The sequence below is a fragment of the Engystomops pustulosus genome, chromosome 8 (assembly GCF_040894005.1).
Source record: "Engystomops pustulosus chromosome 8, aEngPut4.maternal, whole genome shotgun sequence".
NCBI classification, from domain to species: Eukaryota; Metazoa; Chordata; class Amphibia; order Anura; family Leptodactylidae; genus Engystomops; species Engystomops pustulosus.
In genome coordinates, this window is record NC_092418.1 from 462178 (window position 1) to 534266 (window position 72089).

Below are 72089 nucleotides of genomic sequence, written 5' to 3' on the forward strand. Positions count from 1 at the left end.
CCCCTCATAATTAATTATTCCCTATACTGCCCATCATAATTAATTATTTCCTATACTGCCCCTCATAATAAAATATTTCCTATACTGCCCCTCATAATTAATTATTTTCTATGCTGACCCTCACCATTAATTATTTCCTATACTGCCCCTAAAATTAATTATTTCCTATACTGCCTCTACACCGTTAATTATTTCCTATACTTTCCCTCAAATTAATTATTTCCTATACTGCCCCTCATAATTATTCCCTATGTTGGCCCTGAAATTAATTATTTCCTATGCTGCCCCTCACCATTAATTATTTCCTATACCGCACCTCAAATTAATTATTTTCTATACTGCCTCTACACCATTAATTATTTCCTATACTTCCCCTCAAATTAATTATTTCCTATACTGCCCCTCATAATTATTCCCTATGTTGGCCCTGAAATTAATTCTTTCCTATACTGCCCCTCCACCATTAATTATTTCCTATACTTCCCCTCCACCATTAATTATTTCCTATGCTGCCCCTCACCATTAATTATTCCCTATGCTGCCCCTCACCATTAATTATTTCCTATACTGCCCCTCATAATTCATTATTTCCTATACTGCCCCTCCTCATTAATTATTTCCTATACTTCCCTCAAATTAATTATTTCCTATACTGCCCCTCATAATTATTTCCTATACTGCCCCTCATAATTAATTATTCCCTATGCTGCCCCTCACCATTAATTATTTCCTATACTACCCCTCAAATTAATTATTTCCTATACTGCCTCTACACCATTAATTATTCCCTATACTGCCCCTCATACTTAATTATTTCCTATGCTGCCCCTCATAATTATTTCCTATACTGCCCCTCATAATTATTTCCTATACTGCCCCTCATACTTAATTATTTCCTATACTGCCCCTCAAATTAATTATTTCCTATACTTCCCCTCACCATTAATTATTTCCTATACTGCCCCTCCACCATTAATTATTTCCTATACTGCCCCTCATAATTAATTATTTCCTATACTGCCCCTCATAATTAATTATTTCCTTTACTGACCCTCATAATTAATTATTTCCTATACTTCCCCTCCACCATTAATTATTTCCTATACTGCCCCTCATAATTAATTATTTCCTATACTGCCCCTCATAATTAATTATTTCCTTTACTGACCCTCATAATTAATTATTTCCTATACTTCCCCTCCACCATTAATTATTTCCTATACTGCCCCTCATAATTAATTATTTCCTATACTGCCCCTCCTCATTAATTATTTCCTATACTTCCCTCAAATTAATTATTTCCTATACTGCCCCTCATAATTAATTATTCCCTATGCTGCCCCTCACCATTAATTATTTCCTATACTGCCCCTCATAATTATTCCCTATGTTGCCCCTCAAATTAATTATCTCCTATACTGCCCCTCATACTTAATTATTTCCTATGCTGCCACTCACCATTAATTATTTCCTATGCTGCCACTCACCATTAATTATTCCCTATGCTGCCTCTACACCATCAATTATTTCCTATACTGCCCCTCATAATTAATTATTTCCTATACTGCCCCTCATAATTATTTCCTATACTGCCCCTCATAATTAATTATTCCCTATGCTGCCCCTTACCATTAATTATTTCCTATTCTGCCCCTCACCATTAATTATTTCCTATACTGCCCCTCAAATTAATTATTTCCTATACTGCCCCTACACCATTAATTATTTCCTATACTTCCCCTCAAATTAATTTTTTCTTATACCGCTTTTCAACCATTAATTATTTCCTATACTTTCCCTCAAATTAATTATTTCCTATACTGCCCCTCATAATTATTTCCTATACTGCCCCTCATAATTATTCCCTATGTTGGCCCTGAAATTAATTATTTCCTATACTGCCCCTCCACCATTAATTATTTCCTATACTTCCCCTCCACCATTAATTATTTCCTATGCTGCCCCTCACCATTAATTATTCCCTATGCTGCCTCTCACCATTAATTATTTCCTATACTGGCCCTCATAATTAATTATTTCCTATACTGCCCCTCATAATTAATTATTTCCTATACTGCCTCTACACCATTAATTATTTCCTCTACTTCCCCTCAAATTAATTATTTCCTATACTGCCCCTCATAATTATTCCCTATGTTGCCCCTCATAATTATTCCCTATACTGCCCCTCATACTTAATTATTTCCTATGCTGCCTCTCATAATTATTTCCTATACTGCCCCTCATAATTATCTCCTATACTGCCCCTCATACTTAATTATTTCCTATACTGCCCCTCAAATTAATTATTTCCTATACTTCCCCTCACCATTAATTATTTGCTATACTGCCCCTCAAATTAATTATTTCCTATGCTGCCCCTCACCATTAATTATTTCCTATACCGCACCTCATAATTATTTCCTATACTGCCCCTCATAATTATTTCCTATACTGCCCCTCCACCATTAATTATTTCCTATACTGCCCCTCCACCATTAATTATTTCCTATACTGCCCCTCCACCATTAATTATTTCCCATACTTCCCCTCCACCATTAATTATTCCCTATGCTGCCCCTCACCATTAATTATTTCCTATACTGCCCCTCATAATTAATTATTTCCTATACTGCCCCTCATAATTAATTATTTCCTATACTGCCCCTCATAATTAATTATTTCCTATACTGCCCCTCACCATTAATTATTTCCTATACTGCCCCTCAAATTAATTATTTCCTATACTGCCCCTACACCATTAATTATTTCCTATACTGCCCCTCATAATTAATTATTTCCTATACTGCCCCTCATAATTAATTATTTCCTATACTGCCCCTCATAATTAATTATTTCCTATACTGCCCCTCATAATTAATTATTTCCTATGCTGACCCTCACCATTAATTATTTCCTATACTGCCCCTCAAATTAATTATTTCCTATACTGCCTCTACACCATTAATTATTTCCTATACTTCCCCTCAAATTAATTATTTCCTATACTGCCCCTCATAATTATTCCCTATGTTGGCCCTGAAATTAATTATTTCCTATACTGCCCCTCCACCATTAATTATTTCCTATACTTCCCCTCCACCATTAATTATTTCCTATGCTGCCCCTCACCATTAATTATTCCCTATGCTGCCCCTTACCATTAATTATTTCCTATACTGTCGCTCATAATTAATTATTTCCTATACTTCCCCTCAAATTAATTATTTCCTATACTGCCCCTCATAATTATTCCCTATGTTGCCCCTCATAATTATTCCCTATACTGCCCCTCATACTTAATTATTTCCTATACTGCCCCTCAAATTTATTATTTCCTATACTTCCCCTCACCATTAATTATTTCCTATACTGCCCCTCAAATTAATTATTTCCTATGCTGCCCCTCACCATTAATTATTTCCTATACCGCACCTCATAATTTATTTCCTATACTGCCCCTCATAATTATTTCCTTTACTGCCCCTCCACCATTAATTATTTCCTATACTGCCCCTCCACCATTAATTATTTCCTATACTGCCCCTCCACCATTAATTATTTCCTATACTTCCCCTCCACCATTAATTATTTCCTATGCTGCCCCCCACCATTAATTATTTCCTATACTGCCGCTCAAATTAATTATTTCCTACACTGCCCCTCATAATTATTCCCTATGTTGCCCCTCAAATTAATTATCTCCTATACTGCCCCTCATACTTAATTATTTCCTATGCTGCCACTCACCATTAATTATTTCCTATGCTGCCACTCACCATTAATTATTTCCTATACTGCCCCTACACCATTAATTATTTCCTATACTTCCCCTCTAATTAATTATTTCCTATACTTCCCCTCAAATTAATTATTTCCTATACTGCTTCTCAACCATTAATTATTTCCTATACTTCCCCTCAAATTAATTATTTCCTATACTGCCCCTCATAATTATTTCCTATACTGCCCCTCATAATTAATTATTCCCTATGCTGCCCCTCACCATTAATTATTTCCTATACTGCCCCTCATAATTAATTATTTCCTATACTTCCCCTCAAATTAATTATTTCCTATACTGCCCCTCAAATTAATTATTTCCTATACTGCCCCCCACCATTAATTATTTCCTATGCTGCCCCTCACCATTAATCATTTCCTGTACTGCCCCTCAAATTAATTATTTCCTATATTGCCCCTCCACCATTAATCATTTCCTATACTGCCCCTCAAATTAAGTTTTTCCTATACTTCCCCTCAAATTAAGTATTTACTATACTGCCCCTCCACCATTAATTATTTCCTAAGCTGCCCCTCCACCGATAATTATTTCCTATACTGCCCCTCCACCATTAATTATTTCCTATACTGCCCCTCCACCATTAATTATTTCCTATACTGCCCCTCCACCATTATTTATTTCCCATACTTCCCCTCCACCATAAATGATTCCCTATGCTGCCCCTCATAATTAATTATTTCCTATACTGCCCCTCATAATTAATTATTTCCTATACTGCCCCTCATAATTAATTATTTCCTATACTGCCCCTCATAATTAATTATTTCCTATACTGCCCCTCCACCATTAATTATTTCCTATACTTCCCCTCCACCATTAATTATTCCCTATGCTGCCCCTCACCATTAATTATTTCCTATACTGCCCCTCATAATTAATTATTTCCTATACTGCCCCTCATAATTAATTATTTCCTATACTGCCCCTCATAATTAATTATTTCCTATACTGCCCCTCCACCATTAATTATTTCCTATACTTCCCCTCCACCATTAATTATTCCCTATGCTGCCCCTCACCATTAATTATTTCCTATACTGCCCCTCATAATTAATTATTTCCTATACTGCCCCTCAAATTAATTATTTCCTATACTGCCCCTACACCATTAATTATTTCCTATACTTCCCCTCAAATTAATTATTTCCTATATTTCCCCTAAAATTAATTATTTCCTATACTGCTTCTCCACCATTAATTATTTCCTATACTGCCCCTCCACCATTAATTATTTCCTATACTTCCCCTCAAATTAATTATTTCCTATACTTCCCCTCAAATTAAATATTTCCTATACTGCCCCTCCACCATTAAATATATCCTATGCTGCCCCTCCACCATTAATTAGTTCCTATACTGCCCCCACCATTAATTATTTCCTATGCTGCCCCTCACCATTAATTATTTCCTATACTGCCCCTCAAATTAATTATTTCCTATACTGCCCCTCATAATTATTCCCTATGTTGCCCCTCAAATTAATTATCTCCTATACTGCCCCTCATTCTTAATTATTTCCCATGCTGCCCCTCACCATTAATTATTTCCTATACTGCCCCTCAAATTAATTATTTCCTATACTGCCCCTACACCATTAATTATTTCCTATACTTCCCCTCAAATTAATTATTTCCTATACCGCTTCTCAACCATTAATTATTTCCTATACTTCCCCTCAAATTAATTATTTCCTAAACTGCCCCTCTTAATTATTTCCTATACTGCCCCTCATAATTAATTATTTCCTATTCTGCCCCTCATAATTAATTATTCCGTATACTGCCCCTCATAATTAATTGTTTCCTATACTGCCCCTCATAATTAATTATTTCCTATACTGCCCCTCATAATTAATTATTTCCTATGCTGACCCTCACCATTAATTATTTCCTATACTGCCCCTCAAATTAATTATTTCCTATACTGCCTCTACACCATTTATTATTTCCTATACTCCCCCTCAAATTAATTATTTCCTATACTGCCCCTCAAATTAATTATTTCCTATACTGCCCCCCACCATTAATTATTTCCTATGCTGCCCCTCACCATTAATCATTTCCTGTACTGCCCCTCAAATTAATTATTTCCTATATTGCCCCTCCACCATTAATCATTTCCTATACTGCCCCTCAAATTAATTATTTCCTATACTGCCCCTCAAATTAATTATTTCCTATACTTCCCCTCAAATTAAGTATTTACTATACTGCCCCTCCACCGATAATTATTTCCTATACTGCCCCTCCACCGATAATTATTTCCTATACTGCCCCTCCACCATTAATTATTTCCTATACTGCCCCTCCACCATTAATTATTTCCTATACTGCCCCTCCACCATTAATTATTTCCCATACTTCCCCTCCACCATGAATGATTCCCTATGCTGCCCCTCACCATTAATTATTTCCTATACTGCCCGTCATAATTAATTATTTCCTATACTGCCCCTCATAATTAATTATTTCCTATACTGCCCCTCATAATTAATTATTTCCTATACTGCCCCTCCACCATTAATTATTTCCTATACTTCCCCTCCACCATTAATTATTTCGTATGCTGCCCCTCACCATTAATTATTTCCTATACTGCCCCTCATAATTAATTATTTCCTATACTGCCCCTCATAATTAATTATTTCCTATACTGCCCCTCAAATTAATTATTTCCTATACTGCCCCTACACCATTAATTATTTCCTATACTTCCCCTCAAATTAATTATTTCCTATACTTCCCCTAAAATTAATTATTTCCTATACTGCTTCTCCACCATTAATTATTTCTTATACTGCCCCTCCACCATTAATTATTTCCTATACTTCCCCTCAAATTAATTATTTCCTATACTTCCCCTCAAATTAAATATTTCCTATACTGCCCCTCCACCATTAAATATATCCTATGCTGCCCCTCCACCATTAATTAGTTCCTATACTGCCCCCACCATTAATTATTTCCTATGTTTCCCCCCACCATTAATTATTTCCTATACTGCCCCTCAAATTAATTATTTCCTATACTGCCCCTCATAATTATTCCCTGTGTTGCCCCTCAAATTAATTATCTCCTATACTGCCCCTCATTCTTAATTATTTCCCATGCTGCCCCTCACCATTAATTATTTCCTATACTGCCCCTCAAATTAATTATTTCCTATACTGCCCCTACACCATTAATTACTTCCTATACTTCCCCTCAAATTAATTATTTCCTATACCGCTTCTCAACCATTATTATTTTCTATACTTCCCCTCAAATTAATTATTTCCTAAACTGCCCCTCTTAATTATTTCCTATACTGCCCCTCATAATTAATTATTTCCTATTCTGCCCCTCATAATTAATTATTCCCTATTCTGCCCCTCATAATTAATTGTTTCCTATACTGCCCCTCATAATTAATTATTTCCTATGCTGACCCTCACCATTAATTATTTCCTATACTGCCCCTCAAATTAATTATTTCCTAAACTGCCTCTACACCATTTATTATTTCCTATACTTCCCCTCAAATTAATTATTTCCTATACTTCCCCTCAAATTAATTATTTCCTATACTGCCCCCCACCATTAATTATTTCCTATACTTCCCCTCAAATTAATTATTTCTTATACCGCTTCTCAACCATTAATTATTTCCTATACTTCCCCTCAAATTAATTATTTCCTATACTGCCCCTCATAATTAATTATTTCCTATACTGCCCCTCATAATTAATTATTTCCTATACTGCCCCTCCACCATTAATTATTTTCTATACTTCCCCTCCACCATTAATTATTCCCTATGCTGCCCCTCACCATTAATTATTTCCTATACTGCCCCTCATAATTAATTATTTCCTATACTGCCCCTCATAATTAATTATTTCCTATACTGCCCCTCAAATTAATTATTTCCTATACTGCCCCTACACCATTAATTATTTCCTATACTTCCCCTCAAATTAATTATTTCCTATACTGCCCCTCCACCATTTAATATTTCCTATACTGCCCCTCACCATTAATTATTTCCTATGCTGCCCCTCACCATTAATTATTCCCTATTCTGCCTCCACACCATTAATTATTTCCTATACTGCCCCCCACCATTAAATATTTCCTATGCTGCCCCTCCACCATTAATTATTTCCTATACTGCCCCTCATAATTATTCCCTATGTTGCCCCTCAAATTAATTATCTCCTATACTGCCCCTCATACTTAATTATTTCCTATGCTGCCCCTCACCATTAATTATTTCCTATTCTTCCCCTCAAATTAATTATTTCCTATACTTCCCCTAAAATTAATTATTTCCTATACTGCTTCTCCACCATTAATTATTTCCTATACTGCCCCTCCACCATTAATTATTTCCTATACTTCCCCTCAAATTAATTATTTCCTATACTTCCCCTCAAATTAAATATTTCCTATACTGCCCCTCCACCATTAAATATATCCTATGCTGCCCCTCCACCATTAATTATTTCCTATACTGCCCCCACCATTAATTATTTCCTATACTGCCCCCACCATTAATTATTTCCTATGCTGCCCCTCACCATTAATTATTTCCTATACTGCCCCTCAAATTAATTATTTCCTATACTGCCCCTCCACCATTAATTATTTCCTATACTTCCCCTCAAATTAATTATTTCCTATACTTCCCCTCAAATTAAATATTTCCTATACTGCCCCTCCACCATTAAATATATCCTATGCTGCCCCTCCACCATTAATTATTTCCTATACTGCCCCCACCATTAATTATTTCCTATACTGCCCCCACCATTAATTATTTCCTATGCTGCCCCTCACCATTAATTATTTCCTATACTTCCCCTCAAATTTATTATTTCCTATACTTCCCCTCAAATTAATTATTTCCTATACTTCCCCTCTAATTAATTATTTCCTATACTGCCCCTCCACCATTAAATATTTCCTATGCTGCCCCTCCACCATTAATTATTTCCTATACTGCCCCCCACCATTAATTATTTCCTATGCTGCCCCTCACCATTAATTATTTCCTATACTGCCGCTCAAATTAATTATTTCCTATACTTCCCCTCAAATTAATTATCTCCTATACTGCCCCTCATACTTAATTATTTCCTATGCTGCCACTCACCATTAATTATTTCCTATGCTGCCACTCACCATTAATTATTCCCTATGCTGCCTCTACACCATCAATTATTTCCTATACTGCCCCTCATAATTAATTATTTCCTATACTGCCCCTCATAATTATTTCCTATACTGCCCCTCATAATTAATTATTCCCTATGCTGCCCCTTACCATTAATTATTTCCTATACTGCCCCTCACCATTAATTATTTCCTATACTGCCCCTCACCATTAATTATTTCCTATACTGCCCCTACACCATTAATTATTTCCTATACTTCCCCTCAAATTATTTTTTTCTTATACCGCTTTTCAACCATTAATTATTTCCTATACTTCCCCTCAAATTAATTATTTCCTATACTGCCCCTCATAATTATTTCCTATACTGCCCCTCATAATTAATTATTCCCTATACTGCCCCTCATAATTAATTATTTCCTATACTGCCCCTCATAATTAATTATTTCCTATACTGCCCCTCATAATTAATTATTTCCTATGCTGACCCTCACCATTAATTATTTCCTATACTTCCCCTCAAATTAATTATTTCCTATACTGCCCCTCCACCATTAATTATTTCCTATACTTCCCCTCCACCATTAATTATTTCCTATGCTGCCCCTCACCATTAATTATTCCCTATGCTGCCCCTCACCATTAATTATTTCCTATACTGGCCCTCATAATTAATTATTTCCTATACTGCCCCTCATAATTAATTATTTCCTATACTGCCTCTACACCATTAATTATTTCCTATACTTCCCCTCAAATTAATTATTTCCTATACTGCCCCTCATAATTATTCCCTATGTTGGCCCTGAAATAAATTATTTCCTATACTGCCCCTCCACCATTAATTATTTCCTATACTTCCCCTCCACCATTAATTATTTCCTATGCTTCCCCTCACCATTAATTATTCCCTATGCTGCCCCTCACCATTAATTATTTCCTATACTGGCCCTCATAATTAATTATTTCCTATACTGCCCCTCATAATTAATTATTTCCTATACTGCCTCTACACCATTAATTATTTCCTATACTTCCCCTCAAATTAATTATTTCCTATACTGCCCCTCATAATTATTTCCTATACTGCCCCTCATAATTAATTATTCCCTATGCTGCCCCTTACCATTAATTATTTCCTATTCTGCCCCTCACCATTAATTATTTCCTATACTGCCCCTCAAATTAATTATTTCCTATACTGCCCCTACACCATTAATTATTTCCTATACTTCCCCTCAAATTAATTTTTTCTTATACCGCTTTTCAACCATTAATTATTTCCTATACTTTCCCTCAAATTAATTATTTCCTATACTGCCCCTCATAATTATTTCCTATACTGCCCCTCATAATTATTCCCTATGTTGGCCCTGAAATTAATTATTTCCTATACTGCCCCTCCACCATTAATTATTTCCTATACTTCCCCTCCACCATTAATTATTTCCTATGCTGCCCCTCACCATTAATTATTCCCTATGCTGCCTCTCACCATTAATTATTTCCTATACTGGCCCTCATAATTAATTATTTCCTATACTGCCCCTCATAATTAATTATTTCCTATACTGCCTCTACACCATTAATTATTTCCTCTACTTCCCCTCAAATTAATTATTTCCTATACTGCCCCTCATAATTATTCCCTATGTTGCCCCTCATAATTATTCCCTATACTGCCCCTCATACTTAATTATTTCCTATGCTGCCTCTCATAATTATTTCCTATACTGCCCCTCATAATTATCTCCTATACTGCCCCTCATACTTAATTATTTCCTATACTGCCCCTCAAATTAATTATTTCCTATACTTCCCCTCACCATTAATTATTTGCTATACTGCCCCTCAAATTAATTATTTCCTATGCTGCCCCTCACCATTAATTATTTCCTATACTGCCCCTCATAATTAATTATTTCCTATTCTGCCCCTCATAATTAATTATTCCCTATTCTGCCCCTCATAATTAATTGTTTCCTATACTGCCCCTCATAATTAATTATTTCCTATACTGCCCCTCATAATTAATTATTTCCTATGCTGACCCTCACCATTAATTATTTCCTATACTGCCCCTCAAATTAATTATTTCCTATACTGCCTCTACACCATTTATTATTTCCTATACTTCCCCTCAAATTAATTATTTCCTATACTTCCCCTCAAATTAATTATTTCCTATACTGCCCCCCACCATTAATTATTTCCTATACTTCCCCTCAAATTAATTATTTCCTATACCGCTTCTCAACCATTAATTATTTCCTATACTTCCCCTCAAATTAATTATTTCCTATACTGCCCCTCATAATTATTTCCTATACTGCCCCTCATAATTAATTATTTCCTATTCTGCCCCTCATAATTAATTATTTCCTATACTTCCCCTCAAATTAATTATTTCCTATACTGCCCCTCATAATTATTTCCTATACTGCCCCTCATAATTAATTATTCCCTATGCTGCCCCTCACCATTAATTATTTCCTATACTGCCCATCAAATTAATTATTTCCTATACTGCCCCTCCACCATTAATTATTTCCTATACTTCCCCTCTAATTAATTATTTCCTATACTTCCCCTCAAATTAATTATTTCCTATACTGCCCCTCATAATTATTCCCTATGTTGCCCCTCAAATTAATTATCTCCTATACTGCCCCTCATAATTAATTATTTCCTATGCTGCCCCTCCACCATTAATTATTTCCTATACTTCCCCTCAAATTATTTATTTCCTTTACTTCCCCTCAAATTAATTATTTCCTATACTGCCCCTCAAATTAATTATTTCCTATACTTCCCCTCCACCATTAATTATTTCCTATGCTGCCTCTACACCATTAATTATTTCCTATACTGCCCCTCATAATTAATTATTTCCTATACTGCCCCCCACCATTATTTATTTCCTATGCTGCCCTTCACCATTAATTATTTCCTATACTGCCCCTCAAATTAATTATTTCCTATACTGCCCCTCCACCATTAATTATTTCCTATACTGCCCCTCCACCATTAATTATTTCCTATACTTCCCCTCAAATTAATTATTTCCTATACTGCCCCTCCACCATTTAATATTTCCTATGCTGCCCCTCCACCATTAATTATTTCCTATACTGCCCCTCACCATTAATTATTTCCTATGCTGCCCCTCACCATTAATTATTCCCTATTCTGCCTCCACACCATTAATTATTTCCTATACTGCCCCCCACCATTAAATATTTCCTATGCTGCCCCTCCACCATTAATTATTTCCTATACTGCCCCTCATAATTATTCCCTATGTTGCCCCTCAAATTAATTATCTCCTATACTGCCCCTCATACTTAATTATTTCCTATGCTGCCCCTCACCATTAATTATTTCCTATACTGCCCCTCAAATTAATTATTTCCTATACTGCCCCTACACCATTAATTATTTCCTATTCTTCCCCTCAAATTAATTATTTCCTATACTTCCCCTAAAATTAATTATTTCCTATACTGCTTCTCCACCATTAATTATTTCCTATACTGCCCCTCCACCATTAATTATTTCCTATACTTCCCCTCAAATTAATTATTTCCTATACTTCCCCTCAAATTAAATATTTCCTATACTGCCCCTCCACCATTAAATATATCCTATGCTGCCCCTCCACCATTAATTATTTCCTATACTGCCCCCACCATTAATTATTTCCTATACTGCCCCCACCATTAATTATTTCCTATGCTGCCCCTCACCATTAATTATTTCCTATACTGCCCCTCAAATTAATTATTTCCTATACTGCCCCTACACCATTAATTATTTCCTATTCTTCCCCTCAAATTAATTATTTCCTATACTTCCCCTAAAATTAATTATTTCCTATACTGCTTCTCCACCATTATTTATTTCCTATACTGCCCCTCCACCATTAATTATTTCCTATACTTCCCCTCAAATTAATTATTTCCTATACTTCCCCTCAAATTAAATATTTCCTATACTGCCCCTCCACCATTAAATATATCCTATGCTGCCCCTCCACCATTAATTATTTCCTATACTGCCCCCACCATTAATTATTTCCTATACTGCCCCCACCATTAATTATTTCCTATGCTGCCCCTCACCATTAATTATTTCCTATACTTCCCCTCAAATTTATTATTTCCTATACTTCCCCTCAAATTAATTATTTCCTATACTTCCCCTCTAATTAATTATTTCCTATACTGCCCCTCCACCATTAAATATTTCCTATGCTGCCCCTCCACCATTAATTATTTCCTATACTGCCCCCCACCATTAATTATTTCCTATGCTGCCCCTCACCATTAATTATTTCCTATACTGCCGCTCAAATTAATTATTTCCTATACTTCCCCTCAAATTAATTATCTCCTATACTGCCCCTCATACTTAATTATTTCCTATGCTGCCACTCACCATTAATTATTTCCTATGCTGCCACTCACCATTAATTATTCCCTATGCTGCCTCTACACCATCAATTATTTCCTATACTGCCCCTCATAATTAATTATTTCCTATACTGCCCCTCATAATTATTTCCTATACTGCCCCTCATAATTAATTATTCCCTATGCTGCCCCTTACCATTAATTATTTCCTATACTGCCCCTCACCATTAATTATTTCCTATACTGCCCCTCACCATTAATTATTTCCTATACTGCCCCTACACCATTAATTATTTCCTATACTTCCCCTCAAATTATTTTTTTCTTATACCGCTTTTCAACCATTAATTATTTCCTATACTTCCCCTCAAATTAATTATTTCCTATACTGCCCCTCATAATTATTTCCTATACTGCCCCTCATAATTAATTATTCCCTATACTGCCCCTCATAATTAATTATTTCCTATACTGCCCCTCATAATTAATTATTTCCTATGCTGACCCTCACCATTAATTATTTCCTATACTTCCCCTCAAATTAATTATTTCCTATACTGCCCCTCCACCATTAATTATTTCCTATACTTCCCCTCCACCATTAATTATTTCCTATGCTGCCCCTCACCATTAATTATTCCCTATGCTGCCCCTCACCATTAATTATTTCCTATACTGGCCCTCATAATTAATTATTTCCTATACTGCCCCTCATAATTAATTATTTCCTATACTGCCTCTACACCATTAATTATTTCCTATACTTCCCCTCAAATTAATTATTTCCTATACTGCCCCTCATAATTATTCCCTATGTTGGCCCTGAAATAAATTATTTCCTATACTGCCCCTCCACCATTAATTATTTCCTATACTTCCCCTCCACCATTAATTATTTCCTATGCTTCCCCTCACCATTAATTATTCCCTATGCTGCCCCTCACCATTAATTATTTCCTATACTGGCCCTCATAATTAATTATTTCCTATACTGCCCCTCATAATTAATTATTTCCTATACTGCCTCTACACCATTAATTATTTCCTATACTTCCCCTCAAATTAATTATTTCCTATACTGCCCCTCATAATTATTCCCTATGTTGCCCCTCATAATTATTCCCTATACTGCCCCTCATACTTAATTATTTCCTATGCTGCCCCTCATAATTATTTCCTATACTGCCCCTCATAATTATCTCCTATACTGCCCCTCATACTTAATTATTTCCTATACTGCCCCTCAAATTAATTATTTCCTATACTTCCCCTCACCATTAATTATTTCCTATGCTGCCCCTCAAATTAATTATTTCCTATGGTGCCCCTCACCATTAATTATTTCCCATACCGCACCTCATAATTATTTCCAATACTGCCCCTCATAATTATTCCCTATGCTGCCCCTCACCATTAATTATTTCCTATACTGCCCCTCATAATTAATTATTTCCTATACTGCCCCTCATAATTAATTATTTCCTATACTGCCCCTCATAAATATTCCCTATGTTGCCCCTCAAATTAATTATCTCTTATACTGCCCCTCATAATTAATTATTTCCTATTCTGCCCCTACACCATTTATTATTTCCTATACTTCCCCTCAAATTAATTATTTCCTATACTGCCCCTCCACCATTAATTATTTCCTAAGCTGCCCCTCCACCGTTAATTATTTCCTATTCTGCCCCTCATAATTATTTCCTATACTGCCCCTCATAATTATTTCCTATACTTCCCCTCAAATTAAGTATTTACTATACTTCCCCTCAAATTAATTATTTCCTATACTGCCCCCCCACCATTAATTATTTCCTAAGCTGCCCCTCCACCGATAATTATTTCCTATACTGCCCCCCACCATTAATTATTTCCTATACTTCCCCTCAAATTAATTATTTCCTATACTTCCCCTCAAATTAATTATTTCCTATACTTCCCCTCAAATTAATTATTTCCTATACTGCCCCCCCACCATTAATTATTTCCTAAGCTGCCCCTCCTCCGATAATTATTTCCTATACTGCCTCTCATAATTAATTATTTCTTATACTGCCCCTCCACCATTAATTATTTCCTATACTTCCCCTCCACCATTAATTATTTCCTATGCTGCCCCTCACCATTAATTATTCCCTATGCTGCCTCTACACCATCAATTATTTCCTATACTGCCCCTCATAATTAATTATTTCCTATACTGCCCCTCATAATTATTTCCTATACTGCCCCTCATAATTAATTATTCCCTATGCTGCCCCTTACCATTAATTATTTCCTATACTGCCCCTCATAATTAATTATTCCCTATGTTGCCCCTCAAATTAATTATCTCCTATACTGCCCCTCACCATTAATTATTTCCTATACTGCCCCTCACCATTAATTATTTCCTATACTGCCCCTCAAATTAATTATTTCCTATACTGCCCCTACACCATTAATTATTTCCTATTCTTCCCCTCAAATTAATTATTTCCTATACTTCCCCTAAAATTAATTATTTCCTATACTGCTTCTCCACCATTAATTATTTCCTATACTGCCCCTCCACCATTAATTATTTCCTATACTTCCCCTCAAATTAATTATTTCCTATACTTCCCCTCAAATTAAATATTTCCTATACTGCCCCTCCACCATTAAATATATCCTATGCTGCCCCTCCACCATTAATTATTTCCTATACTGCCCCCACCATTAATTATTTCCTATACTGCCCCCACCATTAATTATTTCCTATGCTGCCCCTCACCATTAATTATTTCCTATACTGCCCCTCAAATTAATTATTTCCTATACTGCCCCTACACCATTAATTATTTCCTATTCTTCCCCTCAAATTAATTATTTCCTATACTTCCCCTAAAATTAATTATTTCCTATACTGCTTCTCCACCATTAATTATTTCCTATACTGCCCCTCCACCATTAATTATTTCCTATACTTCCCCTCAAATTAATTATTTCCTATACTTCCCCTCAAATTAAATATTTCCTATACTGCCCCTCCACCATTAAATATATCCTATGCTGCCCCTCCACCATTAATTATTTCCTATACTGCCCCCACCATTAATTATTTCCTATACTGCCCCCACCATTAATTATTTCCTGTGCTGCCCCTCACCATTAATTATTTCCTATACTTCCCCTCAAATTTATTATTTCCTATACTTCCCCTCAAATTAATTATTTCCTATACTTCCCCTCTAATTAATTATTTCCTATACTGCCCCTCCACCATTAAATATTTCCTATGCTGCCCCTCCACCATTAATTATTTCCTATACTGCCCCCCACCATTAATTATTTCCTATGCTGCCCCTCACCATTAATTATTTCCTATACTGCCGCTCAAATTAATTATTTCCTATACTTTCCCTCAAATTAATTATCTCCTATACTGCCCCTCATACTTAATTATTTCCTATGCTGCCACTCACCATTAATTATTTCCTATGCTGCCACTCACCATTAATTATTCCCTATGCTGCCTCTACACCATCAATTATTTCCTATACTGCCCCTCATAATTAATTATTTCCTATACTGCCCCTCATAATTATTTCCTATACTGCCCCTCATAATTAATTATTCCCTATGCTGCCCCTTACCATTAATTATTTCCTATACTGCCCCTCACCATTAATTATTTCCTATACTGCCCCTCACCATTAATTATTTCCTATACTGCCCCTACACCATTAATTATTTCCTATACTTCCCCTCAAATTATTTTTTTCTTATACCGCTTTTCAACCATTAATTATTTCCTATACTTCCCCTCAAATTAATTATTTCCTATACTGCCCCTCATAATTATTTCCTATACTGCCCCTCATAATTAATTATTCCCTATACTGCCCCTCATAATTAATTATTTCCTATACTGCCCCTCATAATTAATTATTTCCTATACTGCCCCTCATAATTAATTATTTCCTATGCTGACCCTCACCATTAATTATTTCCTATACTTCCCCTCAAATTAATTATTTCCTATACTGCCCCTCCACCATTAATTATTTCCTATACTTCCCCTCCACCATTAATTATTTCCTATGCTGCCCCTCACCATTAATTATTCCCTATGCTGCCCCTCACCATTAATTATTTCCTATACTGGCCCTCATAATTAATTATTTCCTATACTGCCCCTCATAATTAATTATTTCCTATACTGCCTCTACACCATTAATTATTTCCTATACTTCCCCTCAAATTAATTATTTCCTATACTGCCCCTCATAATTATTCCCTATGTTGGCCCTGAAATAAATTATTTCCTATACTGCCCCTCCACCATTAATTATTTCCTATACTTCCCCTCCACCATTAATTATTTCCTATGCTTCCCCTCACCATTAATTATTCCCTATGCTGCCCCTCACCATTAATTATTTCCTATACTGGCCCTCATAATTAATTATTTCCTATACTGCCCCTCATAATTAATTATTTCCTATACTGCCTCTACACCATTAATTATTTCCTATACTTCCCCTCAAATTAATTATTTCCTATACTGCCCCTCATAATTATTCCCTATGTTGCCCCTCATAATTATTCCCTATACTGCCCCTCATACTTAATTATTTCCTATGCTGCCCCTCATAATTATTTCCTATACTGCCCCTCATAATTATCTCCTATACTGCCCCTCATACTTAATTATTTCCTATACTGCCCCTCAAATTAATTATTTCCTATACTTCCCCTCACCATTAATTATTTCCTATGCTGCCCCTCAAATTAATTATTTCCTATGGTGCCCCTCACCATTAATTATTTCCCATACCGCACCTCATAATTATTTCCAATACTGCCCCTCATAATTATTCCCTATGCTGCCCCTCACCATTAATTATTTCCTATACTGCCCCTCATAATTAATTATTTCCTATACTGCCCCTCATAATTAATTATTTCCTATACTGCCCCTCATAATTATTCCCTATGTTGCCCCTCAAATTAATTATCTCTTATACTGCCCCTCATAATTAATTATTTCCTATTCTGCCCCTACACCATTTATTATTTCCTATACTTCCCCTCAAATTAATTATTTCCTATACTGCCCCTCCACCATTAATTATTTCCTAAGCTGCCCCTCCACCGTTAATTATTTCCTATTCTGCCCCTCATAATTATTTCCTATACTGCCCCTCATAATTATTTCCTATACTTCCCCTCAAATTAAGTATTTACTATACTTCCCCTCAAATTAATTATTTCCTATACTGCCCCCCCACCATTAATTATTTCCTAAGCTGCCCCTCCACCGATAATTATTTCCTATACTGCCCCCCACCATTAATTATTTCCTATACTTCCCCTCAAATTAATTATTTCCTATACTTCCCCTCAAATTAATTATTTCCTATACTTCCCCTCAAATTAATTATTTCCTATACTGCCCCCCCACCATTAATTAATTCCTAAGCTGCCCCTCCTCCGATAATTATTTCCTATACTGCCTCTCATAATTAATTATTTCTTATACTGCCCCTCCACCATTAATTATTTCCTATACTTCCCCTCCACCATTAATTATTTCCTATGCTGCCCCTCACCATTAATTATTCCCTATGCTGCCTCTACACCATCAATTATTTCCTATACTGCCCCTCATAATTAATTATTTCCTATACTGCCCCTCATAATTATTTCCTATACTGCCCCTCATAATTAATTATTCCCTATGCTGCCCCTTACCATTAATTATTTCCTATACTGCCCCTCATAATTAATTATTTCCTATACTGCCCCTCATAATTAATTATTTCCTATGCTGACCCTCACCATTAATTATTTCCTATACTGCCCCTCACCATTAATTATTTCCTATACTGCCCCTCAAATTAATTATTTCCTATACTGCCCCTACACCATTAATTATTTCCTATACTTCCCTCAAATTAATTATTTCCTATACTGCCCCTCATAATTATTTCCTATACTGCCCCTCATAATTAATTATTCCCTATGCTGCCACTCACCATTAATTATTTCCTATACTGCCCCTCATAATTAATTATTTCCTATACTGCCCCTCATAATTATTTCCTATACTGCCCCTCATAGTTAATTATTTCCTATACTGCCCCTCATAATTAATTATTCCCTATACTGCCCATCATAATTAATTATTTCCTATACTGCCCCTCATAATAAAATATTTCCTATACTGCCCCTCATAATTAATTATTTTCTATGCTGACCCTCACCATTAATTATTTCCTATACTGCCCCTAAAATTAATTATTTCCTATACTGCCTCTACACCGTTAATTATTTCCTATACTTTCCCTCAAATTAATTATTTCCTATACTGCCCCTCATAATTATTCCCTATGTTGGCCCTGAAATTAATTATTTCCTATGCTGCCCCTCACCATTAATTATTTCCTATACCGCACCTCAAATTAATTATTTTCTATACTGCCTCTACACCATTAATTATTTCCTATACTTCCCCTCAAATTAATTATTTCCTATACTGCCCCTCATAATTATTCCCTATGTTGGCCCTGAAATTAATTCTTTCCTATACTGCCCCTCCACCATTAATTATTTCCTATACTTCCCCTCCACCATTAATTATTTCCTATGCTGCCCCTCACCATTAATTATTCCCTATGCTGCCCCTCACCATTAATTATTTCCTATACTGCCCCTCATAATTCATTATTTCCTATACTGCCCCTCCTCATTAATTATTTCCTATACTTCCCTCAAATTAATTATTTCCTATACTGCCCCTCATAATTATTTCCTATACTGCCCCTCATAATTAATTATTCCCTATGCTGCCCCTCACCATTAATTATTTCCTATACTACCCCTCAAATTAATTATTTCCTATACTGCCTCTACACCATTAATTATTCCCTATACTGCCCCTCATACTTAATTATTTCCTATGCTGCCCCTCATAATTATTTCCTATACTGCCCCTCATAATTATTTCCTATACTGCCCCTCATACTTAATTATTTCCTATACTGCCCCTCAAATTAATTATTTCCTATACTTCCCCTCACCATTAATTATTTCCTATACTGCCCCTCCACCATTAATTATTTCCTATACTGCCCCTCATAATTAATTATTTCCTATACTGCCCCTCATAATTAATTATTTCCTTTACTGACCCTCATAATTAATTATTTCCTATACTTCCCCTCCACCATTAATTATTTCCTATACTGCCCCTCATAATTAATTATTTCCTATACTGCCCCTCATAATTAATTATTTCCTTTACTGACCCTCATAATTAATTATTTCCTATACTTCCCCTCCACCATTAATTATTTCCTATACTGCCCCTCATAATTAATTATTTCCTATACTGCCCCTCCTCATTAATTATTTCCTATACTTCCCTCAAATTAATTATTTCCTATACTGCCCCTCATAATTAATTATTCCCTATGCTGCCCCTCACCATTAATTATTTCCTATACTGCCCCTCATAATTATTCCCTATGTTGCCCCTCAAATTAATTATCTCCTATACTGCCCCTCATACTTAATTATTTCCTATGCTGCCACTCACCATTAATTATTTCCTATGCTGCCACTCACCATTAATTATTCCCTATGCTGCCTCTACACCATCAATTATTTCCTATACTGCCCCTCATAATTAATTATTTCCTATACTGCCCCTCATAATTATTTCCTATACTGCCCCTCATAATTAATTATTCCCTATGCTGCCCCTTACCATTAATTATTTCCTATTCTGCCCCTCACCATTAATTATTTCCTATACTGCCCCTCAAATTAATTATTTCCTATACTGCCCCTCCACCATTAATTATTTCCTATACTTCCCCTCAAATTAATTATTTCCTATACTTCCCCTCAAATTAAATATTTCCTATACTGCCCCTCCACCATTAAATATATCCTATGCTGCCCCTCCACCATTAATTAGTTCCTATACTGCCCCCACCATTAATTATTTCCTATGCTGCCCCTCACCATTAATTATTTCCTATACTGCCCCTCAAATTAATTATTTCCTATACTGCCCCTCATAATTATTCCCTATGTTGCCCCTCAAATTAATTATCTCCTATACTGCCCCTCATTCTTAATTATTTCCCATGCTGCCCCTCACCATTAATTATTTCCTATACTGCCCCTCAAATTAATTATTTCCTATACTGCCCCTACACCATTAATTATTTCCTATACTTCCCCTCAAATTAATTATTTCCTATACCGCTTCTCAACCATTAATTATTTCCTATACTTCCCCTCAAATTAATTATTTCCTAAACTGCCCCTCTTAATTATTTCCTATACTGCCCCTCATAATTAATTATTTCCTATTCTGCCCCTCATAATTAATTATTCCCTATACTGCCCCTCATAATTAATTATTTCCTATACTGCTTCTCAACCATTAATTATTTCCTATACTTCCCCTCAAATTAATTATTTCCTATACTGCCCCTCATAATTATTTCCTATACTGCCCCTCATAATTAATTATTCCCTATGCTGCCCCTCACCATTAATTATTTCCTATACTGCCCATCAAATTAATTATTTCCTATACTGCCCCTCCACCATTAATTATTTCCTATACTTCCCCTCTAATTAATTATTTCCTATACTTCCCCTCAAATTAATTATTTCCTATACTGCCCCTCATAATTATTCCCTATGTTGCCCCTCAAATTAATTATCTCCTATACTGCCCCTCATAATTAATTATTTCCTATGCTGCCCCTCCACCATTAATTATTTCCTATGCTGCCTCTCATAATTAATTATTTCCTATACTGCCCCCCACCATTATTTATTTCCTATGCTGCCCTTCACCATTAATTATTTCCTATACTGCCCCTCAAATTAATTATTTCCTATACTGCCCCTCCACCATTAATTATTTCCTATACTGCCCCTCCACCATTAATTATTTCCTATACTTCCCCTCAAATTAATTATTTCCTATACTGCCCCTCCACCATTTAATATTTCCTATGCTGCCCCTCCACCATTAATTATTTCCTATACTGCCCCCCACCATTAATTATTTCCTATGCTGCCCCTCACCATTAATTATTTCCTATGCTGCCCCTCACCATTAATTATTCCCTATGCTGCCTCCACACCATTAATTATTTCCTATACTGCCCCCCACCATTAAATATTTCCTATGCTGCCCCTCCACCATTAATTATTTCCTATACTGCCCCTCAAATTAATTATTTCCTATACTGCCCCTACACCATTAATTATTTCCTATACTTCCCCTCAAATTAATTATTTCCTATACTTCCCCTAAAATTAATTATTTCCTATACTGCTTCTCCACCATTAATTATTTCCTATACTGCCCCTCCACCATTAATTATTTCCTATACTTCCCCTCAAATTAATTATTTCCTATACTTCCCCTCAAATTAAATATTTCCTATACTGCCCCTCCACCATTAAATATATCCTATGCTGCCCCTCCACCATTAATTATTTCCTATACTGACCCCACCATTAATTATTTCCTATACTGCCCCCACCATTAATTATTTCCTATACTGCCCCTACACCATTAATTATTTCCTATACTTCCCCTCAAATTTATTATTTTCTATACCGCTTCTCAACCATTAATTATTTCCTATACTTCCCCTCAAATTAATTATTTCCTATACTGCCCCTCATAATTATTTCCTATACTGCCCCTCATAATTAATTATTTCCTATACTGCCCCTCCTCATTAATTATTTCCTATACTGCCCCCACCATTAATTATTTCCTATGCTGCCCCTCACCATTAATTATTTCCTATACTGTCCCTCAAATTAATTATTTCCTATACTGCCCCTACACCATTAATTATTTCCTATACTTCCCCTCAAATTTATTATTTCCTATACTTCCCCTCAAATTAAGTATTTACTATACTTCCCCTCAAATTAATTATTTCCTATACTCCCCCCCCACAATTAATTATTTCCTAAGCTGCCCCTCCTCCGATAATTATTTCCTATACTGCCTCTCATAATTAATTATTTCTTATACTGCCCCTCCACCATTAATTATTTCCTATACTTCCCCTCCACCATTAATTATTTCCTATGCTGCCCCTCACCATTAATTATTCCCTATGCTGCCTCTACACCATCAATTATTTCCTATACTGCCCCTCATAATTAATTATTTCCTATACTGCCCCTCATAATTATTTCCTATACTGCCCCTCATAATTAATTATTCCCTATGCTGCCCCTTACCATTAATTATTTCCTATACTGCCCCTCATAATTAATTATTTCCTATACTGCCCCTCATAATTAATTATTTCCTATGCTGACCCTCACCATTAATTATTTCCTATACTGCCCCTCACCATTAATTATTTCCTATACTGCCCCTTTAAATTAATTATTTACTATACTGCCCCTACACCATTAATTATTTCCTATACTTCCCTCAAATTAATTATTTCCTATACTGCCCCTCATAATTATTTCCTATACTGCCCCTCATAATTAATTATTCCCTATGCTGCCCCTCACCATTAATTATTTCCTATACTGCCCCTCATAATTAATTATTTCCTATACTGCCCCTCATAATTATTTCCTATACTGCCCCTCATAGTTAATTATTTCCTATACTGCCCCTCATAATTAATTATTCCCTATACTGCCCATCATAATTAATTATTTCCTATACTGCCCCTCATAATAAAATATTTCCTATACTGCCCCTCATAATTAATTATTTTCTATGCTGACCCTCACCATTAATTATTTCCTATACTGCCCCTAAAATTAATTATTTCCTATACTGCCTCTACACCATTATTTCCTATACTTTCCCTCAAATTAATTATTTCCTATACTGCCCCTCATAATTATTCCCTATGTTGGCCCTAAAATTAATTATTTCCTATACTGCTTCTCCACCATTAATTATTTCCTATACTGCCCCTCCACCATTAATTATTTCCTATACTTCCCCTCAAATTAATTATTTCCTATACTTCCCCTCAAATTAAATATTTCCTATACTGCCCCTCCACCATTAAATATATCCTATGCTGCCCCTCCACCATTAATTATTTCCTATACTGACCCCACCATTAATTATTTCCTATACTGCCCCCACCATTAATTATTTCCTATACTGCCCCTACACCATTAATTATTTCCTATACTTCCCCTCAAATTAATTATTTTCTATACCGCTTCTCAGCCATTAATTATTTCCTATACTTCCCCTCAAATTAATTATTTCCTATACTGCCCCTCATAATTAATTATTTCCTATACTGCCCCTCCTCATTAATTATTTCCTATACTGCCCCCACCATTAATTATTTCCTATGCTGCCCCTCGCCATTAATTATTTCCTATACTGTCCCTCAAATTAATTATTTCCTATACTGCCCCTACACCATTAATTATTTCCTATACTTCCCCTCAAATTTATTATTTCCTATACTTCCCCTCAAATTAAGTATTTACTATACTTCCCCTCAAATTAATTATTTCCTATACTGCCCCCCCACCATTAATTATTTCCTAAGCTGCCCCTCCTCCGATAATTATTTCCTATACTGCCTCTCATAATTAATTATTTCTTATACTGCCCCTCCACCATTAATTATTTCCTATACTTCCCCTCCACCATTAATTATTTCCTATGCTGCCCCTCACCATTAATTATTCCCTATGCTGCCTCTACACCATCAATTATTTCCTATACTGCCCCTCATAATTAATTATTTCCTATACTGCCCCTCATAATTATTTCCTATACTGCCCCTCATAATTAATTATTTCCTATACTGCCCCTCATAATTAATTATTTCCTATACTGCCCCTACACCATTAATTATTTCCTATACTTCCCTCAAATAAATTATTTCCTATACTGCCCCTCATAATTATTTCCTATACTGCCCCTCATAATTAATTATTCCCTATGCTGCCCCTCACCATTAATTATTTCCTATACTGCCCCTCATAATTAATTATTTCCTATACTGCCCCTCATAATTATTTCCTATACTGCCCCTCATAGTTAATTATTTCCTATACTGCCCCTCATAATTAATTATTCCCTATACTGGCCATCATAATTAATTATTTCCTATACTGCCCCTCATAATAAAATATTTCCTATACTGCCCCTCATAATTAATTATTTTCTATGCTGACCCTCACCATTAATTATTTCCTATACTGCCCCTAAAATTAATTATTTCCTATACTGCCTCTACACCATTAATTATTTCCTATACTTTCCCTCAAATTAATTATTTCCTATACTGCCCCTCATAATTATTCCCTATGTTGGCCCTGAAATTAATTATTTCCTATGCTGCCCCTCACCATTAATTATTTCCTATACCGCACCTCATAATTATTTCCTATACTGCCCCTCATAATTATTTCCTATACTGCCCCTCACCATTAATTATTCCCTATGCTGCCTCTACACCATCAATTATTTCCTATGCTGCCCCTCACCATTAATTATTTCCTATACCGCACCTCATAATTATTTCCTATACTGCCCCTCATAATTATTTCCTATACTGCCCCTCCACCATTAATTATTTCCTATACTGCCCCTCCGCCATTAATTATTTCCTATACTGCCCCTCCACCATTCATTATTTCCTATACTTCCCCTCCACCATTAATTATTCCCTATGCTGCCCCTCAAATTAATTATCTCCTATACTGCCCCTCATACTTAATTATTTCCTATGCTGCCCCTCACCATTAATTATTTCCTATACTGCCCCTCAAATTAAATATTTCCTATACTGCCCCTACACCATTAATTATTTCCTATACTTCCCCTCAAATTAATTATTTCCTATACTGCCCCTCATAATTAATTATTTCCTATACTGCCCCTCATAATTAATTATTCCCTATACTGCCCCTCATAATTAATTATTTCCTATACTGCCCCTCATAATTAATTATTTCCTATACTGCCCCTCATAATTAATTATTTCCTATACTGCCCCTCATAATTAATTATTTCCTGTGCTGACCCTCACCATTAATTATTTCCTATACTGCCCCTCAAATTAATTATTTCCTATACTTCCCCTCAAATTAATTATTTCCTATACTTCCCCTCAAATTATTTATTTCCTATACTGCCCCTCCACCATTAAATATTTCCTATGCTGCCCCTCACCATTGATTATTTCCTATACTGCCCCTCAAATTAATTATTTCCTATACTGCCCCTCCACCATTAATTATTTCCTATACTGTCCCTCATAATTATTTCCTATACTGCCCCTCATAATTATTTCCTATGCTGCCCCTCATAATTATTTCCTATACTGCCCCTCATAATTATTCCCTATGTTGGCCCTGAAATTAATTATTTCCTATACTGCCCCTCCACCATTAATTATTTCCTATACTTCCCCTCCACCATTAATTATTTCCTATGCTGCCCCTCACCATTAATTATTCCCTATGCTGCCCCTCACCATTAATTATTTCCTATACTGGCCCTCATAATTAATTATTTCCTATACTGCCCCTCACAATTAATTATTTCCTATACTGCCTCTACACCATTAATTATTACCTATACTTCCCCTCAAATTAATTATTTCCTATACTGCCCCTCATAATTATTCCCTATGTTGCCCCTCATAATTATTCCCTATACTGCCCCTCATACTTAATTATTTCCTATGCTGCCCCTCATAATTATTTCCTATACTGCCCCTCATAATTATCTCCTATACTGCCCCTCATACTTAATTATTTCCTATACTGCCCCTCAAATTAATTATTTCCTATACTTCCCCTCACCATTAATTATTTCCTATGCTGCCCCTCAAATTAATTATTTCCTATGCTGCCCCTCACCATTAATTATTTCCTATACCGCACCTCATAATTATTTCCTATACTGCCCCTCATAATTATTTCCTATACTGCCCCTCCACCATTAATTATTTCCTATACTGCCCCTCCACCATTAATTATTCCCTATGCTGCCCCTCACCATTAATTATTTCCTATACTGCCCCTCATAATTAATTATTTCCTATACTGCCCCTCATAATTAATTATTTCCTATACTTGCCCCTCATAATTAATTATTTCCTATACTTCCCCTCAAATTAATTATTTCCTATACTGCCCCTCATAATTATTCCCTATGTTGCCCCTCAAATTAATTATCTCCTATACTGCCCCTCATAATTAATTATTTCCTATTCTGCCCCTACACCATTTATTATTTCCTATACTTCCCCTCAAATTAATTATTTCCTATACTGCCCCTCCACCATTAATTATTTCCTAAGCTGCCCCTCCACCGTTAATTATTTCCTATTCTGCCCCTCATAATTATTTCCTATACTGCCCCTCATAATTATTTCCTATACTTCCCCTCAAATTAAGTATTTACTATACTTCCCCTCAAATTAATTATTTCCTATACTGCCCCCCCACCATTAATTATTTCCTAAGCTGCCCCTCCACCGATAATTATTTCCTATACTGCCCCCCACCATTAATTATTTCCTATACTTCCCCTCAAATTAATTATTTCCTATACTTCCCCTCAAATTAATTATTTCCTATACTTCCCCTCAAATTAATTATTTCCTATACTGCCCCCCCCACCATTAATTATTTCCTAAGCTGCCCCTGCTCCGATAATTATTTCCTATACTGCCCCTCATAATTAATTATTTCCTATACTGCCCCTCCACCATTAATTATTTCCTATACTTCCCCTCCACCATTAATTATTTCCTATGCTGCCCCTCACCATTAATTATTCCCTATGCTGCCTCTACACCATCAATTATTTCCTATACTGCCCCTCATAATTAATTATTTCCTATACTGCCCCTCATAATTATTTCCTATACTGCCCATCATAATTAATTATTCCCTATGCTGCCCCTTACCATTAATTATTTCCTATACTGCCCCTCATAATTAATTATTTCCTCTACTGCCCCTCATAATTAATTATTTCCTATGCTGACCCTCACCATTAATTATTTCCTATACTGCCCCTCACCATTAATTATTTCCTATACTGCCCCTCAAATTAATTATTCCCTATGCTGCCCCTCACCATTAATTATTTCCTATACTGTCCCTCAAATTAATTATTTTCTATACTGCCTCTACACCATTAATTATTTCCTATACTTCCCCTCAAATTAATTATTTCCTATACTTCCCTCAAATTAATTATTTCCTATACTGCCCCTCATAATTATTTCCTATACTGCCCCTCATAATTAATTATTCCCTATGCTGCCCCTCACCATTAATTATTTCCTATACTACCCCTCAAATTAATTATTTCCTATACTGCCTCTACACCATTAATTATTTCCTATACTTCCCCTCAAATTAATTATTTCCTATACTGCCCCTCATAATTATTTCCTATACTGCCCCTCATACTTAATTATTTCCTATACTGCCCCTCAAATTAATTATTTCCTATACTTCCCCTCACCATTAATTATTTCCTATACTGCCCCTCAAATTAATTATTTCCTATGCTGCCCCTCACCATTAATTATTTCCTATACCGCACCTTATAATTATTTCCTATACTGCCCCTCATAATTATTTCCTTTACTGCCCCTCCACCATTAATTATTTCCTATACTGCCCCTCCACCATTAATTATTTCCTATACTGCCCCTCATAATTAATTATTTCCTTTACTGACCCTCATAATTAATTATTTCCTATACTTCCCCTCCACCATTAATTATTTCCTATACTGCCCCTCATAATTAATTATTTCCTATACTGCCCCTCCTCATTAATTATTTCCTATACTTCCCTCAAATTAATTATTTCCTATACTGCCCCTCATAATTAATTATTCCCTATGCTGCCCCTCACCATTAATTATTTCCTATACTGCCCCTCATAATTATTCCCTATGTTGCCCCTCAAATTAATTATCTCCTATACTGCCCCTCATACTTAATTATTTCCTATGCTGCCACTCACCATTAATTATTTCCTATGCTGCCACTCACCATTAATTATTCCCTATGCTGCCTCTACACCATCAATTATTTCCTATACTGCCCCTCATAATTAATTATTTCCTATACTGCCCCTCATAATTATTTCCTATACTGCCCCTCATAATTAATTATTCCCTATGCTGCCCCTTACCATTAATTATTTCCTATTCTGCCCCTCACCATTAATTATTTCCTATACTGCCCCTCAAATTAATTATTTCCTATACTGCCCCTACACCATTAATTATTTCCTATACTTCCCCTCAAATTAATTTTTTCTTATACCGCTTTTCAACCATTAATTATTTCCTATACTTCCCCTCAAATTAATTATTTCCTATACTGCCCCTCATAATTATTTCCTATACTGCCCCTCATAATTATTCCCTATGTTGGCCCTGAAATTAATTATTTCCTATACTGCCCCTCCACCATTAATTATTTCCTATACTTCCCCTCCACCATTAATTATTTCCTATGCTGCCCCTCACCATTAATTATTCCCTATGCTGCCTCTCACCATTAATTATTTCCTATACTGGCCCTCATAATTAATTATTTCCTATACTGCCCCTCATAATTAATTATTTCCTATACTGCCTCTACACCATTAATTATTTCCTCTACTTCCCCTCAAATTAATTATTTCCTATACTGCCCCTCATAATTATTCCCTATGTTGCCCCTCATAATTATTCCCTATACTGCCCCTCATACTTAATTATTTCCTATGCTGCCTCTCATAATTATTTCCTATACTGCCCCTCATAATTATCTCCTATACTGCCCCTCATACTTAATTATTTCCTATACTGCCCCTCAAATTAATTATTTCCTATACTTCCCCTCACCATTAATTATTTCCTATACTGCCCCTCAAATTAATTATTTCCTATGCTGCCCCTCACCATTAATTATTTCCTATACCGCACCTCATAATTATTTCCTATACTGCCCCTCATAATTATTTCCTATACTGCCCCTCCACCATTAATTATTTCCTATACTGCCTCTCCACCATTAATTATTTCCCATACTTCCCCTCCACCATTAATTATTCCCTATGCTGCCCCTCACCATTAATTATTTCCTATACTGCCCCTCATAATTAATTATTTCCTATACTGCCCCTCATAATTAATTATTTCCTATACTGCCCCTCATAATTAATTATTTCCTATACTGCCCCTCACCATTAATTATTTCCTATACTGCCCCTACACCATTAATTATTTCCTATACTGCCCCTACACCATTAATTATTTCCTATACTGCCCCTCTTAATTAATTATTTCCTATACTGCCCCTCATAATTAATTATTTCCTATACTGCCCCTCATAATTAATTATTTCCTATACTGCCCCTCATAATTAATTATTTCCTATGCTGACCCTCACCATTAATTATTTCCTATACTGCCCCTCAAATTAATTATTTCCTATACTGCCTCTACACCATTAATTATTTCCTATACTTCCCCTCAAATTAATTATTTCCTATACTGCCCCTCATAATTATTCCCTATGTTGGCCCTGAAATTAATTATTTCCTATACTGCCCCTCCACCATTAATTATTTCCTATACTTCCCCTCCACCATTAATTATTTCCTATGCTGCCCCTCACCATTAATTATTCCCTATGCTGCCCCTTACCATTAATTATTTCCTATACTGTCGCTCATAATTAATTATTTCCTATACTGCCCCTCATAATTAATTATTTCCTATACTGCCTCTACACCATTAATTATTTCCTATACTTCCCCTCAAATTAATTATTTCCTATACTGCCCCTCATAATTATTCCCTATGTTGCCCCTCATAATTATTCCCTATACTGCCCCTCATACTTAATTATTTCCTATGCTGCCCCTCATAATTATTTCCTATACTGCCCCTCATAATTATCTCCTATACTGCCCCTCATACTTAATTATTTCCTATACTGCCCCTCAAATTTATTATTTCCTATACTTCCCCTCACCATTAATTATTTCCTATACTGCCCCTCAAATTAATTATTTCCTATGCTGCCCCTCACCATTAATTATTTCCTATACCGCACCTCATAATTTATTTCCTATACTGCCCCTCATAATTATTTCCTTTACTGCCCCTCCACCATTAATTATTTCCTATACTGCCCCTCCACCATTAATTATTTCCTATACTTCCCCTCCACCATTAATTATTTCCTATGCTGCCCCCCACCATTAATTATTTCCTATACTGCCGCTCAAATTAATTATTTCCTACACTGCCCCTCATAATTATTCCCTATGTTGCCCCTCAAATTAATTATCTCCTATACTGCCCCTCATACTTAATTATTTCCTATGCTGCCACTCACCATTAATTATTTCCTATGCTGCCACTCACCATTAATTATTTCCTATACTGCCCCTACACCATTAATTATTTCCTATACTTCCCCTCTAATTAATTATTTCCTATACTTCCCCTCAAATTAATTATTTCCTATACTGCTTCTCAACCATTAATTATTTCCTATACTTCCCCTCAAATTAATTATTTCCTATACTGCCCTCATAATTATTTCATATACTGCCCCTCATAATTAATTATTCCCTATGCTGCCCCTCACCATTAATTATTTCCTATACTTCCCCTCAAATTAATTATTTCCTATACTGCCCCTCAAATTAATTATTTCCTATACTGCCCCCCACCATTAATTATTTCCTATGCTGCCCCTCACCATTAATCATTTCCTGTACTGCCCCTCAAATTAATTATTTCCTATATTGCCCCTCCACCATTAATCATTTCCTATACTGCCCCTCAAATTAATTATTTCCTATACTTCCCCTCAAATTAAGTATTTACTATACTGCCCCTCCACCATTAATTATTTCCTAAGCTGCCCCTCCACCGATAATTATTTCCTATACTGCCCCTCCACCATTAATTATTTCCTATACTGCCCCTCCACCATTAATTATTTCCTATACTGCCCCTCCACCATTATTTATTTCCCATACTTCCCCTCCACCATTAATGATTCCCTATGCTGCCCCTCACCATTAATTATTTCCTATACTGCCCGTCATAATTAATTATTTCCTATACTGCCCCTCATAATTAATTATTTCCTATACTGCCCCTCATAATTAATTATTTCCTATACTGCCCCTCCACCATTAATTATTTCCTATACTTCCCCTCCACAATTAATTATTCCCTATGCTGCCCCTCACCATTAATTATTTCCTATACTGCCCCTCATAATTAATTATTTCCTATACTGCCCCTACACCATTAATTATTTCCTATACTTCCCCTCAAATTAATTATTTCCTATACTTCCCCTAAAATTAATTATTTCCTATACTGCTTCTCCACCATTAATTATTTCTTATACTGCCCCTCCACCATTAATTATTTCCTATACTTCCCCTTAAATTAATTATTTCCTATACTTCCCCTCAAATTAAATATTTCCTATACTGCCCCTCCACCATTAAATATATCCTATGCTGCCCCTCCACCATTAATTAGTTCCTATACTGCCCCCACCATTAATTATTTCCTATGTTTCCCCCCACCATTAATTATTTCCTATACTGCCCCTCAAATTAATTATTTCCTATACTGCCCCTCATAATTATTCCCTATGTTGCCCCTCAAATTAATTATCTCCTATACTGCCCCTCATTCTTAATTATTTCCCATGCTGCCCCTCACCATTAATTATTTCCTATACTGCCCCTCAAATTAATTATTTCCTATACTGCCCCTACACCATTAATTATTTCCTATACTTCCCCTCAAATTAATTATTTCCTATACCGCTTCTCAACCATTAATTATTTCCTATACTTCCCCTCAAATTAATTATTTCCTAAACTGCCCCTCTTAATTATTTCCTATACTGCCCCTCATAATTAATTATTTCCTATTCTGCCCCTCATAATTAATTATTCCCTATTCTGCCCCTCATAATTAATTGTTTCCTATACTGCCCCTCATAATTAATTATTTCCTATACTGCCCCTCATAATTAATTATTTCCTATGCTGACCCTCACCATTAATTATTTCCTATACTGCCCCTCAAATTAATTATTTCCTATACTGCCCCTCATGCTTCCCCTCAAATTAATTATTTCCTATACTTCCCCTCAAATTAATTATTTCCTATACTGCCCCCCACCATTAATTATTTCCTATACTTCCCCTCCACCATTAATTATTCCCTATGCTGCCCCTCACCATTAATTATTTCCTATACTGCCCCTCATAATTAATTATTTCCTATACTGCCCCTCATAATTAATTATTTCCTATACTGCCCCTCAAATTAATTATTTCCTATACTGCCCCTACACCATTAATTATTTCCTATACTTCCCCTCAAATTAATTATTTCCTATACTTCCCCTAAAATTAATTATTTCCTATACTGCTTCTCCACCATTAATTATTTCTTATACTGCCCCTCCACCATTAATTATTTCCTATAATTCCCCTCAAATTAATTATTTCCTATACTTCCCCTCAAATTAAATATTTCCTATACTGCCCCTCCACCATTAAATATATCCTATGCTGCCCCTCCACCATTAATTAGTTCCTATACTGCCCCCACCATTAATTATTTCCTATGTTTCCCCCCACCATTAATTATTTCCTATACTGCCCCTCAAATTAATTATTTCCTATACTGCCCCTCATAATTATTCCCTATGTTGCCCCTCAAATTAATTATCTCCTATACTGCCCCTCATTCTTAATTATTTCCCATGCTGCCCCTCACCATTAATTATTTCCTATACTGCCCCTCAAATTAATTATTTCCTATACTGCCCCTACACCATTAATTATTTCCTATACTTCCCCTCAAATTAATTATTTCCTATACCGCTTCTCAACCATTAATTATTTCCTATACTTCCCCTCAAATTAATTATTTCCTAAACTGCCCCTCTTAATTATTTCCTATACTGCCCCTCATAATTAATTATTTCCTATTCTGCCCCTCATAATTAATTATTCCCTATTCTGCCCCTCATAATTAATTGTTTCCTATACTGCCCCTCATAATTAATTATTTCCTATACTGCCCCTCATAATTAATTATTTCCTATGCTGACCCTCACCATTAATTATTTCCTATACTGCCCCTCAAATTAATTATTTCCTATACTGCCTCTACACCATTTATTATTTCCTATACTTCCCCTCAAATTAATTATTTCCTATACTTCCCCTCAAATTAATTATTTCCTATACTGCCCCCCACCATTAATTATTTCCTATACTTCCCCTCAAATTAATTATTTCCTATACCGCTTCTCAACCATTAATTATTTCCTATACTTCCCCTCAAATTAATTATTTCCTATACTGCCCCTCATAATTATTTCCTATACTGCCCCTCATAATTAATTATTTCCTATTCTGCCCCTCATAATTAATTATTCCCTATACTGCCCCTCATAATTAATTATTTCCTATACTGCTTCTCAACCATTAATTATTTCCTATACTTCCCCTCAAATTAATTATTTCCTATACTGCCCCTCATAATTATTTCCTATACTGCCCCTCATAATTAATTATTCCCTATGCTGCCCCTCACCATTAATTATTTCCTATACTGCCCATCAAATTAATTATTTCCTATACTGCCCCTCCACCATTAATTATTTCCTATACTTCCCCTCTAATTAATTATTTCCTATACTTCCACTCAAATTAATTATTTCCTATACTGCCCCTCATAATTATTCCCTATGTTGCCCCTCAAATTAATTATCTCCTATACTGCCCCTCATAATTAATTATTTCCTATGCTGCCCCTCCACCATTAATTATTTCCTATACTTCCCCTCAAATTATTTATTTCCTATACTTCCCCTCAAATTAATTATTTCCTATACTGCCCCTCAAATTAATTATTTCCTATACTGCCCCTCATAATTATTCCCTATGTTGGCCCTGAAATTAATTATTTCCTATGCTGCCCCTCACCATTAATTATTTCCTATACCGCACCTCATAATTATTTCCTATACTGCCCCTCATAATTATTTCCTATACTGCCCCTCACCATTAATTATTCCCTATGCTGCCTCTACACCATCAATTATTTCCTATGCTGCCCCTCACCATTAATTATTTCCTATACCGCACCTCATAATTATTTCCTATACTGCCCCTCATAATTATTTCCTATACTGCCCCTCCACCATTAATTATTTCCTATACTGCCCCTCCGCCATTAATTATTTCCTATACTGCCCCTCCACCATTCATTATTTCCTATACTTCCCCTCCACCATTAATTATTCCCTATGCTGCCCCTCAAATTAATTATCTCCTATACTGCCCCTCATACTTAATTATTTCCTATGCTGCCCCTCACCATTAATTATTTCCTATACTGCCCCTCAAATTAAATATTTCCTATACTGCCCCTACACCATTAATTATTTCCTATACTTCCCCTCAAATTAATTATTTCCTATACTGCCCCTCATAATTAATTATTTCCTATACTGCCCCTCATAATTAATTATTCCCTATACTGCCCCTCATAATTAATTATTTCCTATACTGCCCCTCATAATTAATTATTTCCTATACTGCCCCTCATAATTAATTATTTCCTATACTGCCCCTCATAATTAATTATTTCCTGTGCTGACCCTCACCATTAATTATTTCCTATACTGCCCCTCAAATTAATTATTTCCTATACTTCCCCTCAAATTAATTATTTCCTATACTTCCCCTCAAATTATTTATTTCCTATACTGCCCCTCCACCATTAAATATTTCCTATGCTGCCCCTCACCATTGATTATTTCCTATACTGCCCCTCAAATTAATTATTTCCTATACTGCCCCTCCACCATTAATTATTTCCTATACTGTCCCTCATAATTATTTCCTATACTGCCCCTCATAATTATTTCCTATGCTGCCCCTCATAATTATTTCCTATACTGCCCCTCATAATTATTCCCTATGTTGGCCCTGAAATTAATTATTTCCTATACTGCCCCTCCACCATTAATTATTTCCTATACTTCCCCTCCACCATTAATTATTTCCTATGCTGCCCCTCACCATTAATTATTCCCTATGCTGCCCCTCACCATTAATTATTTCCTATACTGGCCCTCATAATTAATTATTTCCTATACTGCCCCTCACAATTAATTATTTCCTATACTGCCTCTACACCATTAATTATTACCTATACTTCCCCTCAAATTAATTATTTCCTATACTGCCCCTCATAATTATTCCCTATGTTGCCCCTCATAATTATTCCCTATACTGCCCCTCATACTTAATTATTTCCTATGCTGCCCCTCATAATTATTTCCTATACTGCCCCTCATAATTATCTCCTATACTGCCCCTCATACTTAATTATTTCCTATACTGCCCCTCAAATTAATTATTTCCTATACTTCCCCTCACCATTAATTATTTCCTATGCTGCCCCTCAAATTAATTATTTCCTATGCTGCCCCTCACCATTAATTATTTCCTATACCGCACCTCATAATTATTTCCTATACTGCCCCTCATAATTATTTCCTATACTGCCCCTCCACCATTAATTATTTCCTATACTGCCCCTCCACCATTAATTATTCCCTATGCTGCCCCTCACCATTAATTATTTCCTATACTGCCCCTCATAATTAATTATTTCCTATACTGCCCCTCATAATTAATTATTTCCTATACTTGCCCCTCATAATTAATTATTTCCTATACTTCCCCTCAAATTAATTATTTCCTATACTGCCCCTCATAATTATTCCCTATGTTGCCCCTCAAATTAATTATCTCCTATACTGCCCCTCATAATTAATTATTTCCTATTCTGCCCCTACACCATTTATTATTTCCTATACTTCCCCTCAAATTAATTATTTCCTATACTGCCCCTCCACCATTAATTATTTCCTAAGCTGCCCCTCCACCGTTAATTATTTCCTATTCTGCCCCTCATAATTATTTCCTATACTGCCCCTCATAATTATTTCCTATACTTCCCCTCAAATTAAGTATTTACTATACTTCCCCTCAAATTAATTATTTCCTATACTGCCCCCCCACCATTAATTATTTCCTAAGCTGCCCCTCCACCGATAATTATTTCCTATACTGCCCCCCACCATTAATTATTTCCTATACTTCCCCTCAAATTAATTATTTCCTATACTTCCCCTCAAATTAATTATTTCCTATACTTCCCCTCAAATTAATTATTTCCTATACTGCCCCCCCCACCATTAATTATTTCCTAAGCTGCCCCTGCTCCGATAATTATTTCCTATACTGCCCCTCATAATTAATTATTTCCTATACTGCCCCTCCACCATTAATTATTTCCTATACTTCCCCTCCACCATTAATTATTTCCTATGCTGCCCCTCACCATTAATTATTCCCTATGCTGCCTCTACACCATCAATTATTTCCTATACTGCCCCTCATAATTAATTATTTCCTATACTGCCCCTCATAATTATTTCCTATACTGCCCATCATAATTAATTATTCCCTATGCTGCCCCTTACCATTAATTATTTCCTATACTGCCCCTCATAATTAATTATTTCCTCTACTGCCCCTCATAATTAATTATTTCCTATGCTGACCCTCACCATTAATTATTTCCTATACTGCCCCTCACCATTAATTATTTCCTATACTGCCCCTCAAATTAATTATTCCCTATGCTGCCCCTCACCATTAATTATTTCCTATACTGTCCCTCAAATTAATTATTTTCTATACTGCCTCTACACCATTAATTATTTCCTATACTTCCCCTCAAATTAATTATTTCCTATACTTCCCTCAAATTAATTATTTCCTATACTGCCCCTCATAATTATTTCCTATACTGCCCCTCATAATTAATTATTCCCTATGCTGCCCCTCACCATTAATTATTTCCTATACTACCCCTCAAATTAATTATTTCCTATACTGCCTCTACACCATTAATTATTTCCTATACTTCCCCTCAAATTAATTATTTCCTATACTGCCCCTCATAATTATTTCCTATACTGCCCCTCATACTTAATTATTTCCTATACTGCCCCTCAAATTAATTATTTCCTATACTTCCCCTCACCATTAATTATTTCCTATACTGCCCCTCAAATTAATTATTTCCTATGCTGCCCCTCACCATTAATTATTTCCTATACCGCACCTTATAATTATTTCCTATACTGCCCCTCATAATTATTTCCTTTACTGCCCCTCCACCATTAATTATTTCCTATACTGCCCCTCCACCATTAATTATTTCCTATACTGCCCCTCATAATTAATTATTTCCTTTACTGACCCTCATAATTAATTATTTCCTATACTTCCCCTCCACCATTAATTATTTCCTATACTGCCCCTCATAATTAATTATTTCCTATACTGCCCCTCCTCATTAATTATTTCCTATACTTCCCTCAAATTAATTATTTCCTATACTGCCCCTCATAATTAATTATTCCCTATGCTGCCCCTCACCATTAATTATTTCCTATACTGCCCCTCATAATTATTCCCTATGTTGCCCCTCAAATTAATTATCTCCTATACTGCCCCTCATACTTAATTATTTCCTATGCTGCCACTCACCATTAATTATTTCCTATGCTGCCACTCACCATTAATTATTCCCTATGCTGCCTCTACACCATCAATTATTTCCTATACTGCCCCTCATAATTAATTATTTCCTATACTGCCCCTCATAATTATTTCCTATACTGCCCCTCATAATTAATTATTCCCTATGCTGCCCCTTACCATTAATTATTTCCTATTCTGCCCCTCACCATTAATTATTTCCTATACTGCCCCTCAAATTAATTATTTCCTATACTGCCCCTACACCATTAATTATTTCCTATACTTCCCCTCAAATTAATTTTTTCTTATACCGCTTTTCAACCATTAATTATTTCCTATACTTCCCCTCAAATTAATTATTTCCTATACTGCCCCTCATAATTATTTCCTATACTGCCCCTCATAATTATTCCCTATGTTGGCCCTGAAATTAATTATTTCCTATACTGCCCCTCCACCATTAATTATTTCCTATACTTCCCCTCCACCATTAATTATTTCCTATGCTGCCCCTCACCATTAATTATTCCCTATGCTGCCTCTCACCATTAATTATTTCCTATACTGGCCCTCATAATTAATTATTTCCTATACTGCCCCTCATAATTAATTATTTCCTATACTGCCTCTACACCATTAATTATTTCCTCTACTTCCCCTCAAATTAATTATTTCCTATACTGCCCCTCATAATTATTCCCTATGTTGCCCCTCATAATTATTCCCTATACTGCCCCTCATACTTAATTATTTCCTATGCTGCCCCTCATAATTATTTCCTATACTGCCCCTCATAATTATCTCCTATACTGCCCCTCATACTTAATTATTTCCTATACTGCCCCTCAAATTAATTATTTCCTATACTTCCCCTCACCATTAATTATTTCCTATGCTGCCCCTCAAATTAATTATTTCCTATGCTGCCCCTCACCATTAATTATTTCCTATACCGCACCTCATAATTATTTCCTATACTGCCCCTCATAATTATTTCCTATACTGCCCCTCCACCATTAATTATTTCCTATACTGCCCCTCCACCATTAATTATTCCCTATGCTGCCCCTCACCATTAATTATTTCCTATACTGCCCCTCATAATTAATTATTTCCTATACTGCCCCTCATAATTAATTATTTCCTATACTTGCCCCTCATAATTAATTATTTCCTATACTTCCCCTCAAATTAATTATTTCCTATACTGCCCCTCATAATTATTCCCTATGTTGCCCCTCAAATTAATTATCTCCTATACTGCCCCTCATAATTAATTATTTCCTATTCTGCCCCTACACCATTTATTATTTCCTATACTTCCCCTCAAATTAATTATTTCCTATACTGCCCCTCCACCATTAATTATTTCCTAAGCTGCCCCTCCACCGTTAATTATTTCCTATTCTGCCCCTCATAATTATTTCCTATACTGCCCCTCATAATTATTTCCTATACTTCCCCTCAAATTAAGTATTTACTATACTTCCCCTCAAATTAATTATTTCCTATACTGCCCCCCCACCATTAATTATTTCCTAAGCTGCCCCTCCACCGATAATTATTTCCTATACTGCCCCCCACCATTAATTATTTCCTATACTTCCCCTCAAATTAATTATTTCCTATACTTCCCCTCAAATTAATTATTTCCTATACTTCCCCTCAAATTAATTATTTCCTATACTGCCCCCCCCACCATTAATTATTTCCTAAGCTGCCCCTGCTCCGATAATTATTTCCTATACTGCCCCTCATAATTAATTATTTCCTATACTGCCCCTCCACCATTAATTATTTCCTATACTTCCCCTCCACCATTAATTATTTCCTATGCTGCCCCTCACCATTAATTATTCCCTATGCTGCCTCTACACCATCAATTATTTCCTATACTGCCCCTCATAATTAATTATTTCCTATACTGCCCCTCATAATTATTTCCTATACTGCCCATCATAATTAATTATTCCCTATGCTGCCCCTTACCATTAATTATTTCCTATACTGCCCCTCATAATTAATTATTTCCTCTACTGCCCCTCATAATTAATTATTTCCTATGCTGACCCTCACCATTAATTATTTCCTATACTGCCCCTCACCATTAATTATTTCCTATACTGCCCCTCAAATTAATTATTCCCTATGCTGCCCCTCACCATTAATTATTTCCTATACTGTCCCTCAAATTAATTATTTTCTATACTGCCTCTACACCATTAATTATTTCCTATACTTCCCCTCAAATTAATTATTTCCTATACTTCCCTCAAATTAATTATTTCCTATACTGCCCCTCATAATTATTTCCTATACTGCCCCTCATAATTAATTATTCCCTATGCTGCCCCTCACCATTAATTATTTCCTATACTACCCCTCAAATTAATTATTTCCTATACTGCCTCTACACCATTAATTATTTCCTATACTTCCCCTCAAATTAATTATTTCCTATACTGCCCCTCATAATTATTTCCTATACTGCCCCTCATACTTAATTATTTCCTATACTGCCCCTCAAATTAATTATTTCCTATACTTCCCCTCACCATTAATTATTTCCTATACTGCCCCTCAAATTAATTATTTCCTATGCTGCCCCTCACCATTAATTATTTCCTATACCGCACCTTATAATTATTTCCTATACTGCCCCTCATAATTATTTCCTTTACTGCCCCTCCACCATTAATTATTTCCTATACTGCCCCTCCACCATTAATTATTTCCTATACTGCCCCTCATAATTAATTATTTCCTTTACTGACCCTCATAATTAATTATTTCCTATACTTCCCCTCCACCATTAATTATTTCCTATACTGCCCCTCATAATTAATTATTTCCTATACTGCCCCTCCTCATTAATTATTTCCTATACTTCCCTCAAATTAATTATTTCCTATACTGCCCCTCATAATTAATTATTCCCTATGCTGCCCCTCACCATTAATTATTTCCTATACTGCCCCTCATAATTATTCCCTATGTTGCCCCTCAAATTAATTATCTCCTATACTGCCCCTCATACTTAATTATTTCCTATGCTGCCACTCACCATTAATTATTTCCTATGCTGCCACTCACCATTAATTATTCCCTATGCTGCCTCTACACCATCAATTATTTCCTATACTGCCCCTCATAATTAATTATTTCCTATACTGCCCCTCATAATTATTTCCTATACTGCCCCTCATAATTAATTATTCCCTATGCTGCCCCTTACCATTAATTATTTCCTATTCTGCCCCTCACCATTAATTATTTCCTATACTGCCCCTCAAATTAATTATTTCCTATACTGCCCCTACACCATTAATTATTTCCTATACTTCCCCTCAAATTAATTTTTTCTTATACCGCTTTTCAACCATTAATTATTTCCTATACTTCCCCTCAAATTAATTATTTCCTATACTGCCCCTCATAATTATTTCCTATACTGCCCCTCATAATTATTCCCTATGTTGGCCCTGAAATTAATTATTTCCTATACTGCCCCTCCACCATTAATTATTTCCTATACTTCCCCTCCACCATTAATTATTTCCTATGCTGCCCCTCACCATTAATTATTCCCTATGCTGCCTCTCACCATTAATTATTTCCTATACTGGCCCTCATAATTAATTATTTCCTATACTGCCCCTCATAATTAATTATTTCCTATACTGCCTCTACACCATTAATTATTTCCTCTACTTCCCCTCAAATTAATTATTTCCTATACTGCCCCTCATAATTATTCCCTATGTTGCCCCTCATAATTATTCCCTATACTGCCCCTCATACTTAATTATTTCCTATGCTGCCTCTCATAATTATTTCCTATACTGCCCCTCATAATTATCTCCTATACTGCCCCTCATACTTAATTATTTCCTATACTGCCCCTCAAATTAATTATTTCCTATACTTCCCCTCACCATTAATTATTTCCTATACTGCCCCTCAAATTAATTATTTCCTATGCTGCCCCTCACCATTAATTATTTCCTATACCGCACCTCATAATTATTTCCTATACTGCCCCTCATAATTATTTCCTATACTGCCCCTCCACCATTAATTATTTCCTATACTGCCTCTCCACCATTAATTATTTCCCATACTTCCCCTCCACCATTAATTATTCCCTATGCTGCCCCTCACCATTAATTATTTCCTATACTGCCCCTCATAATTAATTATTTCCTATACTGCCCCTCATAATTAATTATTTCCTATACTGCCCCTCATAATTAATTATTTCCTATACTGCCCCTCACCATTAATTATTTCCTATACTGCCCCTACACCATTAATTATTTCCTATACTGCCCCTACACCATTAATTATTTCCTATACTGCCCCTCTTAATTAATTATTTCCTATACTGCCCCTCATAATTAATTATTTCCTATACTGCCCCTCATAATTAATTATTTCCTATACTGCCCCTCATAATTAATTATTTCCTATGCTGACCCTCACCATTAATTATTTCCTATACTGCCCCTCAAATTAATTATTTCCTATACTGCCTCTACACCATTAATTATTTCCTATACTTCCCCTCAAATTAATTATTTCCTATACTGCCCCTCATAATTATTCCCTATGTTGGCCCTGAAATTAATTATTTCCTATACTGCCCCTCCACCATTAATTATTTCCTATACTTCCCCTCCACCATTAATTATTTCCTATGCTGCCCCTCACCATTAATTATTCCCTATGCTGCCCCTTACCATTAATTATTTCCTATACTGTCGCTCATAATTAATTATTTCCTATACTGCCCCTCATAATTAATTATTTCCTATACTGCCTCTACACCATTAATTATTTCCTATACTTCCCCTCAAATTAATTATTTCCTATACTGCCCCTCATAATTATTCCCTATGTTGCCCCTCATAATTATTCCCTATACTGCCCCTCATACTTAATTATTTCCTATGCTGCCCCTCATAATTATTTCCTATACTGCCCCTCATAATTATCTCCTATACTGCCCCTCATACTTAATTATTTCCTATACTGCCCCTCAAATTTATTATTTCCTATACTTCCCCTCACCATTAATTATTTCCTATACTGCCCCTCAAATTAATTATTTCCTATGCTGCCCCTCACCATTAATTATTTCCTATACCGCACCTCATAATTTATTTCCTATACTGCCCCTCATAATTATTTCCTTTACTGCCCCTCCACCATTAATTATTTCCTATACTGCCCCTCCACCATTAATTATTTCCTATACTTCCCCTCCACCATTAATTATTTCCTATGCTGCCCCCCACCATTAATTATTTCCTATACTGCCGCTCAAATTAATTATTTCCTACACTGCCCCTCATAATTATTCCCTATGTTGCCCCTCAAATTAATTATCTCCTATACTGCCCCTCATACTTAATTATTTCCTATGCTGCCACTCACCATTAATTATTTCCTATGCTGCCACTCACCATTAATTATTTCCTATACTGCCCCTACACCATTAATTATTTCCTATACTTCCCCTCTAATTAATTATTTCCTATACTTCCCCTCAAATTAATTATTTCCTATACTGCTTCTCAACCATTAATTATTTCCTATACTTCCCCTCAAATTAATTATTTCCTATACTGCCCTCATAATTATTTCATATACTGCCCCTCATAATTAATTATTCCCTATGCTGCCCCTCACCATTAATTATTTCCTATACTTCCCCTCAAATTAATTATTTCCTATACTGCCCCTCAAATTAATTATTTCCTATACTGCCCCCCACCATTAATTATTTCCTATGCTGCCCCTCACCATTAATCATTTCCTGTACTGCCCCTCAAATTAATTATTTCCTATATTGCCCCTCCACCATTAATCATTTCCTATACTGCCCCTCAAATTAATTATTTCCTATACTTCCCCTCAAATTAAGTATTTACTATACTGCCCCTCCACCATTAATTATTTCCTAAGCTGCCCCTCCACCGATAATTATTTCCTATACTGCCCCTCCACCATTAATTATTTCCTATACTGCCCCTCCACCATTAATTATTTCCTATACTGCCCCTCCACCATTATTTATTTCCCATACTTCCCCTCCACCATTAATGATTCCCTATGCTGCCCCTCACCATTAATTATTTCCTATACTGCCCGTCATAATTAATTATTTCCTATACTGCCCCTCATAATTAATTATTTCCTATACTGCCCCTCATAATTAATTATTTCCTATACTGCCCCTCCACCATTAATTATTTCCTATACTTCCCCTCCACAATTAATTATTCCCTATGCTGCCCCTCACCATTAATTATTTCCTATACTGCCCCTCATAATTAATTATTTCCTATACTGCCCCTACACCATTAATTATTTCCTATACTTCCCCTCAAATTAATTATTTCCTATACTTCCCCTAAAATTAATTATTTCCTATACTGCTTCTCCACCATTAATTATTTCTTATACTGCCCCTCCACCATTAATTATTTCCTATACTTCCCCTTAAATTAATTATTTCCTATACTTCCCCTCAAATTAAATATTTCCTATACTGCCCCTCCACCATTAAATATATCCTATGCTGCCCCTCCACCATTAATTAGTTCCTATACTGCCCCCACCATTAATTATTTCCTATGTTTCCCCCCACCATTAATTATTTCCTATACTGCCCCTCAAATTAATTATTTCCTATACTGCCCCTCATAATTATTCCCTATGTTGCCCCTCAAATTAATTATCTCCTATACTGCCCCTCATTCTTAATTATTTCCCATGCTGCCCCTCACCATTAATTATTTCCTATACTGCCCCTCAAATTAATTATTTCCTATACTGCCCCTACACCATTAATTATTTCCTATACTTCCCCTCAAATTAATTATTTCCTATACCGCTTCTCAACCATTAATTATTTCCTATACTTCCCCTCAAATTAATTATTTCCTAAACTGCCCCTCTTAATTATTTCCTATACTGCCCCTCATAATTAATTATTTCCTATTCTGCCCCTCATAATTAATTATTCCCTATTCTGCCCCTCATAATTAATTGTTTCCTATACTGCCCCTCATAATTAATTATTTCCTATACTGCCCCTCATAATTAATTATTTCCTATGCTGACCCTCACCATTAATTATTTCCTATACTGCCCCTCAAATTAATTATTTCCTATACTGCCCCTCATGCTTCCCCTCAAATTAATTATTTCCTATACTTCCCCTCAAATTAATTATTTCCTATACTGCCCCCCACCATTAATTATTTCCTATACTTCCCCTCCACCATTAATTATTCCCTATGCTGCCCCTCACCATTAATTATTTCCTATACTGCCCCTCATAATTAATTATTTCCTATACTGCCCCTCATAATTAATTATTTCCTATACTGCCCCTCAAATTAATTATTTCCTATACTGCCCCTACACCATTAATTATTTCCTATACTTCCCCTCAAATTAATTATTTCCTATACTTCCCCTAAAATTAATTATTTCCTATACTGCTTCTCCACCATTAATTATTTCTTATACTGCCCCTCCACCATTAATTATTTCCTATAATTCCCCTCAAATTAATTATTTCCTATACTTCCCCTCAAATTAAATATTTCCTATACTGCCCCTCCACCATTAAATATATCCTATGCTGCCCCTCCACCATTAATTAGTTCCTATACTGCCCCCACCATTAATTATTTCCTATGTTTCCCCCCACCATTAATTATTTCCTATACTGCCCCTCAAATTAATTATTTCCTATACTGCCCCTCATAATTATTCCCTATGTTGCCCCTCAAATTAATTATCTCCTATACTGCCCCTCATTCTTAATTATTTCCCATGCTGCCCCTCACCATTAATTATTTCCTATACTGCCCCTCAAATTAATTATTTCCTATACTGCCCCTACACCATTAATTATTTCCTATACTTCCCCTCAAATTAATTATTTCCTATACCGCTTCTCAACCATTAATTATTTCCTATACTTCCCCTCAAATTAATTATTTCCTAAACTGCCCCTCTTAATTATTTCCTATACTGCCCCTCATAATTAATTATTTCCTATTCTGCCCCTCATAATTAATTATTCCCTATTCTGCCCCTCATAATTAATTGTTTCCTATACTGCCCCTCATAATTAATTATTTCCTATACTGCCCCTCATAATTAATTATTTCCTATGCTGACCCTCACCATTAATTATTTCCTATACTGCCCCTCAAATTAATTATTTCCTATACTGCCTCTACACCATTTATTATTTCCTATACTTCCCCTCAAATTAATTATTTCCTATACTTCCCCTCAAATTAATTATTTCCTATACTGCCCCCCACCATTAATTATTTCCTATACTTCCCCTCAAATTAATTATTTCCTATACCGCTTCTCAACCATTAATTATTTCCTATACTTCCCCTCAAATTAATTATTTCCTATACTGCCCCTCATAATTATTTCCTATACTGCCCCTCATAATTAATTATTTCCTATTCTGCCCCTCATAATTAATTATTCCCTATACTGCCCCTCATAATTAATTATTTCCTATACTGCTTCTCAACCATTAATTATTTCCTATACTTCCCCTCAAATTAATTATTTCCTATACTGCCCCTCATAATTATTTCCTATACTGCCCCTCATAATTAATTATTCCCTATGCTGCCCCTCACCATTAATTATTTCCTATACTGCCCATCAAATTAATTATTTCCTATACTGCCCCTCCACCATTAATTATTTCCTATACTTCCCCTCTAATTAATTATTTCCTATACTTCCACTCAAATTAATTATTTCCTATACTGCCCCTCATAATTATTCCCTATGTTGCCCCTCAAATTAATTATCTCCTATACTGCCCCTCATAATTAATTATTTCCTATGCTGCCCCTCCACCATTAATTATTTCCTATACTTCCCCTCAAATTATTTATTTCCTATACTTCCCCTCAAATTAATTATTTCCTATACTGCCCCTCAAATTAATTATTTCCTATACTGCCCCTCATAATTATTCCCTATGTTGGCCCTGAAATTAATTATTTCCTATGCTGCCCCTCACCATTAATTATTTCCTATACCGCACCTCATAATTATTTCCTATACTGCCCCTCATAATTATTTCCTATACTGCCCCTCACCATTAATTATTCCCTATGCTGCCTCTACACCATCAATTATTTCCTATGCTGCCCCTCACCATTAATTATTTCCTATACCGCACCTCATAATTATTTCCTATACTGCCCCTCATAATTATTTCCTATACTGCCCCTCCACCATTAATTATTTCCTATACTGCCCCTCCGCCATTAATTATTTCCTATACTGCCCCTCCACCATTCATTATTTCCTATACTTCCCCTCCACCATTAATTATTCCCTATGCTGCCCCTCAAATTAATTATCTCCTATACTGCCCCTCATACTTAATTATTTCCTATGCTGCCCCTCACCATTAATTATTTCCTATACTGCCCCTCAAATTAAATATTTCCTATACTGCCCCTACACCATTAATTATTTCCTATACTTCCCCTCAAATTAATTATTTCCTATACTGCCCCTCATAATTAATTATTTCCTATACTGCCCCTCATAATTAATTATTCCCTATACTGCCCCTCATAATTAATTATTTCCTATACTGCCCCTCATAATTAATTATTTCCTATACTGCCCCTCATAATTAATTATTTCCTATACTGCCCCTCATAATTAATTATTTCCTGTGCTGACCCTCACCATTAATTATTTCCTATACTGCCCCTCAAATTAATTATTTCCTATACTTCCCCTCAAATTAATTATTTCCTATACTTCCCCTCAAATTATTTATTTCCTATACTGCCCCTCCACCATTAAATATTTCCTATGCTGCCCCTCACCATTGATTATTTCCTATACTGCCCCTCAAATTAATTATTTCCTATACTGCCCCTCCACCATTAATTATTTCCTATACTGTCCCTCATAATTATTTCCTATACTGCCCCTCATAATTATTTCCTATGCTGCCCCTCATAATTATTTCCTATACTGCCCCTCATAATTATTCCCTATGTTGGCCCTGAAATTAATTATTTCCTATACTGCCCCTCCACCATTAATTATTTCCTATACTTCCCCTCCACCATTAATTATTTCCTATGCTGCCCCTCACCATTAATTATTCCCTATGCTGCCCCTCACCATTAATTATTTCCTATACTGGCCCTCATAATTAATTATTTCCTATACTGCCCCTCACAATTAATTATTTCCTATACTGCCTCTACACCATTAATTATTACCTATACTTCCCCTCAAATTAATTATTTCCTATACTGCCCCTCATAATTATTCCCTATGTTGCCCCTCATAATTATTCCCTATACTGCCCCTCATACTTAATTATTTCCTATGCTGCCCCTCATAATTATTTCCTATACTGCCCCTCATAATTATCTCCTATACTGCCCCTCATACTTAATTATTTCCTATACTGCCCCTCAAATTAATTATTTCCTATACTTCCCCTCACCATTAATTATTTCCTATGCTGCCCCTCAAATTAATTATTTCCTATGCTGCCCCTCACCATTAATTATTTCCTATACCGCACCTCATAATTATTTCCTATACTGCCCCTCATAATTATTTCCTATACTGCCCCTCCACCATTAATTATTTCCTATACTGCCCCTCCACCATTAATTATTCCCTATGCTGCCCCTCACCATTAATTATTTCCTATACTGCCCCTCATAATTAATTATTTCCTATACTGCCCCTCATAATTAATTATTTCCTATACTTGCCCCTCATAATTAATTATTTCCTATACTTCCCCTCAAATTAATTATTTCCTATACTGCCCCTCATAATTATTCCCTATGTTGCCCCTCAAATTAATTATCTCCTATACTGCCCCTCATAATTAATTATTTCCTATTCTGCCCCTACACCATTTATTATTTCCTATACTTCCCCTCAAATTAATTATTTCCTATACTGCCCCTCCACCATTAATTATTTCCTAAGCTGCCCCTCCACCGTTAATTATTTCCTATTCTGCCCCTCATAATTATTTCCTATACTGCCCCTCATAATTATTTCCTATACTTCCCCTCAAATTAAGTATTTACTATACTTCCCCTCAAATTAATTATTTCCTATACTGCCCCCCCACCATTAATTATTTCCTAAGCTGCCCCTCCACCGATAATTATTTCCTATACTGCCCCCCACCATTAATTATTTCCTATACTTCCCCTCAAATTAATTATTTCCTATACTTCCCCTCAAATTAATTATTTCCTATACTTCCCCTCAAATTAATTATTTCCTATACTGCCCCCCCCACCATTAATTATTTCCTAAGCTGCCCCTGCTCCGATAATTATTTCCTATACTGCCCCTCATAATTAATTATTTCCTATACTGCCCCTCCACCATTAATTATTTCCTATACTTCCCCTCCACCATTAATTATTTCCTATGCTGCCCCTCACCATTAATTATTCCCTATGCTGCCTCTACACCATCAATTATTTCCTATACTGCCCCTCATAATTAATTATTTCCTATACTGCCCCTCATAATTATTTCCTATACTGCCCATCATAATTAATTATTCCCTATGCTGCCCCTTACCATTAATTATTTCCTATACTGCCCCTCATAATTAATTATTTCCTCTACTGCCCCTCATAATTAATTATTTCCTATGCTGACCCTCACCATTAATTATTTCCTATACTGCCCCTCACCATTAATTATTTCCTATACTGCCCCTCAAATTAATTATTCCCTATGCTGCCCCTCACCATTAATTATTTCCTATACTGTCCCTCAAATTAATTATTTTCTATACTGCCTCTACACCATTAATTATTTCCTATACTTCCCCTCAAATTAATTATTTCCTATACTTCCCTCAAATTAATTATTTCCTATACTGCCCCTCATAATTATTTCCTATACTGCCCCTCATAATTAATTATTCCCTATGCTGCCCCTCACCATTAATTATTTCCTATACTACCCCTCAAATTAATTATTTCCTATACTGCCTCTACACCATTAATTATTTCCTATACTTCCCCTCAAATTAATTATTTCCTATACTGCCCCTCATAATTATTTCCTATACTGCCCCTCATACTTAATTATTTCCTATACTGCCCCTCAAATTAATTATTTCCTATACTTCCCCTCACCATTAATTATTTCCTATACTGCCCCTCAAATTAATTATTTCCTATGCTGCCCCTCACCATTAATTATTTCCTATACCGCACCTTATAATTATTTCCTATACTGCCCCTCATAATTATTTCCTTTACTGCCCCTCCACCATTAATTATTTCCTATACTGCCCCTCCACCATTAATTATTTCCTATACTGCCCCTCATAATTAATTATTTCCTTTACTGACCCTCATAATTAATTATTTCCTATACTTCCCCTCCACCATTAATTATTTCCTATACTGCCCCTCATAATTAATTATTTCCTATACTGCCCCTCCTCATTAATTATTTCCTATACTTCCCTCAAATTAATTATTTCCTATACTGCCCCTCATAATTAATTATTCCCTATGCTGCCCCTCACCATTAATTATTTCCTATACTGCCCCTCATAATTATTCCCTATGTTGCCCCTCAAATTAATTATCTCCTATACTGCCCCTCATACTTAATTATTTCCTATGCTGCCACTCACCATTAATTATTTCCTATGCTGCCACTCACCATTAATTATTCCCTATGCTGCCTCTACACCATCAATTATTTCCTATACTGCCCCTCATAATTAATTATTTCCTATACTGCCCCTCATAATTATTTCCTATACTGCCCCTCATAATTAATTATTCCCTATGCTGCCCCTTACCATTAATTATTTCCTATTCTGCCCCTCACCATTAATTATTTCCTATACTGCCCCTCAAATTAATTATTTCCTATACTGCCCCTACACCATTAATTATTTCCTATACTTCCCCTCAAATTAATTTTTTCTTATACCGCTTTTCAACCATTAATTATTTCCTATACTTCCCCTCAAATTAATTATTTCCTATACTGCCCCTCATAATTATTTCCTATACTGCCCCTCATAATTATTCCCTATGTTGGCCCTGAAATTAATTATTTCCTATACTGCCCCTCCACCATTAATTATTTCCTATACTTCCCCTCCACCATTAATTATTTCCTATGCTGCCCCTCACCATTAATTATTCCCTATGCTGCCTCTCACCATTAATTATTTCCTATACTGGCCCTCATAATTAATTATTTCCTATACTGCCCCTCATAATTAATTATTTCCTATACTGCCTCTACACCATTAATTATTTCCTCTACTTCCCCTCAAATTAATTATTTCCTATACTGCCCCTCATAATTATTCCCTATGTTGCCCCTCATAATTATTCCCTATACTGCCCCTCATACTTAATTATTTCCTATGCTGCCTCTCATAATTATTTCCTATACTGCCCCTCATAATTATCTCCTATACTGCCCCTCATACTTAATTATTTCCTATACTGCCCCTCAAATTAATTATTTCCTATACTTCCCCTCACCATTAATTATTTCCTATACTGCCCCTCAAATTAATTATTTCCTATGCTGCCCCTCACCATTAATTATTTCCTATACCGCACCTCATAATTATTTCCTATACTGCCCCTCATAATTATTTCCTATACTGCCCCTCCACCATTAATTATTTCCTATACTGCCTCTCCACCATTAATTATTTCCCATACTTCCCCTCCACCATTAATTATTCCCTATGCTGCCCCTCACCATTAATTATTTCCTATACTGCCCCTCATAATTAATTATTTCCTATACTGCCCCTCATAATTAATTATTTCCTATACTGCCCCTCATAATTAATTATTTCCTATACTGCCCCTCACCATTAATTATTTCCTATACTGCCCCTACACCATTAATTATTTCCTATACTGCCCCTACACCATTAATTATTTCCTATACTGCCCCTCTTAATTAATTATTTCCTATACTGCCCCTCATAATTAATTATTTCCTATACTGCCCCTCATAATTAATTATTTCCTATACTGCCCCTCATAATTAATTATTTCCTATGCTGACCCTCACCATTAATTATTTCCTATACTGCCCCTCAAATTAATTATTTCCTATACTGCCTCTACACCATTAATTATTTCCTATACTTCCCCTCAAATTAATTATTTCCTATACTGCCCCTCATAATTATTCCCTATGTTGGCCCTGAAATTAATTATTTCCTATACTGCCCCTCCACCATTAATTATTTCCTATACTTCCCCTCCACCATTAATTATTTCCTATGCTGCCCCTCACCATTAATTATTCCCTATGCTGCCCCTTACCATTAATTATTTCCTATACTGTCGCTCATAATTAATTATTTCCTATACTGCCCCTCATAATTAATTATTTCCTATACTGCCTCTACACCATTAATTATTTCCTATACTTCCCCTCAAATTAATTATTTCCTATACTGCCCCTCATAATTATTCCCTATGTTGCCCCTCATAATTATTCCCTATACTGCCCCTCATACTTAATTATTTCCTATGCTGCCCCTCATAATTATTTCCTATACTGCCCCTCATAATTATCTCCTATACTGCCCCTCATACTTAATTATTTCCTATACTGCCCCTCAAATTTATTATTTCCTATACTTCCCCTCACCATTAATTATTTCCTATACTGCCCCTCAAATTAATTATTTCCTATGCTGCCCCTCACCATTAATTATTTCCTATACCGCACCTCATAATTTATTTCCTATACTGCCCCTCATAATTATTTCCTTTACTGCCCCTCCACCATTAATTATTTCCTATACTGCCCCTCCACCATTAATTATTTCCTATACTTCCCCTCCACCATTAATTATTTCCTATGCTGCCCCCCACCATTAATTATTTCCTATACTGCCGCTCAAATTAATTATTTCCTACACTGCCCCTCATAATTATTCCCTATGTTGCCCCTCAAATTAATTATCTCCTATACTGCCCCTCATACTTAATTATTTCCTATGCTGCCACTCACCATTAATTATTTCCTATGCTGCCACTCACCATTAATTATTTCCTATACTGCCCCTACACCATTAATTATTTCCTATACTTCCCCTCTAATTAATTATTTCCTATACTTCCCCTCAAATTAATTATTTCCTATACTGCTTCTCAACCATTAATTATTTCCTATACTTCCCCTCAAATTAATTATTTCCTATACTGCCCTCATAATTATTTCATATACTGCCCCTCATAATTAATTATTCCCTATGCTGCCCCTCACCATTAATTATTTCCTATACTTCCCCTCAAATTAATTATTTCCTATACTGCCCCTCAAATTAATTATTTCCTATACTGCCCCCCACCATTAATTATTTCCTATGCTGCCCCTCACCATTAATCATTTCCTGTACTGCCCCTCAAATTAATTATTTCCTATATTGCCCCTCCACCATTAATCATTTCCTATACTGCCCCTCAAATTAATTATTTCCTATACTTCCCCTCAAATTAAGTATTTACTATACTGCCCCTCCACCATTAATTATTTCCTAAGCTGCCCCTCCACCGATAATTATTTCCTATACTGCCCCTCCACCATTAATTATTTCCTATACTGCCCCTCCACCATTAATTATTTCCTATACTGCCCCTCCACCATTATTTATTTCCCATACTTCCCCTCCACCATTAATGATTCCCTATGCTGCCCCTCACCATTAATTATTTCCTATACTGCCCGTCATAATTAATTATTTCCTATACTGCCCCTCATAATTAATTATTTCCTATACTGCCCCTCATAATTAATTATTTCCTATACTGCCCCTCCACCATTAATTATTTCCTATACTTCCCCTCCACAATTAATTATTCCCTATGCTGCCCCTCACCATTAATTATTTCCTATACTGCCCCTCATAATTAATTATTTCCTATACTGCCCCTACACCATTAATTATTTCCTATACTTCCCCTCAAATTAATTATTTCCTATACTTCCCCTAAAATTAATTATTTCCTATACTGCTTCTCCACCATTAATTATTTCTTATACTGCCCCTCCACCATTAATTATTTCCTATACTTCCCCTTAAATTAATTATTTCCTATACTTCCCCTCAAATTAAATATTTCCTATACTGCCCCTCCACCATTAAATATATCCTATGCTGCCCCTCCACCATTAATTAGTTCCTATACTGCCCCCACCATTAATTATTTCCTATGTTTCCCCCCACCATTAATTATTTCCTATACTGCCCCTCAAATTAATTATTTCCTATACTGCCCCTCATAATTATTCCCTATGTTGCCCCTCAAATTAATTATCTCCTATACTGCCCCTCATTCTTAATTATTTCCCATGCTGCCCCTCACCATTAATTATTTCCTATACTGCCCCTCAAATTAATTATTTCCTATACTGCCCCTACACCATTAATTATTTCCTATACTTCCCCTCAAATTAATTATTTCCTATACCGCTTCTCAACCATTAATTATTTCCTATACTTCCCCTCAAATTAATTATTTCCTAAACTGCCCCTCTTAATTATTTCCTATACTGCCCCTCATAATTAATTATTTCCTATTCTGCCCCTCATAATTAATTATTCCCTATTCTGCCCCTCATAATTAATTGTTTCCTATACTGCCCCTCATAATTAATTATTTCCTATACTGCCCCTCATAATTAATTATTTCCTATGCTGACCCTCACCATTAATTATTTCCTATACTGCCCCTCAAATTAATTATTTCCTATACTGCCCCTCATGCTTCCCCTCAAATTAATTATTTCCTATACTTCCCCTCAAATTAATTATTTCCTATACTGCCCCCCACCATTAATTATTTCCTATACTTCCCCTCCACCATTAATTATTCCCTATGCTGCCCCTCACCATTAATTATTTCCTATACTGCCCCTCATAATTAATTATTTCCTATACTGCCCCTCATAATTAATTATTTCCTATACTGCCCCTCAAATTAATTATTTCCTATACTGCCCCTACACCATTAATTATTTCCTATACTTCCCCTCAAATTAATTATTTCCTATACTTCCCCTAAAATTAATTATTTCCTATACTGCTTCTCCACCATTAATTATTTCTTATACTGCCCCTCCACCATTAATTATTTCCTATAATTCCCCTCAAATTAATTATTTCCTATACTTCCCCTCAAATTAAATATTTCCTATACTGCCCCTCCACCATTAAATATATCCTATGCTGCCCCTCCACCATTAATTAGTTCCTATACTGCCCCCACCATTAATTATTTCCTATGTTTCCCCCCACCATTAATTATTTCCTATACTGCCCCTCAAATTAATTATTTCCTATACTGCCCCTCATAATTATTCCCTATGTTGCCCCTCAAATTAATTATCTCCTATACTGCCCCTCATTCTTAATTATTTCCCATGCTGCCCCTCACCATTAATTATTTCCTATACTGCCCCTCAAATTAATTATTTCCTATACTGCCCCTACACCATTAATTATTTCCTATACTTCCCCTCAAATTAATTATTTCCTATACCGCTTCTCAACCATTAATTATTTCCTATACTTCCCCTCAAATTAATTATTTCCTAAACTGCCCCTCTTAATTATTTCCTATACTGCCCCTCATAATTAATTATTTCCTATTCTGCCCCTCATAATTAATTATTCCCTATTCTGCCCCTCATAATTAATTGTTTCCTATACTGCCCCTCATAATTAATTATTTCCTATACTGCCCCTCATAATTAATTATTTCCTATGCTGACCCTCACCATTAATTATTTCCTATACTGCCCCTCAAATTAATTATTTCCTATACTGCCTCTACACCATTTATTATTTCCTATACTTCCCCTCAAATTAATTATTTCCTATACTTCCCCTCAAATTAATTATTTCCTATACTGCCCCCCACCATTAATTATTTCCTATACTTCCCCTCAAATTAATTATTTCCTATACCGCTTCTCAACCATTAATTATTTCCTATACTTCCCCTCAAATTAATTATTTCCTATACTGCCCCTCATAATTATTTCCTATACTGCCCCTCATAATTAATTATTTCCTATTCTGCCCCTCATAATTAATTATTCCCTATACTGCCCCTCATAATTAATTATTTCCTATACTGCTTCTCAACCATTAATTATTTCCTATACTTCCCCTCAAATTAATTATTTCCTATACTGCCCCTCATAATTATTTCCTATACTGCCCCTCATAATTAATTATTCCCTATGCTGCCCCTCACCATTAATTATTTCCTATACTGCCCATCAAATTAATTATTTCCTATACTGCCCCTCCACCATTAATTATTTCCTATACTTCCCCTCTAATTAATTATTTCCTATACTTCCACTCAAATTAATTATTTCCTATACTGCCCCTCATAATTATTCCCTATGTTGCCCCTCAAATTAATTATCTCCTATACTGCCCCTCATAATTAATTATTTCCTATGCTGCCCCTCCACCATTAATTATTTCCTATACTTCCCCTCAAATTATTTATTTCCTATACTTCCCCTCAAATTAATTATTTCCTATACTGCCCCTCAAATTAATTATTTCCTATACTTCCCCTCCACCATTAATTATTTCCTATGCTGCCTCTACACCATTAATTATTTCCTATACTGCCCCTCATAATTAATTATTTCCTATACTGCCCCCCACCATTATTTATTTCCTATGCTGCCCTTCACCATTAATTATTTCCTATACTGCCCCTCCACCATTAATTATTTCCTATACTGCCCCTCCACCATTAATTGTTTCCTATACTTCCCCTCAAATTAATTATTTCCTATACTGCCCCTCCACCATTTAATATTTCCTATGCTGCCCCTCCACCATTAATTATTTCCTATACTGCCCCTCACCATTAATTATTTCCTATGCTGCCCCTCACCATTAATTATTCCCTATTCTGCCTCCACACCATTAATTATTTCCTATACTGCCCCCCACCATTAAATATTTCCTATGCTGCCCCTCCACCATTAATTATTTCCTATACTGCCCCTCATAATTATTCCCTATGTTGCCCCTCAAATTAATTATCTCCTATACTGCCCCTCATACTTAATTATTTCCTATGCTGCCCCTCACCATTAATTATTTCCTATACTGCCCCTCAAATTAATTATTTCCTATACTGCCCCTACACCATTAATTATTTCCTATTCTTCCCCTCAAATTAATTATTTCCTATACTTCCCCTAAAATTAATTATTTCCTATACTGCTTCTCCACCATTAATTATTTCCTATACTGCCCCTCCACCATTAATTATTTCCTATACTTCTCCTCAAATTAATTATTTCCTATACTTCCCCTCAAATTAAATATTTCCTATACTGCCCCTCCACCATTAAATATATCCTATGCTGCCCCTCACCATTAATTATTTCCTATACTGCCCCTCAAATTAATTATTTCCTATACTGCCCCTACACCATTAATTATTTCCTATACTTCCCCTCAAATTTATTATTTCCTATACTTCCCCTCAAATTAATTATTTCCTATACTTCCCCTCTAATTAATTATTTCCTATACTGCCCCTCCACCATTAAATATTTCCTATGCTGCCCCTCCACCATTAATTATTTCCTATACTGCCCCCCACCATTAATTATTTCCTATGCTGCCCCTCACCATTAATTATTTCCTATACTGCCGCTCAAATTAATTATTTCCTATACTTCCCCTCAAATTAATTATCTCCTATACTGCCCCTCATACTTAATTATTTCCTATGCTGCCACTCACCATTAATTATTTCCTATGCTGCCACTCACCATTAATTATTCCCTATGCTGCCTCTACACCATCAATTATTTCCTATACTGCCCCTCATAATTAATTATTTCCTATACTGCCCCTCATAATTATTTCCTATACTGCCCCTCATAATTAATTATTCCCTATGCTGCCCCTTACCATTAATTATTTCCTATACTGCCCCTCACCATTAATTATTTCCTATACTGCCCCTCACCATTAATTATTTCCTATGCTGCCCCTACACCATTAATTATTTCCTATACTTCCCCTCAAATTATTTTTTTCTTATACCGCTTTTCAACCATTAATTATTTCCTATACTTCCCCTCAAATTAATTATTTCCTATACTGCCCCTCATAATTATTCCCTATGTTGGCCCTGAAATAAATTATTTCCTATACTGCCCCTCCACCATTAATTATTTCCTATACTTCCCCTCCACCATTAATTATTTCCTATGCTGCCCCTCACCATTAATTATTCCCTATGCTGCCCCTCACCATTAATTATTTCCTATACTGGCCCTCATAATTAATTATTTCCTATACTGCCCCTCATAATTAATTATTTCCTATACTGCCTCTACACCATTAATTATTTCCTATACTTCCCCTCAAATTAATTATTTCCTATACTGCCCCTCATAATTATTCCCTATGTTGGCCCTGAAATAAATTATTTCCTATACTGCCCCTCCACCATTAATTATTTCCTATACTTCCCCTCCACCATTAATTATTTCCTATGCTGCCCCTCACCATTAATTATTCCCTATGCTGCCCCTCACCATTAATTATTTCCTATACTGGCCCTCATAATTAATTATTTCCTATACTGCCCCTCATAATTAATTATTTCCTATACTGCCTCTACACCATTAATTATTTCCTATACTTCCCCTCAAATTAATTATTTCCTATACTGCCCCTCATAATTATTCCCTATGTTGCCCCTCATAATTATTCCCTATACTGCCCCTCATACTTAATTATTTCCTATGCTGCCCCTCATAATTATTTCCTATACTGCCCCTCATAATTATCTCCTATACTGCCCCTCATACTTAATTATTTCCTATACTGCCCCTCAAATTAATTATTTCCTATACTTCCCCTCACCATTAATTATTTCCTATGCTGCCCCTCAAATTAATTATTTCCTATGCTGCCCCTCACCATTAATTATTTCCCATACCGCACCTCATAATTATTTCCAATACTGCCCCTCATAATTATTCCCTATGCTGCCCCTCACCATTAATTATTTCCTATACTGCCCCTCATAATTAATTATTTCCTATACTGCCCCTCATAATTAATTATTTCCTATACTGCCCCTCATAATTATTCCCTATGTTGCCCCTCAAATTAATTATCTCTTATACTGCCCCTCATAATTAATTATTTCCTATTCTGCCCCTACACCATTTATTATTTCCTATACTTCCCCTCAAATTAATTATTTCCTATACTGCCCCTCCACCATTAATTATTTCCTAAGCTGCCCCTCCACCGTTAATTATTTCCTATTCTGCCCCTCATAATTATTTCCTATACTGCCCCTCATAATTATTTCCTATACTTCCCCTCAAATTAAGTATTTACTATACTTCCCCTCAAATTAATTATTTCCTATACTGCCCCCCCACCATTAATTATTTCCTAAGCTGCCCCTCCACCGATAATTATTTCCTATACTGCCCCCCACCATTAATTATTTCCTATACTTCCCCTCAAATTAATTATTTCCTATACTTCCCCTCAAATTAATTATTTCCTATACTTCCCCTCAAATTAATTATTTCCTATACTGCCCCCCCACCATTAATTATTTCCTAAGCTGCCCCTCCTCCGATAATTATTTCCTATACTGCCTCTCATAATTAATTATTTCTTATACTGCCCCTCCACCATTAATTATTTCCTATACTTCCCCTCCACCATTAATTATTTCCTATGCTGCCCCTCACCATTAATTATTCCCTATGCTGCCTCTACACCATCAATTATTTCCTATACTGCCCCTCATAATTAATTATTTCCTATACTGCCCCTCATAATTATTTCCTATACTGCCCCTCATAATTAATTATTCCCTATGCTGCCCCTTACCATTAATTATTTCCTATACTGCCCCTCATAATTAATTATTTCCTATACTGCCCCTCATAATTAATTATTTCCTATGCTGACCCTCACCATTAATTATTTCCTATACTGCCCCTCACCATTAATTATTTCCTATACTGCCCCTCAAATTAATTATTTCCTATACTGCCCCTACACCATTAATTATTTCCTATACTTCCCTCAAATTAATTATTTCCTATACTGCCCCTCATAATTATTTCCTATACTGCCCCTCATAATTAATTATTCCCTATGCTGCCACTCACCATTAATTATTTCCTATACTGCCCCTCATAATTAATTATTTCCTATACTGCCCCTCATAATTAATTATTTCCTATACTGCCCCTCATAATTAATTATTTCCTATACTGCCCCTCATAATTAATTATTTCCTATACTGCCCCTCAAATTAATTATTTCCTATACTGCCCCTACACCATTAATTATTTCCTATACTTCCCCTCAAATTAATTATTTCCTATACTTCCCCTAAAATTAATTATTTCCTATACTGCTTCTCCACCATTAATTATTTCTTATACTGCCCCTCCACCATTAATTATTTCCTATAATTCCCCTCAAATTAATTATTTCCTATACTTCCCCTCAAATTAAATATTTCCTATACTGCCCCTCCACCATTAAATATATCCTATGCTGCCCCTCCACCATTAATTAGTTCCTATACTGCCCCCACCATTAATTATTTCCTATGTTTCCCCCCACCATTAATTATTTCCTATACTGCCCCTCAAATTAATTATTTCCTATACTGCCCCTCATAATTATTCCCTATGTTGCCCCTCAAATTAATTATCTCCTATACTGCCCCTCATTCTTAATTATTTCCCATGCTGCCCCTCACCATTAATTATTTCCTATACTGCCCCTCAAATTAATTATTTCCTATACTGCCCCTACACCATTAATTATTTCCTATACTTCCCCTCAAATTAATTATTTCCTATACCGCTTCTCAACCATTAATTATTTCCTATACTTCCCCTCAAATTAATTATTTCCTAAACTGCCCCTCTTAATTATTTCCTATACTGCCCCTCATAATTAATTATTTCCTATTCTGCCCCTCATAATTAATTATTCCCTATTCTGCCCCTCATAATTAATTGTTTCCTATACTGCCCCTCATAATTAATTATTTCCTATACTGCCCCTCATAATTAATTATTTCCTATGCTGACCCTCACCATTAATTATTTCCTATACTGCCCCTCAAATTAATTATTTCCTATACTGCCTCTACACCATTTATTATTTCCTATACTTCCCCTCAAATTAATTATTTCCTATACTTCCCCTCAAATTAATTATTTCCTATACTGCCCCCCACCATTAATTATTTCCTATACTTCCCCTCAAATTAATTATTTCCTATACCGCTTCTCAACCATTAATTATTTCCTATACTTCCCCTCAAATTAATTATTTCCTATACTGCCCCTCATAATTATTTCCTATACTGCCCTTCATAATTAATTATTCCTTATGCTGCCCCTCACCATTAATTATTTCCTATACTGCCCATCAAATTAATTATTTCCTATATTGCCCCTCCACCATTAATTATTTCCTATACTTCCCCTCTAATTAATTATTTCCTATACTTCCCCTCATAATTATTCCCTATGTTGGCCCTGAAATAAATTATTTCCTATACTGCCCCTCCACCATTAATTATTTCCTATACTTCCCCTCCACCATTAATTATTTCCTATGCTGCCCCTCACCATTAATTATTCCCTATGCTGCCCCTCACCATTAATTATTTCCTATACTGGCCCTCATAATTAATTATTTCCTATACTGCCCCTCATAATTATTCCCTATGTTGCCCCTCAAATTAATTATCTCCTATACTGCCCCTCATAATTAATTATTTCCTATGCTGCCCCTCCACCATTAATTATTTCCTATACTTCCCCTCAAATTATTTATTTCCTATACTTCCCCTCAAATTAATTATTTCCTATACTGCCCCTCAAATTAATTATTTCCTATACTTCCCCTCCACCATTAATTATTTCCTATGCTGCCTCTACACCATTAATTATTTCCTATACTGCCCCTCATAATTAATAATTTCCTATACTGCCCCCCACCATTATTTATTTCCTATGCTGCCCTTCACCATTAATTATTTCCTATACTGCCCCTCAAATTAATTATTTCCTATACTGCCCCTCCACCATTAATTATTTCCTATACTGCCCCTCCACCATTAATTATTTCCTATACTTCCCCTCAAATTAATTATTTCCTATACTGCCCCTCCACCATTTAATATTTCCTATGCTGCCCCTCCACCATTAATTATTTCCTATACTGCCCCTCACCATTAATTATTTCCTATGCTGCCCCTCACCATTAATTATTCCCTATTCTGCCTCCACACCATTAATTATTTCCTATACTGCCCCCCACCATTAAATATTTCCTATGCTGCCCCTCCACCATTAATTATTTCCTATACTGCCCCTCATAATTATTCCCTATGTTGCCCCTCAAATTAATTATCTCCTATACTGCCCCTCATACTTAATTATTTCCTATGCTGCCCCTCACCATTAATTATTTCCTATACTGCCCCTCAAATTAATTATTTCCTATACTGCCCCTACACCATTAATTATTTCCTATTCTTCCCCTCAAATTAATTATTTCCTATACTTCCCCTAAAATTAATTATTTCCTATACTGCTTCTCCACCATTAATTATTTCTTATACTGCCCCTCCACCATTAATTATTTCCTATACTTCCCCTCAAATTAATTATTTCCTATACTTCCCCTCAAATTAAATATTTCCTATACTGCCCCTCCACCATTAAATATATCCTATGCTGCCCCTCCACCATTAATTATTTCCTATACTGCCCCCACCATTAATTATTTCCTATACTGCCCCCACCATTAATTATTTCCTATGCTGCCCCTCACCATTAATTATTTCCTATACTGCCCCTCAAATTAATTATTTCCTATACTGCCCCTACACCATTAATTATTTCCTATACTTCCCCTCAAATTTATTATTTCCTATACTTCCCCTCAAATTAATTATTTCCTATACTTCCCCTCTAATTAATTATTTCCTATACTGCCCCTCCACCATTAAATATTTCCTATGCTGCCCCTCCACCATTAATTATTTCCTATACTGCCCCCCACCATTAATTATTTCCTATGCTGCCCCTCACCATTAATTATTTCCTATACTTCCGCTCAAATTAATTATTTCCTATACTTCCCCTCAAATTAATTATCTCCTATACTGCCCCTCATACTTAATTATTTCCTATGCTGCCACTCACCATTAATTATTTCCTATGCTGCCACTCACCATTAATTATTCCCTATGCTGCCTCTACACCATCAATTATTTCCTATACTGCCCCTCATAATTAATTATTTCCTATTCTGCCCCTCATAATTAATTATTCCCTATTCTGCCCCTCATAATTAATTGTTTCCTATACTGCCCCTCATAATTAATTATTCCCTATGCTGCCCCTTACCATTAATTATTTCCTATACTGCCCCTCACCATTAATTATTTCCTATACTGCCCCTCACCATTAATTATTTCCTATACTGCCCCTACACCATTAATTATTTCCTATACTTCCCCTCAAATTATTTTTTTCTTATACCGCTTTTCAACCATTAATTATTTCCTATACTTCCCCTCAAATTAATTATTTCCTATACTGCCCCTCATAATTATTTCCTATACTGTCCCTCATAATTAATTATTCCCTATACTGCCCCTCATAATTAATTATTTCCTATACTGCCCCTCATAATTAATTATTTCCTATACTGCCCCTCATAATTAATTATTTCCTATGCTGACCCTCACCATTAATTATTTCCTATACTGCCCCTCAAATTAATTATTTCCTATACTGCCTCTACACCATTAATTATTTCCTATACTTCCCCTCAAATTAATTATTTCCTATACTGCCCCTCATAATTATTCCCTATGTTGGCCCTGAAATAAATTATTTCCTATACTGCCCCTCCACCATTAATTATTTCCTATACTTCCCCTCCACCATTAATTATTTCCTATGCTGCCCCTCACCATTAATTATTCCCTATGCTGCCCCTCACCATTAATTATTTCCTATACTGGCCCTCATAATTAATTATTTCCTATACTGCCCCTCATAATTAATTATTTCCTATACTGCCTCTACACCATTAATTATTTCCTATACTTCCCCTCAAATTAATTATTTCCTATACTGCCCCTCATAATTATTCCCTATGTTGCCCCTCATAATTATTCCCTATACTGCCCCTCATACTTAATTATTTCCTATGCTGCCCCTCATAATTATTTCCTATACTGCCCCTCATAATTATCTCCTATACTGCCCCTCATACTTAATTATTTCCTATACTGCCCCTCAAATTAATTATTTCCTATACTTCCCCTCACCATTAATTATTTCCTATGCTGCCCCTCAAATTAATTATTTCCTATGCTGCCCCTCACCATTAATTATTTCCCATACCGCACCTCATAATTATTTCCAATACTGCCCCTCATAATTATTCCCTATGCTGCCCCTCACCATTAATTATTTCCTATACTGCCCCTCATAATTAATTATTTCCTATACTGCCCCTCATAATTAATTATTTCCTATACTGCCCCTCATAATTATTCCCTATGTTGCCCCTCAAATTAATTATCTCTTATACTGCCCCTCATAATTAATTATTTCCTATTCTGCCCCTACACCATTTATTATTTCCTATACTTCCCCTCAAATTAATTATTTCCTATACTGCCCCTCCACCATTAATTATTTCCTAAGCTGCCCCTCCACCGTTAATTATTTCCTATTCTGTCCCTCATAATTATTTCCTATACTGCCCCTCATAATTATTTCCTATACTTCCCCTCAAATTAAGTATTTACTATACTTCCCCTCAAATTAATTATTTCCTATACTGCCCCCCCACCATTAATTATTTCCTAAGCTGCCCCTCCACCGATAATTATTTCCTATACTGCCCCCCACCATTAATTATTTCCTATACTTCCCCTCAAATTAATTATTTCCTATACTTCCCCTCAAATTAATTATTTCCTATACTGCCCCCCCACCATTAATAATTTCCTAAGCTGCCCCTCCTCCGATAATTATTTCCTATACTGCCTCTCATAATTAATTATTTCTTATACTGCCCCTCCACCATTAATTATTTCCTATACTTCCCCTCCACCATTAATTATTTCCTATGCTGCCCCTCACCATTAATTATTCCCTATGCTGCCTCTACACCATCAATTATTTCCTATACTGCCCCTCATAATTAATTATTTCCTATACTGCCCCTCATAATTATTTCCTATACTGCCCCTCATAATTAATTATTCCCTATGCTGCCCCTTACCATTAATTATTTCCTATACTGCCCCTCATAATTAATTATTTCCTATACTGCCCCTCATAATTAATTATTTCCTATGCTGACCCTCACCATTAATTATTTCCTATACTGCCCCTCACCATTAATTATTTCCTATACTGCCCCTCAAATTAATTATTTCCTATACTGCCCCTACACCATTAATTATTTCCTATACTTCCCTCAAATTAATTATTTCCTATACTGCCCCTCATAATTATTTCCTATACTGTCCCTCATAATTAATTATTCCCTATGCTGCCACTCACCATTAATTATTTCCTATACTGCCCCTCATAATTAATTATTTCCTATACTGCCCCTCATAGTTAATTATTTCCTATACTGCCCCTCATAGTTAATTATTTCCTATACTGCCCCTCATAATTAATTATTCCCTATACTGCCCATCATAATTAATTATTTCCTATACTGCCCCTAATAATAAAATATTTCCTATACTGCCCCTCATAATTAATTATTTTCTATGCTGACCCTCACCATTAATTATTTCCTATACTGCCCCTAAAATTAATTATTTCCTATACTGCCTCTACACCATTAATTATTTCCTATACTTTCCCTCAAATTAATTATTCCCTATACTGCCCCTCATAATTATTCCCTATGTTGGCCCTGAAATTAATTATTTCCTATGCTGCCCCTCACCATTAATTATTTCCTATACCGCACCTCATAATTATTTCCTATACTGCCCCTCATAATTATTTCCTATACTGCCCCTCCACCATTAATTATTTCCTATACTGCCCCTCCACCATTAATTATTTCCTATACTGCCCCTCCACCATTAATTATTCCCTATGCTGCCCCTCAAATAAATTATCTCCTATACTGCCCCTCATACTTAATTATTTCCTATGCTGCCCCTCACCATTAATTATTTCCTCTACTGCCCCTCAAATTAAATATTTCCTATACTGCCCCTACACCATTAATTATTTCCTATACTTCCCCTCAAATTAATTATTTCCTATACCGCTTCTCAACCATTAATTATTTCCTATACTTCCCCTCAAATTAATTATTTCCTAAACTGCCCCTCTTAATTATTTCCTATACTGCCCCTCATAATTAATTATTCCCTATGCTGCCCCTCACCATTAATTATTTCCTATACTGCCCCTCATAATTAATTATTTCCTATACTTCCCCTCAAATTAATTATTTCCTATACTGCCCCTCAAATTAATTATTTCCTATACTGCCCCCCACCATTAATTATTTCCTATGCTGCCCCTCACCATTAATCATTTCCTGTACTGCCCCTCAAATTAATTATTTCCTATATTGCCCCTCCACCATTAATCATTTCCTATACTGCCCCTCAAATTAATTATTTCCTATACTTCCCCTCAAATTAAGTATTTACTATACTGCCCCTCCACCATTAATTATTTCCTAAGCTGCCCCTCCACCGATAATTATTTCCTATACTGCCCCTCCACCATTAATTATTTCCTATACTGCCCCTCCACCATTAATTATTTCCTATACTGCCCCTCCACCATTATTTATTTCCCATACTTCCCCTCCACCATTAATGATTCCCTATGCTGCCCCTCACCATTAATTATTTCCTATACTGCCCGTCATAATTAATTATTTCCTATACTGCCCCTCATAATTAATTATTTCCTATACTGCCCCTCATAATTAATTATTTCCTATACTGCCCCTCATAATTAATTATTTCCTATACTGCCCCTCCACCATTAATTATTTCCTATACTTCCCCTCCACCATTAATTATTCCCTATGCTGCCCCTCACCATTAATTATTTCCTATACTGCCCCTCATAATTAATTATTTCCTATACTGCCCCTCATAATTAATTATTTCCTATACTGCCCCTCAAATTAATTATTTCCTATACTGCCCCTACACCATTAATTATTTCCTATACTGCCCCTCAAATTAATTATTTCCTATACTTCCCCTAAAATTAATTATTTCCTATACTGCTTCTCCACCATTAATTATTTCTTATACTGCCCCTCCACCATTAATTATTTCCTATACTTCCCCTCAAATTAATTATTTCCTATACTTCCCCTCAAATTAAATATTTCCTATACTGCCCCTCCACCATTAAATATATCCTATGCTGCCCCTCCACCATTAATTAGTTCCTATACTGCCCCCACCATTAATTATTTCCTATGTTTCCCCCCACCATTAATTATTTCCTATACTGCCCCTCAAATTAATTATTTCCTATACTGCCCCTCATAATTATTCCCTATGTTGCCCCTCAAATTAATTATCTCCTATACTGCCCCTCATTCTTAATTATTTCCCATGCTGCCCCTCACCATTAATTATTTCCTATACTGCCCCTCAAATTAATTATTTCCTATACTGCCCCTACACCATTAATTATTTCCTATACTTCCCCTCAAATTAATTATTTCCTATACCGCTTCTCAACCATTAATTATTTCCTATACTTCCCCTCAAATTAATTATTTCCTAAACTGCCCCTCTTAATTATTTCCTATTCTGCCCCTCATAATTAATTATTCCCTATTCTGCCCCTCATAATTAATTGTTTCCTATACTGCCCCTCATAATTAATTATTTCCTATACTGCCCCTCATAATTAATTATTTCCTATGCTGACCCTCACCATTAATTATTTCCTATACTGCCCCTCAAATTAATTATTTCCTATACTGCCTCTACACCATTTATTATTTCCTATGCTTCCCCTCAAATTAATTATTTCCTATACTTCCCCTCAAATTAATTATTTCCTATACTGCCCCCCACCATTAATTATTTCCTATACTTCCCCTCAAATTAATTATTTCCTATACCGCTTCTCAACCATTAATTATTTCCTATACTTCCCCTCAAATTAATTATTTCCTATACTGCCCCTCATTATTATTTCCTATACTGCCCCTCATAATTAATTATTTCCTATACTGCCCCTCATAATTAATTATTTCCTATACTGCCCCTCCACCATTAATTATTTCCTATACTTCCCCTCCACCATTAATTATTCCCTATGCTGCCCCTCACCATTAATTATTTCCTATACTGCCCCTCATAATTAATTATTTCCTATACTGCCCCTCATAATTAATTATTTCCTATACTGCCCCTCAAATTAATTATTTCCTATACTGCCCCTACACCATTAATTATTTCCTATACTTCCCCTCAAATTAATTATTTCCTATACTTCCCCTAAAATTAATTATTTCCTATACTGCTTCTCCACCATTAATTATTTCTTATACTGCCCCTCCACCATTAATTATTTCCTATAATTCCCCTCAAATTAATTATTTCCTATACTTCCCCTCAAATTAAATATTTCCTATACTGCCCCTCCACCATTAAATATATCCTATGCTGCCCCTCCACCATTAATTAGTTCCTATACTGCCCCCACCATTAATTATTTCCTATGTTTCCCCCCACCATTAATTATTTCCTATACTGCCCCTCAAATTAATTATTTCCTATACTGCCCCTCATAATTATTCCCTATGTTGCCCCTCAAATTAATTATCTCCTATACTGCCCCTCATTCTTAATTATTTCCCATGCTGCCCCTCACCATTAATTATTTCCTATACTGCCCCTCAAATTAATTATTTCCTATACTGCCCCTACACCATTAATTATTTCCTATACTTCCCCTCAAATTAATTATTTCCTATACCGCTTCTCAACCATTAATTATTTCCTATACTTCCCCTCAAATTAATTATTTCCTAAACTGCCCCTCTTAATTATTTCCTATACTGCCCCTCATAATTAATTATTTCCTATTCTGCCCCTCATAATTAATTATTCCCTATTCTGCCCCTCATAATTAATTGTTTCCTATACTGCCCCTCATAATTAATTATTTCCTATACTGCCCCTCATAATTAATTATTTCCTATGCTGACCCTCACCATTAATTATTTCCTATACTGCCCCTCAAATTAATTATTTCCTATACTGCCTCTACACCATTTATTATTTCCTATACTTCCCCTCAAATTAATTATTTCCTATACTTCCCCTCAAATTAATTATTTCCTATACTGCCCCCCACCATTAATTATTTCCTATACTTCCCCTCAAATTAATTATTTCCTATACCGCTTCTCAACCATTAATTATTTCCTATACTTCCCCTCAAATTAATTATTTCCTATACTGCCCCTCATAATTATTTCCTATACTGCCCCTCATAATTAATTATTTCCTATTCTGCCCCTCATAATTAATTATTCCCTATACTGCCCCTCATAATTAATTATTTCCTATACTGCTTCTCAACCATTAATTATTTCCTATACTTCCCCTCAAATTAATTATTTCCTATACTGCCCCTCATAATTATTTCCTATACTGCCCCTCATAATTAATTATTCCCTATGCTGCCCCTCACCATTAATTATTTCCTATACTGCCCATCAAATTAATTATTTCCTATACTGCCCCTCCACCATTAATTATTTCCTATACTTCCCCTCTAATTAATTATTTCCTATACTTCCCCTCAAATTAATTATTTCCTATACTGCCCCTCATAATTATTCCCTATGTTGCCCCTCAAATTAATTATCTCCTATACTGCCCCTCATAATTAATTATTTCCTATGCTGCCCTTCACCATTAATTATTTCCTATACTGCCCCTCAAATTAATTATTTCCTATACTGCCCCTCCACCATTAATTATTTCCTATACTGCCCCTCCACCATTAATTATTTCCTATACTGCCCCTCCACCATTTAATATTTCCTATGCTGCCCCTCCACCATTAATTATTTCCTATACTGCCCCTCACCATTAATTTTTTCCTATGCTGCCCCTCACCATTAATTATTCCCTATTCTGCCTCCACACCATTAATTATTTCCTATACTGCCCCCCACCATTAAATATTTCCTATGCTGCCCCTCCACCATTAATTATTTCCTATACTGCCCCTCATAATTATTCCCTATGTTGCCCCTCAAATTAATTATCTCCTATACTGCCCCTCATACTTAATTATTTCCTATGCTGCCCCTCACCATTAATTATTTCCTATACTGCCCCTCAAATTAATTATTTCCTATACTGCCCCTACACCATTAATTATTTCCTATTCTTCCCCTCAAATTAATTATTTCCTATACTTCCCCTAAAATTAATTATTTCCTATACTGCTTCTCCACCATTAATTATTTCTTATACTGCCCCTCCACCATTAATTATTTCCTATACTTCCCCTCAAATTAATTATTTCCTATACTTCCCCTCAAATTAAATATTTCCTATACTGCCCCTCCACCATTAAATATATCCTATGCTGCCCCTCCACCATTAATTATTTCCTATACTGCCCCCACCATTAATTATTTCCTATACTGCCCCCACCATTAATTATTTCCTATGCTGCCCCTCACCATTAATTATTTCCTATACTGCCCCTCAAATTAATTATTTCCTATACTGCCCCTACACCATTAATTATTTCCTATACTTCCCCTCAAATTTATTATTTCCTATACTTCCCCTCAAATTAATTATTTCCTATACTTCCCCTCT